General features: G+C 37.0%; 10 protein-coding genes across 17 annotated transcripts; 6 read left to right on the top strand and 4 right to left on the bottom strand.

Annotated features, from left to right (window-relative positions):
- Nucleotides 1–436: 436 nt before the first annotated feature.
- On the bottom strand, nt 437–1971 carry LOC113761691 (ycf20-like protein). The gene is made up of 2 exons (XM_027304787.1): nt 1822–1971; nt 437–1067 (listed from the first exon to the last, which is right to left on the bottom strand). Exon 2 carries the CDS (start codon nt 1023–1025, stop codon nt 555–557), a length of 471 nt encoding a protein of 156 aa, XP_027160588.1. The 5' UTR covers nt 1026–1067; nt 1822–1971; the 3' UTR covers nt 437–554.
- Nucleotides 1972–4693: 2722 nt separating this feature from the next.
- Nucleotides 4694–8511, top strand: LOC113763232 (calcium-dependent protein kinase 26-like). Its single transcript, XM_027306983.1, has 5 exons — nt 4694–4849; nt 5444–6363; nt 6456–6752; nt 7487–7897; nt 7971–8511. The coding sequence occupies exons 2-5, from the start codon at nt 5775–5777 to the stop codon at nt 8225–8227; spliced, it is 1554 nt and encodes a 517-aa protein (XP_027162784.1). The 5' UTR covers nt 4694–4849; nt 5444–5774; the 3' UTR covers nt 8228–8511.
- Nucleotides 8512–9914: 1403 nt separating this feature from the next.
- On the top strand, nt 9915–11214 carry LOC113763468. The gene is made up of 2 exons (XM_027307295.1): nt 9915–10545; nt 10639–11214. Exons 1-2 carry the CDS (start codon nt 10048–10050, stop codon nt 10909–10911), a joined length of 771 nt encoding a protein of 256 aa, XP_027163096.1. The 5' UTR covers nt 9915–10047; the 3' UTR covers nt 10912–11214.
- LOC113763467 (ABC transporter B family member 28) lies at nt 10977–18018 on the bottom strand. 2 transcript variants are annotated; one of them, XM_027307293.1, is made up of 16 exons: nt 17497–18018; nt 16833–17020; nt 16451–16474; nt 16071–16172; nt 15708–15798; nt 15167–15267; nt 14809–14859; nt 14567–14695; nt 14274–14336; nt 13920–14199; nt 13328–13476; nt 13141–13230; nt 12672–12806; nt 12536–12592; nt 12404–12460; nt 10977–11964 (listed from the first exon to the last, which is right to left on the bottom strand). In XM_027307293.1, exons 1-16 carry the CDS (start codon nt 17936–17938, stop codon nt 11728–11730), a joined length of 2196 nt encoding a protein of 731 aa, XP_027163094.1. In that variant the 5' UTR covers nt 17939–18018; the 3' UTR covers nt 10977–11727. The 2 variants fall into 2 exon arrangements, with proteins under 2 accessions (XP_027163094.1, XP_027163095.1); XM_027307294.1 differs by having other exon boundaries at nt 17565–17640.
- A 1541-nt stretch (nt 18019–19559) lies between these two features.
- Nucleotides 19560–25390, top strand: LOC113760688 (post-GPI attachment to proteins factor 3-like). Its single transcript, XM_027303365.1, has 5 exons — nt 19560–20138; nt 21528–21786; nt 21909–22105; nt 22783–22970; nt 24748–25390. Exons 1-5 carry the CDS (start codon nt 20029–20031, stop codon nt 25032–25034), a joined length of 1041 nt encoding a protein of 346 aa, XP_027159166.1. The 5' UTR covers nt 19560–20028; the 3' UTR covers nt 25035–25390.
- Nucleotides 25391–27151: 1761 nt separating this feature from the next.
- Nucleotides 27152–28324, bottom strand: LOC113763730 (dehydration-responsive element-binding protein 1D). The gene has a single exon (XM_027307640.1). It carries the CDS (start codon nt 28160–28162, stop codon nt 27461–27463), a length of 702 nt encoding a protein of 233 aa, XP_027163441.1. The 5' UTR covers nt 28163–28324; the 3' UTR covers nt 27152–27460.
- A 5822-nt stretch (nt 28325–34146) lies between these two features.
- LOC113763263 (ethylene-responsive transcription factor ERF027-like) lies at nt 34147–35368 on the bottom strand. Its single transcript, XM_027307023.1, has one exon. It carries the CDS (start codon nt 35278–35280, stop codon nt 34537–34539), a length of 744 nt encoding a protein of 247 aa, XP_027162824.1. The 5' UTR covers nt 35281–35368; the 3' UTR covers nt 34147–34536.
- Nucleotides 35369–37942: 2574 nt separating this feature from the next.
- Nucleotides 37943–41055, top strand: LOC113762262 (traB domain-containing protein). Of its 3 annotated transcripts, none has more exons than XM_027305637.1 (7): nt 37944–38531; nt 39247–39362; nt 39450–39538; nt 39684–39758; nt 40168–40275; nt 40346–40444; nt 40555–41055. In XM_027305637.1, exons 1-7 carry the CDS (start codon nt 38125–38127, stop codon nt 40813–40815), a joined length of 1155 nt encoding a protein of 384 aa, XP_027161438.1. In that variant the 5' UTR covers nt 37944–38124; the 3' UTR covers nt 40816–41055. The 3 variants fall into 3 exon arrangements, with proteins under 3 accessions (XP_027161439.1, XP_027161438.1, XP_027161440.1); XM_027305639.1 differs by having other exon boundaries at nt 38403–38531; nt 39234–39362; XM_027305638.1 differs by lacking the exon at nt 40168–40275 and having other exon boundaries at nt 37943–38531.
- Nucleotides 41056–45151: 4096 nt separating this feature from the next.
- On the top strand, nt 45152–49982 carry LOC113760978 (serine/arginine-rich splicing factor RS40-like). Of its 5 annotated transcripts, none has more exons than XM_027303753.1 (6): nt 45152–45288; nt 46257–46398; nt 48250–48362; nt 48451–48680; nt 48800–49366; nt 49467–49982. In XM_027303753.1, the coding sequence occupies exons 2-6, from the start codon at nt 46293–46295 to the stop codon at nt 49501–49503; spliced, it is 1053 nt and encodes a 350-aa protein (XP_027159554.1). In that variant the 5' UTR covers nt 45152–45288; nt 46257–46292; the 3' UTR covers nt 49504–49982. The 5 variants fall into 5 exon arrangements, with proteins under 5 accessions (XP_027159554.1, XP_027159553.1, XP_027159555.1 ...); XM_027303752.1 differs by having other exon boundaries at nt 45153–45280; XM_027303754.1 differs by lacking the exon at nt 45152–45288 and adding an exon at nt 45319–45552.
- A 5120-nt stretch (nt 49983–55102) lies between these two features.
- On the top strand, nt 55103–56839 carry LOC113763071 (protein DETOXIFICATION 49-like). Its single transcript, XM_027306765.1, has one exon. The coding sequence runs from the start codon at nt 55103–55105 to the stop codon at nt 56771–56773; it is 1671 nt and encodes a 556-aa protein (XP_027162566.1). The 3' UTR covers nt 56774–56839.
- Nucleotides 56840–60948: the final 4109 nt, after the last annotated feature.

Below are 60948 nucleotides of genomic sequence, written 5' to 3'. Positions count from 1 at the left end.
AAAAGGTGCAAAGGGTTCAGAGAATATCATTCAGAAGACCACAATTTGATTTTACTACCGATATGGAAAAGAGTTTTCAGATGTAGGAGTTTTGGTGTGTGAAGAGAAAAATAGAAGATATTTACGATGCATCACTTCTTTCTCAGCCTAACCCTCCCCCCCTCCCCAACCCCCAACACCCTCCACAAAAAAAATAAAAATCCAAAAAAGAAAAGGTAAAAAACCCCATGTAGAGTGCCTGTCTGCTGAACACCATTTTTATATAATCTGCATAGCAACGAGACCCAAAAGTAGATGAGACCCAACAGCATGGAAAGCAAAGGACAAAAGAAGAGCAATTGCATTGATCAAAAGAGATTGCTAATATAATCTGTGAATGAAGGAGAATCTTTTCATCCATCAAGGGAGACAGAACAAAAGAGGGAAATAAGGGAAAAAAAATAAAAATAAAAACTCTGTTAATGGAAGACATTCAAGAAGGCAACTGCAATAAATGATATGCTTCATACAAGTGGTAATGTTTGTGACATAATGAGTTTCAATTGAACAGAGATCTAACTGGCAAGTTTAAAAGCATCAATGAAGAGCCCATATGTGAATCCCATCTTGAAATTGTTCAGAAGTGCAATAGGGAATGTCACCTTAGGTCGGCTGTAATAAAATTTAGTGACATACTCTGTGAGCAGAACACATACCACAGCAGCAATTACATCATTAACTCCTAAAGCTCCAAAAGAGAGGGAAATTGTCTGTGCAACATAAAAACCACCCAATAAAGATATACCTCCAAAAAGTGCTCTCCTAGAAGGGCTTCTGAAGTAATTCCTAGATACTTCTGGTAGAACTCTAATGATGTCAACCAGCCTTCTTGGCCCTTCATTGTCTTGCACTGCTCGAATCCTGAATAATCCTGGAGATACTCTTGAAATGAATCTTCTCCTCCCACCAAAATTACTAGTGCAGGAAACTAGACCACATCCGGTTAGGCCTCCAGAAGTGAAAATCAGACAGTCTACCACTAACATGCTTAATCGGTATAAACAAATCAGTGGTTCATCATCACATTCCTGGTTATAAAAATTAAAGGATATCGTTAGCTCTCTAATGCTGTAAGTACTTCCTTTTGACTGAGACATATAAACTCACAAAGAAAACCAACGAAATTACATCACAAGGAGTGCATCCAAACTCAAGTAAACATGGTTAGAAAAATTATGACAAAATTTATCACTTTTAACCTCCACAAATACGATGTATATCAAGCATGCTATTAGAATGGTAAAATCCTTGAATATATTCTCACAGAGTCACGACTGGATATGTCATTCTTCAGATACTAAACACTGCACCCTAACGGTCAATGAACAAAGGAAGCCAGAAGCAACAGTTTATGGAGATATTCTTAAACGCCCATAGGCAACCTTCCAGCAGAATACAAGTAGCCCACCATAATGGGATCAATACAAACTAATTACAACCTATCAAGAGATTACCACTAAAACTAAACTAGCCCACAAATTGAGGGATGAAAAACTAACATAAAGTTAGACAAAGCTCACGTTTAGTGAGGCTTGAAACCAGGCCACCAGGTCCTGGTCATCGGCATTATAGCACTATACTGGAAACCACATATTTGCTTCACGACTAGAACCTAATTCCACTACAAAAGACGAAATAGAAATGCCCTGTCGAACAAGATTAACCAGTTTACAGAATCACACATTAACATCCAACTGTACAGTGATGCAAATCATGTGTCTGTGATTCAGATTGTGCTTGTGAGAACTATAATAGCCGCCGGGAAAGGAGTAGTGAAATTACCTCTGATGGGGCATGATATGGTGAAGTTGCCGAGTTGTTTGAGTTTTGATTGACGGAAAGCAATGGGTTCAGTTTCCAGTGGTTCGATTAGATAGAAAAATGGTATTGCCACAAAATTTTTCTGTACTGCCGGATCCGGTACATTTGCATTGTGTTGCAATTTGGTCCCTCTAATTTTCACTCGGTCCATGTTTTATCCCCCAGAAAAGCATTGGCTCAAATTTATCCTAAAATTCAACTCTACCGGCTTTTAATGCACAACCCTTTCCTTTTATTTTTCCCTATTTTAATCTCCCTCCCACTTCTTTCGAAAAAGAAAAAATAGAAAAATGGGGGGAAAAAAAAAAAGTATCTCTCCTCTACTCCTTCACCCTGATGCCTCTAGAAGGCCAACGTAAGGGGAGGGAGGAGTTTTAAGATTTTGAAAATTGCCTAAGCTCCTTTCCAAGGACACAAATTTTACTAATGTTGTTCTTAAAACGCTTAGAATTTGTCACCCAAAAGTTTTACGTTGGAACTATAATTTAGAATCGTGGATATCAAAGGATATTCGTAAGTTTTCTTAAATGTTGTTATTTGAAAGAAATAAATAAAAAGTTGAAATCTTGACTCTAAACCTTATGTAGGTCCTCTTTAGTAGTCCAATTTAGCACTTAAATCTAATAAATTTGAATTTTAATATATGTTCATATGTGTTTGATAATAAAAAATATAACGTCTTAATTAATTAAATGACTCAGAATTGTTTAGACAAAATTTGTATAAGTGATAAATTGTTCACTTACTTAATATAGAATATGCTCAAATATTAATATTTCAATACTTAACAATCAATAATTTATCATATTTACATTTCACATTTCAATTTTATCCAACACACCTTTAGTTCACTAATAAATTTAGTTCTAATTAAAACGGCTTACCCTATACTACAATATAATTTTGAAAAGTGGTTAAGGAAGAGCGCTTAAGAGTCTTTTTTACTGTCAGATCTAAAATTCAAATCCTACATTTGACAATTAAAAGTGAAAAGACTATGGGGAGGAGTAGGAGGGAATGTATATATATATATATATATATATATATATAATATTCATTTTTTTAAATGAACAATATATGTCCCTCAAATGTAACTAAATAGATCTGAAATATATAAAATGTGGTTAATCTTGCGGTAGCCCAATCTACTATCACAAAAATAGTTGAATACAACCAACCGTAACTATGTACCGTACAAATCTTGAGATATTAATATAAAATACAGTTAATCCTAATTCACAGATTTATGAAATATATACATTTTCAAACATACATTTCAAGTTTGAGAAGAAATAGAATCCAGTTTTCATATTAATTTCAACACATCCAAACATTTTTCTTATAAGGATCATCAACCAAAACGATAAAAGTTATCTTACTCCTCGTTTGATGCCCAAAACGGAAAGTTCTTCCACCGACAAGGCCTTTTCCAATTAGAATGATGCGGGAAAAAATTTTCATTCAAATGTTTCGTACAAACGTCAGAATGGAATATCCACCCAATTTCCAATGTTTGGTGCAATCAATTTTTAGATGTCAGGATGAAATAAAATATGTATAAAATTGACTTAGTTAACCTAAAATCCATTATTCAGCATTACATATTTTTACATATTCTGTTCATGTTACGCTATTTATTACCTTATACGAGAAATTTGGATTCCTTTTTTTTTTTTCTATACATTATGAATAACTTATATACTTATTGAAATAATTTGATTATAATATTTTATTATTTTTAAAATGTAAATATTCATTTTGAATTTTTGTTTAAAATAACCGTATAATTAATAGTTTACAAAAAAAAAAAAAGTAAATCACATGAAGTTAAACATTCGTATTCTCTCTTTATTATTTTTTTCATTATTTATGTCAAGTGCCAAAAAAAAATCTTTATTTATTTGCATAGAAGTTTAAAAGAATAATATCTTAAAATTAGTAATAAAAATTTTAAAAATAACTAAAATAGTTTGTTAAAAGAATTATGATCGATGATTGATTAAATTAATGAAATGCCTACTAATTGGTAATAGCACAAAGAGATGCTTGCATAAGGATAAAATTGACTCCAATCATTTTGGATATTTTAGGATAAATGTAGAGAGAACTTTACTTAGAATTTTGTGAGGAATGAGTTTCTAATTAAAAAGTTGGAATGAGTTTTGTAGGAGTAAAAGCCTCTCCAATTCAAAAGGTTTATATCAAACGTAAGAATGGAATGAAGAAATCGAAAACATCTTTTCATTTTAAGGAATTCCTGCATACCTAAGGGGGAGTTAATGAATGCACGGAACATGCTAGCAAAATGGACGGGAATAATAAATATTATTGAGTCAAAATAATAGAGTTCAGATTTTGAAGCAAAACGTCAAACACGAATCAAATTTGAGCAAGGGACTAAACAAAACCAAGTTTAGAGCCACACCACATTAGGATACAACTTAGCTTTCAGCTGGCTGCGAACCCGTTATAATTGTCTTATCCAAAATAGTTACATCCAGATAATTGAGGAAAATAAAAAATTACCCAATTAGAACTCTTCATAGACGCTCATTGTTGTACTAATTATTATTATTAACTTCCACTAGCAAATTCTTAAAAATCAATCATAATTATTATAGGAAATTATTTTATAAATCCAACCACTTTTTATTTTATATATCACATCAAAAAATTATTATAGGAAATTTTTCAAAAAATATATATAACTTTGTTGTCAAATGTGGGAAAACAAAATTTTATTTTGCATGGAAGGTGGAAAAGCGAGTGAAAACAGAACAGTCGATAAAAAGTTAAGAGCACAGGCACAGCACAAAGACAAATAGAGGCCCGGCTCACTCCGTTGGGCACTTGGGGAGGGACGAATCCGAGCTCCAGCACTACGCAACACCTTTTGTACTGCTGTGCTGTCAGCTGTGGTTCATCTCTCTCATTGTCACCTCTCTTCCTCTCCTTTCTATCTCTCTCTCTCTCTCTCCCCTCTCTTCAGGTTTGCCCCGTCCCCCCGTTCCATTCATTTTAGTAGTAGTCAATATTTTCAGTAAAGATTAGTTATTTTGTGTGTTTGCTAATAAATTGTTGATCCGGGCTTGTGCCTTTATTGTTCAAATTCAATTGGGTTCACGTTAAATTTCCTACAATGGTCGTAAATGAGTGGGTTTTAAATACATAGTAAAGGTGATAGGGTTTTGAATTCTGTTATTTAGAGGTCTATTTCAGAAAAAGGTTTAAGCAAATTTGTGAAAAGTTGTCTTGATTGGGATTGGTTTTTCGTTTGTTATTCAAGTATGCCAGAGCCTGGAGTGGGAGCTAAGATTGATCTTTACTGTAAATAGCGATCATTTGTCAAGGGAGGATACCTTTCTGGGTTTTATTTATTCTTGCTACAGTCCCGCTTCTTTAATTTTTTTTTTTCCCTCTTTGGGTCAATGAAATGACTATTGAGTTTGAACTTGGAATTTTGAATTTTCTAGTCATAGTGACTTCAAATTTAGATTTTCGTGCTTTTTTGAACTTGGAAATTTGAATTTTCTAGTCATAGTGACTTCTAATTTAGATTTTCGTGCTTTTCGTGGCTTATCAGATTCAGTTGATTGGAGAGGGATTGATGAAAGTAAAAGCTTCAGTCTGTTGTTCTACGATTGTTCTTCGGATATTTCTTGTGCCTAGCGGAAATACTTTTCAAACTCCACCTACTAGATATGAGAAACTTCCTTCAGCAGTTTGATTTGAGTATGGTTTTGGTATACTGTTATCTCAGGAAGATTCAAGTACTTTGACTTGTAAAGTTTGCATTCCCACTTGTTGTAAGGTAGAACATTACAGAATTTCAGAAATTTGAGCTTCGAGGATTACAAAACGGAGACTTGATTGGTGGTATATTTTGATCTTCTTGGTGGCGGCCAAGGATTCGTATGGCTGTTGCCAAGTGCAATGGCATTACTGAAAATTCTCCTTTCCTATTTAAATGTTACAGAGTTGGAAGCTTGACAGAAACCATTTTGGACACGCAGCAAACTTCAAACTTGAAAGATCGATATGTTCTTGGAGGGCAGTTAGGCTGGGGACAGTTTGGCATAATCAGGGAGTGTTCTGATAAGTTGACTGGGGAGTTACTGGCTTGCAAATCAATTGCCAAAGATAGATTGGTCACCCACGAAGATGTGCGAAGCATCAAGCTTGAAATTGAAATTATGACTAGGCTGTCCGGACACCCTAATGTTGTGGATCTGAAGGCTGCTTACGAGGATGAAAATTATGTTCATTTGGTCATGGAGCTTTGTGCTGGAGGTGAGCTTTTCAATCAGTTAGAGAAGCACGGGAAATTCTCCGAGGCAGAGGCCAAAGTTATTTTCAGGCATCTGATGGAAGTGGTGATGTACTGTCATGACAAGGGAGTGGTTCATAGAGATTTGAAGCCAGAAAATATCCTCCTAGCCACAAAAGCCCTTTCATCTCCTATAAAATTGGCTGATTTTGGTCTTGCAACCTACATAAAACAAGGTCAGTCTTAAGTTCTTCCTGAGGATCTTGCTCGTTGCCCATAAGAATAATCATTATTTAATCTTCACAGCATGTTAATTATGTCAAAACAGGGCAGAGTTTGCACGGAACTGTTGGTAGTCCATTCTATATAGCTCCTGAGGTCCTAATAGGTGGCTATGATCAGGCAGCCGATGTCTGGAGTGCTGGGGTTATTCTTTACATCCTTCTAAGTGGGATACCACCATTCTGGGGAAACACTAAATCGCGAATATTTGATGCCGTTAGGCTGGCTGACTTACAATTTCCATCAAATCCTTGGGACTACATATCTTACACTGCCCAGGAATTGGTCAGGGGAATGCTATGTAAAGACCCTTCTCAGAGGCTTTCAGCTCAGCAAGTCCTAGGTGCGTTGCCTGCTTGAGAATGTATGACTGCCTTAAGACATTCTCCATGTGATAAGAATTTACCATTCTGATAACATTTGCTATAACTTACAAGTTATCTTAGAATCAAAGTGTCAAAATAATGGTAAATTTTCTTATGATTCTCTGCCAACAATTGAAAACAGTATAGAATTCTGCTTAAAATGAAATAACATCATAAATGTGTTTAAGGTGGAGTGCTTGAAAGTGACATGTTGGGATTTAGGGAGCTTGACTCTGAAAGTTAAAAAGTAAACACAAAACTGACTGTGGCATGAAGGTCGGTTGGAGTCAATGTGTTAGACAGGTTTATTGATCTTCTAGGATCCTCTCGTTCTATAGCTGTTGCTTGAACATGTAGCTCTTTCGTACAATGTAACAATTTATCGTTTTTCACCATCAGAAAGCAAAGATGCGCGCCTGATTTAACTTAGATATTCTTGTTGTAAAAGAAGGGAGCACGGTGTTTTCTTCTTTCCATATCCAGCTCCACTGCAGTTAAGATTGTCAATGGCTTTCAGAAATTTGTATCAGATACAGTACGACAACATTTTTCCCGAGCAATGACTTTCGAATTCTTGGCCTTAAATAGGCTCCATTTAGTTAATATCTTTAACCCACCATGTATAGATGATCCTGAGTTTCTTCATATTTTTTTTGTTATGCCTTCGCTTAAACAAGGTACTTCTTTTCTAAATCATAGTCACCATTTCTAGATCATACCTGGTTGATGGACTCCTCACCACTTTCTGAACAACCGTATGAATGTCTCAAGCAGAGCTACGGTGATGGTGATTTACAGAGAGATCCTTTCTCTTCTTCGCTTATGGCCCGGAATCAGGATATTAGTTTCAGAACAGGGTTGTCTATAAGTAGTGACGTGCAATCGCCTACATTCACTTGCAGGTCATCACTTTCTTCCTTCCTGGTCACACCATCAACACCTTACTACAAGGCTATTGGATTCTCTTTCCAAAGTAGCGGTGGATCAAACTCGGTGGATTTTCCTATTGCTGTAGTTTCTATGCCGAGTTTTGCATTCAACAGCCCTGATCGTGTGGCTGGGCAAGGAAATCCTGAATTGGATCTTTCAGTGGACCTCCCTAGAGTGGATTCACTTCATCAAGGTAATATAGTAGTTTATAAAACCTGTCATATCTATAGTAGAACCCTTAATTGAAAAATTCCCTCTTCATACAGATGCGAGTTTGGGAGCACTGCTTAAGTTGCCAGATCCTTCACTGTGCTATGGGCATGCGGATTGTAAAGTGGTAGACCCTACTAGGGGTGGGTCAATTGGATCTAAGATGTCAGGCATCCACAACAGGAGGAACAATACAATTAGTCTTGGTGAACTAGAGCAGCTTGACCTTATTGTGACCGAGTCAGTTATTCGATGGGCTTCTTGTGCGCATCTTCCTACTGCCATGTCACTCAGGTCTTCTCTTGTATGTTAACAGCTTGGAGCAGCCCGAGCTGAGGATCAGCCTGCAATTAATGATGGGGAAGAGGATGGGTTTTTTTGTGTTGTTTTGTGGGGGTGGGAGAAAAAAGAGAGAGAGACAAAGAAGCATTCGTGTTGTAAATACTAATACACCACGTGATTCTGATTCTGGTTTGAGATGGTCTACAAGTTTGCACGAGCTTTCCTAACTCATAAAATAGTCAGTACACAAGTTTGTATGAAACTGAGCGTTGCGCTTGCTGTTAATTGTACGAGTATTTATTTCCACTGCTTGTATTTCTTCCTGCCTCCCTCATGTGTAGTATTTGTTAATTTGGGTGTGTCATAATGTGTTGTGTTGCCCTGTCTTCTTCAGTTCAGTTTAGGGTGTTTGGGAAAGAAGCTAGTAGTGAAATCCCGCTCCAAGAAGGATCCTCATTCCTCATTGGTAGATGGGTCAACCCTAGCGAGAGCCAGTCAAGATGGTCCATGAATAAGACAGCAAACTGTCTGTCTCGATGCTGAAAATGGCAGTCGTTTTAATCAAATTCAGTCACCGACATAACATCATTTGATCCTCAATCATCGTGGGGTGACTCGTGAATGCACCAACAGTCCTCCAGTCTTACCATCATCGACAAGGGCAAGGGGACTGTATGTATGCACTTGGGTGAAGATTTTGTGTGCGCATAATTAAATTGGTTGAATTGGTGAATAGTTGGTGCGCTCTGAAAATTCTCGATGTATTGGTTTGGTATAGTTTCAGTAGTGATCCAATCCAAGGGGAATCTTGAATGATTGGGGGAGACACCTTGATCTGGTCCCATCATATCATATGAGTTGGTGTTGTTGGAATCTAGGATTGATTGCACCAGCGCATGTCGGATGCTTTCATAAGTGCAACCCACATACGTAATAAGCACTAAAGCTGAGATCCATAATTGACATCACACCCGTGTAAGTTGGTAATAACTAAGGAGGGCTGCCTACTGGTGCCGGACCAGTGAGTCAAGTGGGATTTCTTCAGAATACTGAAGTGCTCGTAGGGTCAGAGAATAGAGATTTGAGACATGAAAGCTCCTGTGCCGCCTTCTTCCTCTGATCCTCTCCCATACCCTGGGTCTAATATCAGTCTCGCACTCTTTCGCCCTAGAAAAAGACAATATACAAGCCATCCGCCATCCACTACAAAACCAGTACTGGGTCCATTCTGGGAGACAGAGCAAGAAAACTATGATGGAAAAAACCCGCAATGTCGTTAAATAAATGATTTCGACCAGAAAGCGTAGGCAGCAACGAGAAATTCCTGATTTGCTTACGCTGGACAGGACAGGTACAAGAAGCAATGAGACATTCCTCATTTGCTTGCTCTCTGTTATGTACTATCTGTTGAAGGAGCAAGGACTAATTGAAGTTTCAAGCATTCACGGGGTCGGGCCGGTGTCGCGACGTAGAATTAAAGGGTTCAGAATTTCTTGTTCTTTTCCTGAAAACTGGAATCTGAGCGGTTGATTTTCACCTCAAATAAACAAGAAGGTCCCACTCCTGCCTTTGCCGTTTCTTTGGGGCGGAAGCGGAAAGATAAGATCTCCTCCCAAGTCAGTGGACTAGAATCAGCCTCGTGCATTGCTGGTGTCCTTGCGCTTCCATCAAGTCCTCGGCCCCAGAATTGTTTCTTAATTTTCTGGAATCATATCATTTATAAAAAAAAAAAAAGGAAGAAGAAGAAAATAAGCTTTACACATGAACTCCCTTTCCGCTCTGTAGAGTAATTTCTTCATCTCCATCACCATCCGCTCTATAGAGCTCAACAATCTACCAGGGTTCAAACAAATGGAGTGTCAAATTCACTCCTCAGGTCCTCAACTTACATGCAGAACTTCCCCACGACATAAGCCTAATTATTCAAGTTCATCCTTAGTTCTACCAAAATCTAGAATACACAAGACAACTGTGGTCGCCTCCCAAAAGAACCTAGATAGACAACAACCAATTCCTGCCCCCCAGCTCACTGAATCAAAAGTACCAAGAAGGGACGTGTATAACATCAAATTTGAGACGCTGGCATCTTGCAAACTCGGTATCTCCGTATATCCCGACTTCGAGTACAACGCGGAGCGGGGCAGCGGTAGTGGGATGGGCACAAATAGAAATACCGACCCCAATAAATCCGATGGAGACATTTTTGTTGATTTCGACTTGAATACCCTCTATATTCCACCACTCACAACTGCAACAGCTAGATTCATGGGACTGCCATTGCCACCTTTTCTCAGGATTGATGTTGCTCCAGAGATATTACGGGGAAGCATCAATCAAGAAACGGGCAAGGTAGTCTTCTATGACCCTCTGCTTCTATTGCTTTCCTTTTTGTATTATAATTCGGTAGTTTCCTGAGAATTACTTGGTGCTGTTCTTCTGAAGGTGGAGCTTGAGTTCAAAGCTAGCTTCTGGTTTTCAGTTGGGAAGCTTTATAAAGCTCCACCTTTGCTGGTAGGGACTGTGTTAACATCTGAAGAGTCAGAAGGAACAATCAGAAGTGGAAGAGGTGAGCGCTTAAACGGAGGAGGAAGATGCCGGCTAGTTGGAGTGGCCATGGTTCAACCGATTGACGACTTCTTTATGAATTCATTCCTTGGCCTCCCGACTGAATGCTTTGCCGAGTTGAACGCTATCATCTCAGTTTCCACTAAATAAACAATAATCAACACAAATAAGGCTCTCCACCTATTCGCCTAAGATCAAAACATTATTGTAGCTTTGCCGGAGAAACAATGCAGGATGACTTGCAGAAAGGTTTTGTTTTTGTTTTGGCCCAATTTTAGAATGGTCGCAGCTGTGTCGAGCAAAGTATTCAGACTTGATCTGAAGTGATAAAATATTCATATTTCAATTGCCCACCAACGAAATTCATGGGCATTAGCTATACTCGTTTATGTAGGCATCAAAATCCTCTTGTCATCCAAAATCTCCAAACAGCTATTATAAATAAAGCAAGATTGTGAATATTAGCTGTCCAATATCGAAAGTAGTAATTAGACGTAATTGTGCACAGAACTGACAAGTTGCCGCCGGGAAAAAAAAATCCATATATCATTACTGCATCGAGCATGGAATGAATTCTATATTGACCGTGCTTGTGAATTTTATTTCACATAGCTATTCTAATCTTTAACTCATCCTCTGCTTGATAAGATGCAACCAATGGTTAAAGATAGCAGAACAAATTCCCATTAACCAAAGCAATTAAGTGCTTTTAGAAGAGAGTGCTTTTTTTTTTTTTATATTTAAAGTAATGCAAGTGGAAAGGCTTGAACCCTAGAACTTCTCACTTACATTCTCATCCTTTAAATCACACAACCCCCCCAACCAAAAAACCAAAACCCCCAGAAGAGTGTGCTTGTTAAAGCCTAAAGGAAAAAGAATATATTTTTGAAGGTTCTTCCAAAGACTCACATAATCACGGGCTCTGCAGTTTGAGATGGCAAGGGTTTGATTCTTGCTATTTCACTATCATTCAAATGCAAGTCTCTGGGTGCCAACAAGAGAAGCATATTGGCCTCTCCTACTTAACAGCTCCGAATGCGTCCCTAACTCCGCAATCTTCCCATTAGAACAGAGGGCAATTTGGTTTGCATTCTGAACTGTGCTCAACCTGTGAGCAATAACCAGCGTTGTTCTTCCCTTCATCAGACGGTTCAGAGCACTCTGGACGAGGCGCTCACTAACTGTGTCTAAAGCACTAGTAGCCTGCAGTGCATAAGCATAAACTGATTTATTCAGCACAAGGTAGAGTTAATAGTTCAGAGTAAAACTGTCTATCTTTAAAGCTGAAAGCAGCTGATAATGCAATGTATCTAACAATCCAGGCCAAGTTACTTCCCAATCAAAATGAAAGAGCCCTTTACCATTCTGAGCAATAGCAAACCAATGGATAAGGTTCTTTTGACTGTGAGGCCCTGGGAATCCTAGCATATGGTTTCTCAAATATACAAAAATTGAGTCTGCTCCTGCATATTAAGCCCCTGAGATCCCAAGTTATGGTGGATCAACTTTCTCTTTTGGGCATACAGACCCTTAGACGTCCCAATATTAGTTTGTTAACTGGCCTTGGGGGATGAGTATCTGTTTTCTATACCTTAAGTAAAACACAACACACAATGCATTAGGGATTGGCCTAGAAGCATACCTCATCAAGGATAAGGACTGGGGCATTCTTAAGGAGAGCCCTTGCAATGGCAATTCTCTGCAAATTTGGTGAGGGGTATTCAGTAAAACAACTCTCAAACCATAAGCATACACCAAACCATCTTTTAATTACCTGCCTCTGCCCTCCACTTAGCAGACCCCCACGCTCACCAACTAGAGTGTCGTAACCCTGTCCATTGCATGAATATTTAATACCTAAACAAACTGTGCAAAATTATATAGATAACAAGCATATTCGAAATGACAACCTGTGGCAATGAAATTATAAAATCATGAGCATTTGCAGCTTTGGCTGCCTTTATCACATCATCCTTTGATACATAATCATCTGGGAGGCCATAAGCAATATTTTCACCAACAGACACGGAAAAAAGGACAGGCTCCTGTAGAAAATTGGGTACAAAAATATAACAAGAGATAACTGCATAAGTACGAAATGCTTATGAGTCCGAGTTAGATGTAACATTCAATCTGATTCAACTTATCGCAAGAACCAATCAAAAGTTATCGCTAAAATGTCACCAACCTGTTTTTGGACCCAAACCTTTATGACATTAATTAAGGGTTAAACAAGAGCATGACAATTCAATGACCCACTTGGACCTCTCAAGAGTCATAAGTTGCTGCTATCAAGGGTCACTGTACCAATAATGCTCTATGCTGATTAAACAGAAAATTAGACATAAAAAAGTTGATTCCCAAAAATTAGAAACATACTTGATTTACAATGGAGATAACTCGAGCCCATTCTCTTTTATCAAATGTCCTCAAATCCTCTCCAGCAACAGTTATGCGGCCTCTGCTTGGCTGCAAAATCCAGATATTTGTTTTATCAAATTCTTAATTCAATGATCTGTCACAGGGAACTTACTACCATAAGTACATGAAACATTGAACAGCAGACCTCATAGAAACGTGCCAATAATTGTACTATTGTACTTTTCCCTGCGCCACTCGAGCCCACTAGTGCAGTAACAGTTCCATGTCTTAAACAAAGATTAAGACCATTTAGGACTTCAACATCAGGCCTTAATGGATATGAGAAATGCACATCTGTTGCAAAGCACAATATAAGAATGACCAGTTGTATGAACATTGGTATAAATTCTCAGTTATATGAACATTGGCATGATTTCTGAGTGATACAACTCCTAAATTATGCATCTTTAACCGCAGGAAGAGGTTTGTGATAACTAACATTTCAAAAAGCAGATGAAAAATGGGCAGAAGAAAACTAAAATTCAGGTATGCACAATATACTCAGTATGTTAAACTCAGTTTAACAAGAAAGAAAATTTTTTTAAAAAAATTCGGTTTCATCTTACCAGTAAATCACAACACTAAGCGCAGTCATGAAATTCGCTTATTTATTGAGAATGAGAATTGACCCTAACACCTGATTCCGGAAGTGATAATGATCAATAAAGACTTCACTCCTTTAGCATGAAACATATCTACCCTTGCATGCAGAAGGCTAGATACCATACAGCACATACCTTCAAGACAAATATCACCAGACCCTGCAAGGCTGCGGACGCTGCTAGCTGATTTCAAAGAGGTTGTGTATGGCATATCTAAAGATTGTGTTTGACTTTCAAAACCATTTACTAAGAAAATACCAAATTCTTTATCAGGCATCTTCTTTAGCTTGATGTCTTTATTTAAACCATAGGCAAGGGCCTCGTCAATTTCAGCACCAGATAAAACTGAGTTGATCCTATCTGTAGCAGCGAAGGCTCCACGCAGATCTCCAAACGTGTTCACTAGCCCTTGAACCTTAAAGAACAAAACATTAAATATCTTATCAAGTGTCTTTAACATCAGAAAAGACGTGGATAAAGAGTACTTACAGCGAAAGTCAAGATGAAAGTGTATCCAATGAAAGAAGCCACAGTCCCCACAGTCATTTCGCCCTAATAGAAAGCAGACATTTTTGAATGCTCAGCTCCTAAGAAAAATGAAATCACTAAATAGCCTACAGAATGTCAGACATGGCCACAATCCACATTGCAAACTTTTACTTTTAGAGACCATTGCACAGAGCATATGTACATCTACACTTTCAGGTTATGGACATAAATTCAAGCATAAAGATACTTCCACTGACATACATATTGAGAGTACAAAAGCTCAAAATGCTTACAGCTTTTACTTTGCTTCCTCCGAGACAATATAAGGTTACCAAAGAGACATAAACTGCAATTCTAGTCAGTGATTCGTTAATGGATTTAAAAGTCCCAAGCTTTATGCCACTACTCTCATACTCAAGAACCTGCACAACTAGAAACATATGTTATGTCCATAGAGGGCCAGGTAACATCAGCAGAACAGAATTTCTTGGATATAAGATGGAAAACATGACCCAATACAATGAAAAAAAATAACCTGGCGCCCAAAAAAGGACATTTGACGTTTTTCCCCACCAAATGACCTTACCTGTAAAACCCAAATGCAAACATGCGTTCAATGAAAGAATCATTTGAAAACTGTGACCTACCCAGTCTAAATTTCATAAAACAGATGAAGAAAGTTAAAAGCAAAATCAATGTGAGGCACGAGAAAATATCGTGCGAATATCATGTGCTCTTAAAAAGGATAGGACAGATAATGATGTAGTGATCCAAATATGGTTTGTAAGCTACTAAAACCAGTGACTGACTCATGAATGCTTCAGAAGGGGATACAGAAGTACAAAATCTGCAACAGTCTGAATATAATTTCAGAAAGCTATATGCCAACTTACAGTACGAATAGCTGAAAATGTTTCAGTCACACAATCAGCTATAGATGCTTGAGCCAAAGCATGAGCTTTGAAAACATTGACAGTTGTCCTCTTGTACACAGCTAAAAGACAACAACAGCATCTTACAGGCCAGAAAACATGAAAAGAATATTACTGTCAAGAACTTCTAACAAGTTTCCTCTTTCTTTGGAGATGAAATATAGCATGTCAGGGACCATTTCTAGACTGGATTAACATGCAAACTTATTATCATGTATGGATAAAAGTAAATTGTCATCCATTCACCATACACTCATGTTAATGGCAAACCATCATGAACTGCTTCAGTTATAAGATTTGTCGAGTGCTGCCACCCAGAATATGTTTGCAATAAACCATAAATGTTGTTTATGTTAATTTCTGCTCCAAACAAAAACTAATGTAAAGAGAATCTAGAAGCCTAAGGATCAAGGAATTTTAAGGAAGACAAAAATCAACAACTGCACAAGATTTTCAGAAAAACAACTATGCAGAAGCAACCACTACTTTATATAAGTTTTACCAATGAAAGTAGAAACAAAAATGATTAGAAAGCCAAGGATTGGTGCAAGTTGAGGGGACAGAGCAAACAGTAGGCAGATGGTTCCAGCAACCTGCAAAGAAAAGAGAAAGGTCCAGATACATAAACGATTGCTAAGAAAACTCCGGAAGCAGAAGGAAACTCAGCCTTTTCCAGCTAACAAAAGTACCCTTACCCAAAAAAAACATGTTATAATAAACATCAAGAACTAAAAGACTTTTTTCTCTATTACACAAGAAAGTAAATAAAACATAACTAAAGCAGATCTCTTCAGGAACAAAGCAGCGGAACTATGCAAACAGAAATAATGTAAAGCTCACATTTACATAATGTAGAGTAGCTTGCCTCAGATAGGGCTCTTAAACCACGATCTCTTGATACATTTTCACTTACGATATTCTTTAGTGAACCCAAATCGGATGTCAGCAAAGAAGTTAGTTCACCCACCTACAGGTCTCAAAAAGAGAATTATGAATTAGAAAACTGGCAGACCAGGATGTATAAAGACCGATGAAATAGCAGTTACCACAGAATGAAAAGAAGGCTATTGAGCTGGATTACATGCAATTGCCACAGGTGGAAAAATTAACTTGATATAAAAACATGATGAAATTGAGAAAACAAAACACACTTCTCGACGGGATGAATGCCTAAAATTTTGGTTAAGGCAAAAGGTAATATTTGCCAGCCAAAAATGACAGTTTCAGAGGATTTCATTTGCTTACCTTGTAATGGTCAAAAAACTCCACCTGGAAATGAAGAGAAATTGAAATTGTCAATAAAAGATTAACTAATCTATAATAATGGTCTTGCTCAAGATTTCGCATTTTACCTTCAGTAATAAATGTTGCTTTGTTTTTTGTTTAAAAAGAATATAAAGACTATTAAACATAATCAAAGTTTCTGGAACAGAAGAAGGCCATCAGACTATCATGCGAATTGTAATCTAAGTCTTGAATGCTGCGTAACTGACAAACCAACATTCAGGAACTATTATTTTCCGTTTAACATCACGCATAATTCGTTGAGTGCATGACAATATACAATTAAGCTTAAGATGATGTTGACAGTACTCCAAAACATAGATAAGTAAGACCATGAATTTACCTTCTGAATCAGTACTCGCTGAAATATCTGAGCTCTTAAGCTAGACATAACCTTCTCCCACATGGAATTCATGTTTACAATGAAAATAACCGAGAAAATTGGCTCTAGTGTGTACAGAATTCCAACTTTGCTAAGCAGCTGCCACAGAGGCTCTTGTCTCCTTCCGACAAGCACTTCGAAAAATCTTCCTGGAACAAGACTCTCATTTCTTATATAATAATCGTTGATCAACATTATTATGCTCAGGATTCTTGTATGATTCAAACTGAAACTCTTTACCGAGATTGATAATGGATTAATGGTATGCCAGTATATGGGAATCAAGAAATACTACCTCTCGAGATTGAAGAATAGAATTTCTTGTGAGCAAGTCCACTTATCAGAGTTGGTCCCATTCATTTCTTAAAAGTTACAAGCTACTAATCATAAATGAAAGGAAGTTAATTAGATAAAGCCCCGACTACAACTAGCTGTGTTATCCTGGGCATGGCTGAATTCCAAGAGCATGATCAGGGAAGAAACTAAACTGGGTTTACCTAAGTAGTACAGCCTAAATTAAAACGACAATTGCCACACCATCATCATGTAAAAGTGACAGTAGTATGTTGGGAAATTAAAGATTGAGTGAGGTGAGGAATGAAGAGAATAATCATAGGTAGCATACCGGAATATATGGGCATAGCGAGAGTGCAAGTGGTGCAACCAACAAGAGTAAGAAGGGAAGCCGCCAACCTCAGCTTATGCCGGGAAACCAATCTCCAAAGCAGGCCCCAGCTGACGAGATAGGCCGGCTGAGCTGGCTCCGAAGCCTCCTCCTCTTCCACCTTATATTCGCTGTTCTCGGAAGACACGGAAGCCGGGCCGGAAACGTATGCCGAAGTGATTACCGACTTTAAAAATTGTCGGCCCGATAAGCTTCTTCCTGATTGTTGACGCCAACAAGAAAGTGATGACGAGGATAACGGTGATACAGATAGCTTTTCCCCGAGAACATGACAATCACTACCACTAGTTAATGCTCGTAGCCTTCGTCTGGGGATGTTTTTGTTGTAATTTGCGGCAGTCATGAGGTGGATTAAGGGAGAAGCAGCTGCCGGAATTGCCATGGTCGATCTTTTACTTTCCGCTTCCCTTTCTCTCGGTATAGTTGTATGTGTGGACTGCGGAGTCGCAAGAAGACCCAAGGGTCAGTGGTTACGGTTACCGTTACCGTTACAGCCTTAGTCCAGAGTATTTTAATCAGGCAGTAAATTGTTATCGCGGGTTTTTTTTTTTTTTTTTGCGTGGTGTCAAAATTTTATTTTGTTCAAAAAGGAAATTACTATTTAGATTAGGGTCGACAAAAAGTCGTTCCACGTTAGAACCCAGTTTAATATTTTGTTTTAAGTTTTTTTTGGTGGTTTAGTGAAATATTTGCAAGCAAGTTCAAGCCCACTTTTAACCCCACACCGCTTTTATATACTAAATCTGCATATTTTTACTTTATATTTTAGAAAAGAGAAGATGGCTACTTTTATGTATCACATTGTGAAGTTTCATTTCTTATTTTTTCTATTTGTGTTTGAATACCCTGTTAATCCTTAGTTACATGATAAATATGTTTCATAACTATTTTTTATTTTACATATATTAGATTATAAAATTATTATAATATATTATTTTAAATTTTTAAAAAAAATACTCTATTTGAACACACTCGAACGTAAACCTTAAATTGTTTTTTTTTAACATGTTTATTTTTTTTGACGTCTATAACATTTTAATTGTACTTTACTGCATTCAAAGAATTTCCTACACACTAGCAATACTTGAATGTAACACATTGGTACTTATTTGTGGGAAATTTTGCATAAACAATGTACATGCCAGTGCATTACTAGAACAATTATGAAATTAGATGAGCATCCACTTTAATTTGAAGTCAAAGGTGCTTAAATTTTGGGTTACAAATATTTAAAAAGAATCCTTTGAAGAATCACATAAAATATGTTTTTTATATCTCATTAAAAGTACCCAAAAAAAAAACCCCATAATAATAGAATTAATAGTAACATATTACAATTAAAGGACCAAACACCAAAACTGATGGTATAAATAATAATAAAAAAAATGACTAAAATTAAGATTTGCAAGTGAAAACTGAATTCTGGAGTCTGGCATTTGAATTCATTAAATCAACGAAATGTTAAGTATTTAATTTGATGCATTTGAGTATATATTACACTAAATGACACTAAATCAATAGCTTATCGCTTAGTTTTTTTTAAATAAATTTTATCTAAAAAATTCAATGTCACTTAATCAATTCAAATATTTTATTTTGATTATTTAAACGCATCTGAATATAACAAGATCTTAATTCGTTAAATTTATGGACCGTATTGAATTATCAAACAAGGGCCCAGCCTCAACCTTGGTGGAATAAATTACTTGATACAACTAATATGGGTGGTTTGTTATATTGTATTGAGTACACATGATTTTTTCCAAAAAAAAAAAAAAAAAAAGTACACATGAGTGGTTTCTCTAAGTTGGTGGATTAGTGGTGGTTATTTACTAGTCAAGCTAAAAAGAACAGAAAACCGAAATCCACAATCATTGGATGGGGAGGTTATTAAATGAGTAGAGCCGTAGAGGAGGGTGACATGTGGTTTGATTCTTACCGAGCTTGGCTTCAAGGTCAATGGGAGGCGCCATATTACTACCACTACTTACTGGCGAAGGGGAGTCCACGTGTCGACTGGTGACCCGGCCCGTGTAGTGCTCCTCACGAGATTCTGGTCTACCCTCCCTGTTTTTAGTTAAGAAGCTATTGCTCCATCCCATCTCTCGTAGTAGTCCGCCCCAACTTTGATTGCACTTTTAACTGATTTGATTTGATTGAATCATTCATCAGAACCTCAAGAAACTCGAACCCTTTTGTGGTGTTCCCTGTTGCTTTGATTCGATGGGCTAGTACAATCATCAGCGTCTAATAATATAAGTTGTCATATCATCTTTGGCTGGAGCTGCTGCTGCTGCTGCTGCTTATTCATTCGTTCGTCCAATCAATCAATCAATCCAATACAATCCCACATGCAAATCTTCCACTCCCGAGTCCCATCCATTCATCTGTGGAATTCTCTTTTCCTGCTTCGCTTTTGACTTTCTAGTGAGTCACTATATATCTTCCCGGACCAGTCGCCAGTCAGAGGCGATGATGGCATCGATACGATGTCGTCGCTTGCCTGTCTTATTATTTTTGTCTTTTTCCTCCATTCTTGGAGTTACCGACGCTAGCGCCGGGGATGCTGATCCGATTTACGGGTATAATTCTCAGCTAACCTTTTTTTTCGTCTCTATACTGCTCCCCCAATCTTTTCCTTCAACTAAATCACATATTCCCTCCCCCACCACCACCCCCCCCCCCAACTCTGTGTTTCTCAAGGTTCAAATTTTGGTTTAGATATCAGTTATTTGGCATGAGCTTGGAAGTTTGCTTAGAAATGATTCGTGCTTTTGTTTTTGCATTCTTCTTGGTTAAATTTTTGTTGGAAAGAGTTTGTCTGCCTCGAGAGGCATAGAAATTTCTGGGCAAACTGAGCTCAAGAAGTAGCTCTTGTTGCCATAAGTTCTACGATTTATATACTCTGGACTTCTATCTGGTTTCTCTGGAAGATGTGATTTCTGCCTCCAGTGAGTGACCCAGAAAAGTTGGGCTCTCAGTCTTTGTTCTGACCCATGAAATCTCTCAGGTCTGTAATTAGCTGTTAGGGTTGGACTCAGAAATTTGGCATTGTACAACTCCAAACTACATAAATACCAGCTCCAATTCTGATGGAGAAGCAAACATAGCCTAAGATGAATGTTCAGTTGCTTTCAACAGTTGAAATCTTTTGGCTGATTTGTTATACTTTGTTGTGGATGATCGATTTACATGGCTAGACTTTCCCGGTTTGCACATTTTATGAAATAATTTGAGGGTACAGTGGAGCTGGAATATGTTTTACTATGACGAGCTATATTAAGATTGGATTAGGTGGTAGTGTATATTTTGGGAAGGAGTCTTGCAGAGTTGATAATCATAGTAAAATTTTGGTTTCAGAGTTTCATTTGAAGCTGTAGACCCTGAAATTGTTGTTGGTTGATGTATTCTTGTATGCCACTTCATTCTCTTTCAGCTCATATTTTCTGACGATATGCTGGCCTGAAATTTTCTTGGTCATAGAAAAGTAGATGAATGCCTGATAATGCAGGGACATCCTTTCATACAGCTCCAACTTCGTGAGTTAAGCACGGATATGTTGTCCCAATCACTATAAAATTGTGTAACTGCATCTGGACCCTTGATTGATATAAAATCTTTCTGTTTCTATTTTACTCATTTTTAGCTCAATATTATTCAGTAAATGAGCTAGGGAGAATACTGAAACGGGTCAATAAAATGTGTTTGGCAAAACTCTGGGTATAAAACTTAGCTTTGAAATGGAAGTCATGTAAAAAGGAGTATTTATCTTCAATTAAATTGGTTAAATGATGTTGATACGCTTTGTTGTACGCAAAGATTGAAGTGTTGGGTCTACTGATAGTTGGATATAACGTTTTGGGCTGGCCTCTATAAAATTGAGAATTCATTTGTACATTTATTTTCTCACACTAATTATTGTCTTCTTGGAACTTATGCAATTTGGCACACTCAATTTGCTGCCCTGCCAGAGCTTGTGTTGAACAATGTGAGAAGACTGGATGCGTGGGTGGAAAATGCTTTCAGCACTGTAATTTTTCCAATGGTAACTCCATTGATGGTCCATGGTATCTCCAGGAGCCACTTTATTTAAGGTGGAAAAGATGGGACTGCCAAAGTGACTGCAGATACCAATGCATGCTTGCCAGAGAAGAAGAAAGGAAAGAGCTTGGTTACAAGCCCGTGAAATATCATGGGAAATGGCCTTTCCGTCGTGTGTACGGAATCCAGGTTTGTAACTGATATTCCAAGGAAACTAATTTTCATTGTTGATCAAAAGCTAGTAATCATTCCTTGTATTGGTTTTTGCTCAATGCTTTGTGCATCTCAAATCATGATCTTCTATTTCTCAGGAACCTGTTTCTGTGGCATTATCTGTCCTTAATCTTGCAATACAGTTCCATGGCTGGGTTTCATTTTTCATCCTTGTAAATTACAAGCTACCTTTTAGCCCAAGCAAAAAGACATACTATGAGTACACTGGCTTGTGGCATATCTACGCAATGTTGGCAATGAACTCCTGGTTCTGGAATGCTGTTTTTCACAGTCGGTGAGCATTGTCTCTCTTTTGCTTCATTCTGTGATGTGAGATGTGCTAATTTCAGATGATTTGGTATTGTATATGGTGGATGATCTGGGTTTAGGCCCAATTTCAAGGAAAGACTGCTTTTGCTTTTGTTGTAACAGTGTGGATAGAATGTCTTGTGGCCTTCTTAATACTAGAGGGACCAAAATCAACTTCAGTGATACTTGGGACAAATATTTCTCCTGTCCATGTTCTGTTGCTAATACCATATCTTCGTTATCCAGCTCAACTCTAAAGAGGGACAAACAGAGACCTTGTGATGGATCATGTGTTTTAGCAGATTGTAGCCCCCTAGCCCCTCCCTCCCCTCTTGGGCCCACGTGGTACATTTGAACAGCCTTGCTTTACAAGCAAATGATAAAAGAAGAAAGAACATCATGAAAAGAACAGAAACTTTTCTAGTAATACCTCGCAATTTTTGATGCTCTTTCTCATCCTTCTATATACCTGTACTGTTATACTCCACATGTTCAAAATCTCCTTTTTCTTCGAGCAATGGCTCAAGAAAACATCTATCTTTAGACCAGGGTGACGTTGTTTGTGGGTATTTGGTCTATCAGCATGTAATATCCATTTAACTTCTTGTCTTCTATTGCTAACCTTTGGATTTTGGGGTGTCAATCATCTGTAATTGTTTGCAGTGATGTGGAGTTAACAGAGAAGCTGGACTACTCATCTGCTGTGGCATTACTTGGATATTCTCTTCTTTTGGCTATATTGCGAGTTTTCAATATCAGAGATGAGGCTGCCAGGGTGATGGTTGCTGCACCTGTTATTGCTTTTCTGACAACCCATATCTTGTATTTGAACATTTATCAGCTTGACTATGGTAAGTGCACTTTCAGCAAGCTTCACCTGAACTACAAATTACAAAAATGCCATCTTGCCTTTCATTCTATGTAATATGGTGGTAACAACCAAAACATGTTAAACTGCATTTTGGATATCCTTCATGGACTTATCATTATCTACTTGCTTTTCCATTGTTGGTCCTGTTTAAGCATAGTCCTAAAGGTGAGGACAAAATAAAACATGATGGGGGGTGTTATTTTTAAGCTGTTAACTACAGATAATCACAGATCAGAGAGTAATATTCTTCAAGTCCTTGGAATGTCCATGCAAAGTATTGTAATCAAACCATCAAAAACATACTGGAAAATTACCAGATTCGTTGGGCATTCTGGAGCATGTGCAAACCACTTATAGAGCCACAGAATATATTCAAGTACCATGATAAACATCTCATTTTCATATTAATAAACGGAGCTCGACTTGAAGTTGTCGGTTTTCATTTTCAAACTATGTAATCATTTGTGAACATTTTCAGGGATAATGGCTTTGTCCGCATAATTATGTTTTTTTCCTTTTGTAGATATCTTTTGGTATATCAATGTCAAATAGGATGGGTGCATAAATAAATTTATCTTCAAGTAAAGGCAGAAATAAAAGTTTTGCTCCCTGTTTTTGACTCCTTGTCACCTTTAACACATTGGGTACCTGTTGTATCTGTAATGTGTCATTTTATGTGTTGAGTTACTTTAAAATTTAACAAAATAAAAATCGTAGGCACCTCAATTGCGAGTAATGAAAAGGACAAAGGTACTTGAAAACACAATGGACAAGATGTCTTCCAATTGAAACATGAGGGGACCAAGTTCAGAGTTCTGCTATACGTATGGAACTGATGAAAGAGTTTTCATACAAGTATGTTTTGAACCAAACAAACATTACTTGTGTCATATAATCCTTGTGCTCTTTCATCTCACATGACTTTGTCCAGTTCAAGCATATTGTCTTGGGAAACATTTGTCCAGTTCCAGTTCAAGCATACTTGATCCAATTCAAGCATATAATGATACATTTGGAAATTTGGTTTAAATATATATCCCGTGGTTGTCCTATTGATTTTATTTTCTAAATTTGGAGTTAGTAAGGAATGACAACAATCAAAATGAATTGAATTGGATCAAGTACTAAAATTTTTCTGTCTTTTTTATGTGTGCATGAGTAGAACACAATGCGTAATAACAGATGTCTAAATATCGGGAGGAGGAGGTAATTAAATGCGTGCTCATGTTTGATTGAGCTTTGTTGAGGTTTAACACCTGCACGTCTGCATGCTTTCATTTTTGTCTTCCTCTTGTGCCTTTCCACCAAGAATTTGGCTTTACTGTTATCTTTGACTTCAAATCGGAGATCTGGGATATTGCTTTTGCTCCGTGCCAATAGAATCATTCGAATGAAAGGCCAATTTTTTCCTTAAAGATAGTATTAACAAGTTCCTACAGGGCTCTAGAGTAGCTGAATATGAGATAAGTGCATCAGGTTTCTGGCCTATTTTTGCTGTCATCTAATGTCAATTTCATATGGAGCTGAATCTCATAGTGTGCAACTTTATATGCCTTCTTGCTTACATTTTTAACAATGTCCGTCAACGATATGCTGGTAATTTACTTGGCCTTACCAACTGCTGCAGCTGGATATGTATGTCCTAGTCACTTAACAAGAGATAGAAAAGAATAAGCTGCAGAAATCAAATTGTTGAATCAAAGTTTTTTGTTGTTATATGAGCTGGAGACCTAATTAACCTGTTCGTTCTGTTGCAGGCTTGAACATGAAAGTTTGTGTGGCCTTGGGAGTTACGCAGCTACTGTTGTGGGCTGTATGGGCAAGTGTTAGTCAACATCCTTCCCGCTGGAAGTTGTGGCTGGTGGTGGCTGGTGGAGCTATTGGCATGCTTTTGGAGATATTTGACTTCCCTCCTTACTGGGGATTTGTTGATGCCCATGCTCTTTGGCATGCCACCACCATTCCGCTCACCTACCTTTGGTGGAGTTTTGCTAAAGATGACAGCGAGTTCAGGACATCGATTCTCGTGAAGAAGATAAAGTAGAGCATTGGAAGGCATATCCTCAGTGGCTAATATATTGTATCGATATACGACCTGCTCAGTTTTTCTGTTTAATCCTTCAAAGATGTCTTCCTTTTTTGCTTGCATTCTAGCAATTCTCTGAAATGCTTATCGATGCAAGTTTCTTTGCTTTGAATTTCAGTAGATTAATGTAAAAGATGCATTGTTTTTTTCCACGTGGATATGTAATGGGGTTGTAATTGCTTTATTTAAAAGTGCAGTTTTGTTATGTTCCTCTTGTAACTGTTGCTGCCTCAGAGAAACCTTTAATTTAGTCATGCATCACACTCGCTTTTAAAACCGAGTGCTGGCTAGTGAATGCTGAAAATCTTTTTGTCCTTTATTCGGGGTAAGAACCGAATGTTGATCCGAACGACTTGTTGCATTCACAATATTTTTGCACATACTGTAACTCTTTAAATCCAACCATCGGCTGCAGGATTCGAATCTTGAACCTGACAGCGAAAAAAGATTCTAAAATTGTAACTTATATTAGTTTTCCTTTTTTTTGTTTGTTTTGTTTTCAGGGGATTTGGGTAAAACGACCATTTGCAATAGTCATCTGGCATCTGCTATGTACGAGAAGAAATCTAAAAGAGGGCTACACAAGCTTTTGTTGTCATTGGTATATGTAAGAAAAACAGAAGTTGCATTTCCAGATTGCAATTATTTCTATACGGGATAGATCAGAAAATAGTCGGGCTGCCACTGGAAACACTAAATCCAAACTCCTCCCAGCGATAGAAAGGATTGATCATCGTTCCATGAAGCTTGAATATGTCTTTATTTGGCACGAACGGTATATAGCTGCCCATACAAGACAGCCCTTCTTCTAGTTCTGACCTGGGATCGACATTTATGAATCTTATTGGGATATCATCTCATTCCACATACTGATTTCGTTTGCTCTGTCTTGGCTGAAGAGTTTGGGCTTTGGAAGTATTGCCAGGACTGTGTAAATCTCCCTTTTGTTTTCTCATTTTTTAAAATCAATTTTGGTAAGTATCTATGCATGTATGAAATATGAGGGGCTCCTCTATGGCTATGACTGTAAGGGGGTGCTTGGATCAAGTTTCGGAATTGAGATTGTAATCGTATATCCTGCATTTTTTTTTTTCACTGAAGTGAGTAAACCTAAAAACCCTGGATTTCAGTATTTAGGGGGTGTTTAGGCCGCATTCTGGATTCTGAATCGGAGTTGGAATGAAAAATTCCACCATTCAGGGTCTGTTTGGTTGGGAGTAAAATGTTTTCCTTGGGAAAATATTTTCCATGGATGTAATTTTTCAGGAAAATCATTTTTCTTTCATCATTTTCAGGTGTTTGGTTAGCCTATTGAAAATATTTTCTTACTTCATTTTCTGGTGTTTGTTTAACTTTTGAAATATTTTCACTTTTACCTCTATTTTTACTTTCTACACATTATAACCACATACTTCTTCCCATGCAAAATAAAAAAATTTATCTCATTGTTTAACTTTAAAAAAATCTTAGAGAAATGTATATATGAATAAAAAATGTCTCCTTAAGCAATAAACAAATTGCTAGCCATTCATTGTCAAATATCAATCACACGCAATATTTATTGTGACATATATCTTGCATTCTCATTGCAGAAAACTTCTCTGGATAGAATGTCCTTATTATACATAATTAATTACTAGAATAGGATGAACAGGGTAAGCCCTTTTTTTGATTTTGAACATACTACAAGTTTTGAAAGTTTGACAGATACCTTTATCAGGCGGGATGCGTGCATTTCGGAAAACAACTTCAATAAGTTTGGAAGGGAAGTTGTTTTCCATAAGATGAGTAAAAATCTTTTACACAGTAAAATATTTTCAGTAACTTTTGTGCAACCAAACATAAGAAATTAGAAAAATATTTTCCTGAAAAAGATTTTCATCCGAAACAAACAGACCCTCAGGATCGACTTTCCTCGTTCTCTCTCGTCTGTTTGCTTTGGAACTGGAATGAGTATTGTACTACTAACGTTTCTCATCAATTTGAAACCCCCCTTATAACTAGGGAATAACAAAGAACGAAATTCAACACTTTCTGACTGACTGTAGCAATTGAAATAATACCACACTTTCACATCACGAACATTCATTCACACACCAGTACCTGTCATCAGGCAAATGGTGGTAATCTTTCATTACTTTCACACTTACATAGAACAACAAGAAGTGCTCTCTTGGCAGTAGTTATTTAACTAACTGTACAACCTACTCTTACTTTTGTTTTGTACATTGCGTTCCACACTATCCGTACAGGTCCCCAAAAACTGCAGTACGGAATAGATAATTTACTACGCAGTTCGTAGCAAGCTAGTAGTCTAGTACTAGCAAAAAGTACTACTACTACGATCCACCAACTACAGAGTACTTCTACATATCACCAGTAAATCAAATCGAATAGCTCCATAGAAACATATCAGCATTAGCTTCAAGTTCGAGGTCATCCCCAACTCCACATTGGGGTGGAGGCAGCATCAATCCTTCTGCCATATTGGCAATCAAGCCAGGCATGCCAAAAACCGCATCCTCATCCATGAAGAAAACATTTTCCGGGAATGCCACTGATCCACATTCCTCTTTATTAGCATCATCACCAAAGGCAACTGATGATACCCCATCACACGACTCCGACGGCCTAAAGGCCTCAGCGGCCTCGGCGGCAGCCTTCTGAATGTGCTTAGGCTCGGGGGATTCCGGAACGGGCAGCCTCCAAGCAGAGTCAGCAAAGTTCAGACAAGCAGAGCGGCCTCTGAGGGCAATAGCCGCCACGTCATGAGCTCTAGCAGCCATTTCCGCAGTGGGGAATGTGCCCAGCCATATCCTTGATTTCTTGTTGGGTTCTCTGACTTCACAGACCCACTTGCCAGAGTTCCTTCTCCTGATGCCCCTGTACACGGGATGCCTGGTTTCGCGAAACTTTTTCCTGCCTGCACGTTTCTTGGGATTATTGGAAGCTAAGAGCACTTCTTCGTCCGAGTAATTGGCTTTGCAGGCATTGACTACGTTGTCCGAAGTTGATGAAGAATCTGGAAAATCAGGGGATGATGGATTAGGAATTGGGTCGGAGTAGCATATTGAGAAATGGTTCATTCTTGAAAAAATAGTAGTAGTAGTGGACAGTGCGGAGTTAATTCAACTGAAAGTTAAAGGCTGAAGTAAGGAATCGTACGACTTGGTGTTGTGAAACTCAAAAGAGGGTATATATATAATGCAGATTAATTGAAATGATGGTTGAATTGACTGGAATGTATGATATGATATGAAATATTTGATGACTGTTTTGATGACGATGATGATGATGAGCTAGTTTGTATAGAAACTTGGCGGGTTTCGAGAGGGGGTGGGGTGAATGATTGAACGCTCAAGAGACGCGAACGCGGAACGGTGATAAGTAGCCAGCCAGGCTGGGGGCCGGGGAGCGGGATTTTGATAGTTTCTAGTTAGCCCAAGTGGGAGCAGTCAACTTTTAAGGCAGGAAAGAAAGTGGATTTCTTCCGACTCGAAGCTGTCTTCGGGCCCCAAGTTGTACTTTGTTTCACAGTAGTATTAAGGTTCGAGGCATGGTGTATTTGACACGTGCTCTGATGTAACGCAGCAACTTGGCTGCTGGAGCCAGGTGGAGGAGGGGATTTGACTCTTCTGAGCTGGAAGGATTAGGGCCCCCTCATTTCGCTAGTTTTATAATCTTTGATCCTTTCGTGGATATCTCTTGACCTTTTCTTTCTGTGAGGACGTCAAATTCCTTATTGCCTCTTTTTTTTTTTTCCTCGTCTGTTTGACATGTAAGAAAATTGAGCCAACTGATCACTTTTAACTTCAGACAAAGCCTGGAATTAATAGAAAGTGACAATCTTGAGGAGTACTCTATCTTAGCTAAATAATTAATAAATAAATTTTATATACACCGTCACTATTGAATGCATGATCCATGTACAAAATTTGAATTTCAAATACAAATTATGTGTCATGCATCAAATGATGAAAATATATACACTGTCAGTGTATAGATATTAATTCATAATTAATATGAAATATTCTTGGATCGGAAGCTCATTTGAACTAAAAAAACTTAATTGTATTGTGACATTATTTGGGGGACAAACAACTTGGTAAAATACTCGGATAATTTATTTATCTTTTAAAGTATGAAAAAAAAAAAAACAGAACCAAGTTGTTCTCTTTATAGTACTACTAATGATTCTTATGGCTTTTTACCAGCGGTTGCTTCTTTTTTTTTTTTTTTGTTGGTGGAAAGGCAATAATTGATTACGAACTATTCAACAAAGCTACAGGGCAACTAGCCAGAGCATAGAGGTGTCCTTCTATTTCCTAATTTCCGTTCTGGCCTTTGGGAGACACAACGCAAGAAACAAAATTGCCTTTTTGAAATGACGTCATGATAGATGACCCGGTTCTCAGTACACGGTTGACAGTTAATACCGGTGGTTTTCCCGCGGAAACGCGTGAACCACGTGCTGAATGGGTAAAATGGGTAGCACTCAACAACGTGCCGCTTACTAGGAGTGGTATGGTTGTCCGTCCCCACTTCCATATTCAGTGATCTCATTCCTCCGCTAGTCAGTAGTCACTACTGTAACAAAAGTCAGAAACCGGAGAAAGCCAGAGAGGAAGGTAACCAGGAAACTCGAACCGGATTGTCCTCTTCATAGCCTTCTTTTTCTTCTTCTTCTTCTACTTCTTCAGCTGTTGGTATTACTTTTTGTCAACATTGAGTACAACGTTGCATTAATGGCCCCAATTCCGTGTTTTGTCTTTCTCATACGAGATCCCTTTCTACTAATTAATAGTGGAAGCAGCTGGATCCAGTGAACTTGTAACCTATCCATTCCTACTGAAAGCGCCACAGCCGCCTGTTTCTTGCCAGGATTGCATCCGATTGCGGTGGCCCCTGAGTTCCAGTCAAGGTTTGGATTAAGTCTTTAAGAAGTAGTACACAATATCTGATTTCCAGCATGTGAAGGAATTAAAAGATCCGACCAAAAGGAGAAAAACAAAAAATGGCGAGACGGAATTAGAAGATGGAGTATAAAAAATGCCCCACCAAAAGTCTAGTGGATGGAGCTAAGGGGAAAAAGGAAAAACTTTTTTTCTTATAACATGACCAGAATTAATTCTCAAGAGAGCTGCAGATGATGCTGCTGAGTGCGTTATGACTCCAAACTAAAGCTTGTTTGGATTGTGATTTTTTACAGAAAATTTTTTATATTTTTCATGAACATATTTTATAATTACGTTTTTACCTTATGTTTTTTTTTCTTTTTATAAAAAATCCTAAAAATAGCAATTTAAATACGTTCTAAAGCTTTGCTTTGACAAGTGTACAATATGTTCACGTATATATATATATATATATTTATCTCTCAAGCTTTGATTCAACGTTTTTTAATTTTTTTTTAATAATGGTGGGGCGAAATTTAAATAACGGGGAGAAGAAAAGAAGATTGAACCTAAAATCTTTAGGTCCTAAAGCCTCAATTATGCTTGGCAATTGGGCGGGATTGATATTGGATTTTCACTTAAATGTATTATACCCAACCCGTCCAATGTTATATTGGGTTGGGTCATATTGGGTGATCTTAAACCCATGACCCAACATATTAATTAATACATTTTGATATATAAACTTTTTTGCATATATTTTAACATACAAAAAGATTTTTTTCACAAACATATACACATTTTCGCATACATAAATGTATTTTCACACACTAACACACTTTCACACACAAACACACACTCACTTCTTAAATTTCTTAGAAACACATCATAAATAGAATAATATTTTATTATGAATTTTAGATAATAAATTGTACATTTAAATAGATTAGTTTAAAAAAATTGTTTACGTTATACTTTTTAATACTACTAATTGATTGAAACTTATTTTTGTGACAACTTATTAACATTTTTACTATTCATATATGCTTTTATTGTAAGTTGTAATACTCTCTGTATTCAAATTATTGAATGCTAGATTATATTATGCTTGAAAATTTAAGTAAGAGACATATAATTTGTTGTATTATAATATTGATGAGGAATTATTAACGATGAAATACAACAAGTTAGAAAGAAGTAAAAGAATGCAATTAGAACAAATTTAAAACTTTATTCTATGTAAACGAAATATTAACAAACAGAAGCAAGTCGTAACTTGAGAACAACCACCAAAAAACTAAAAAAAAAAGGAGGAAAATAACATACTCTTAAAAGGCATAATAAATTATTATAGAAGCTAAGCAAATATAACTATTGTTGTAAAAGTAAAATAAGCATGAGTTTTTATTTCAATTTTCTTTTTTCTTTTAAATTAAAATTAAAAAAATGATTGAAAACACACACATATATATATATATATATATATATGAGAATTTTGAATACAAATTGGCCAATGAATTATTAACACATATCCAAATGCAAGTAGTTGGACATATGCATATTGAATCTTGTATTTATTGTTTTGAATTACTTTTAAATAAGTTGGATATTAAGTGTCCAAATAAAAAATTCAACCAGCCCAATAAATAAATTGGATTTTTCTTACCCAACCCAATAAAATCCATAACTCAATTGAACCAACCTATCATTTAAAATTAATGGACAGGTTGTTGGGTTTTGAGCATTTTTTTACCTGCTCTAGTCTCAATCTTATTTACTAAGGCAGGGCTTTGATTCAATATATTTATTTTTTACCCGCGAACGAAATCAATTCATTAACTGCTCTCCTTCTTCACGATAGGGCAAAATGACAGTGGGCTTTATTTTATTAATACTATAGCATATTCACATGGCCCCTGCACAGGGAGGAAATACATAAAATTTAGTTATTTTTATTCTTCATAATCCTTTTGCATCGATCGAAAGATCATCTTTGAACTTATAAATATCTGTTCCCGTTTGTCGCTTTTACAACTCATTCCATGCCCTCGACCATAGTGGAAATAGATATGATTTTTGTCCTACTTTTCGCCGGATTCGGACCAGTTACCACGCATTACAATACCTAAGTTGTAGTATTTTTTTTAAGTTTTTCAACTTTTTTTTTAATAAAAGAAGAGTGAGATTTAAAAATTTAAAAAGTAAAAAAAAAAAAAATTGAATACAGTATCTCTATGTTTTGACACCACTTTTGCTAGTAAATGGATGCCTTATCGGTTTACTTTTAAGTTTCTTAAAAGTTCAGATGACATGAAACCACATTATTGTTCTTTAATCTAAACTCATTTTTTTTAAATATCTTTAAAGAAAAAAAAAAGATTTAGGTGAGCTATATGTTTATCCGTCTATATGTCACGATAAGGTATATAGGGCAATTTTTCGTACCAAAATATTAGGTCAGTTCCACACACACCCCCCCCCCCCCTCCTCCCCAACGCGCGGCCCCCAAAAAAAAATCTAAAAAACCACGGGGGATTTGTTTTGGGCAAGTAATACCTGTGTTGGTGTGATATCATTATCACCCACCAGAACCATAATTTGAATGGTGAAATATTTCTGATTCGATGGTCCACCTTGATTTCTTGACCCAGAGGGGGAAACGTAATCGGCCCCAGCACATCTCTTCACATAATTACTTCTTCTTTTTTACACATTATAAACATGTACGAAATCTTTGTCAGTCATTTTTTGGGATCATTCTTTTTAAGTAGAAACATCAAACCAAAAAGAAAATTAAAAGTTAAAACATCAAATTACAAATATTTCCTTTTCATTTCATTCCTTTGAACACAAAAATGAGGTAAAAAGAGAACCCGTAGTCCCTGCCTCCTAAAGATTTTGAAGCACAGGGGAATTTTGCAAATGAACAAGCGCGGCATAAAGTGATTGAACAAGCGCGGCATAAAGTGATCAATTCTCTCGTGTTTTAGCTGCCTCTTCAAAACTTTTTTTTACTGTAGGCTATTTTCTCAATAGCGATATTGAAGAGTCATCCTCCCTTTTTTCTTTTTTTTTTAAGAAAACTTTTACTCCCTTGATGACTCCTATATATCTACTATAACAGTAATGCATTAGAATTTTTCAAAACTTGTCCAGTGGTAACTCCAGTATCAGATTCCCCCCTTCCCCCCTTTTTTAAGTAACTATCTCCGTCTTTTTCTTTTTCTTTTTTTCTTTTTTTGGCCTTCTTTCTTGGTTGTGAAAGAATCAGGGTCCACTGAGGTTGGTTTAATTTAGCCCAACCCGGGATAACTCATGTGGTGTGTTGCTCCTTTTTAGAATATGAACATCAAGGATCGAGTTCCGGGTTAACGTGTTCGAGAGGAATTAACCTCTCCTCTTAGGCCGCAAGGGATTAATCGGGCTGAAAGCCTGGATATCCCTATGACGAAAAAGAAAGGAGGTTGGTTTAATTTAGTGATTGGCCATTTTTGCTGCACCGAATTTAGAAGATCCACTTAGTAGTATATTCCCATCGTTGTCAGACCAAAAGCATCTTCCACTTTTTTCCGTCATATAATTCCTGGGATACTCTATTTGACAGAAATTTTGATTGAATGACCCAATACTTCCTTGTCCTCGCGTCTTTTTCTTCATTTGCGGGTCTTTGGGATGCCTGAAGCCTAAGATTGAATTAATCAGAGAAAGCAGGGGATGTTTCTTGATGGCGAAATATAGTTAGAGCCTTTTTTTTTTTTTTGGGCTCCATCTGAAGTTTGGTATATATAAGTGAAAGTTAAAAAACCTGATACCATATGCATGCTGAAGTCACGCCACAGATGACAGATGCACCCAATTTTAGGTAAATGTCGATGAACATATTTCATCTACGAGGGTAAGCAACAACTAATAAGGCATTTAATCTACGACTTTAAGTATTTAACGGTCATCTGCAGGACTTCAAATCTGTCTGTCTCGAGTCAAACATGGAAAAAGGTCAAGCCTGCTTTGACATTAGCTCTGAAGGCGGTTTTTGTGTTTCCTTTTCCAGAAACAGAGCAATCGTTTTCCGAAATTAATTAGACTTTCCAGTGATTCACTGAATACCGGGGAGAGGTAAAATATTTTTAATTGAGGTCACTAGTTCTTATTATACAGGCCCTAAGAAGACAAAATGCACATAACAAACTTGGCACTGGAAAATCACTTGTTACTGCTTATCGCGTACAATGAGAGGGGTCTATATATTTACGCTCTATATATTGCTGACTAGCATTTAGGTTGCAGGCAGCAGAACTGCAGAACACAATATTCTCAAGCCTCACACGACTATGCTTCCCAACTCCTAGCTAAATAGGAGAAAATAAAGAGGGGAAATCAAACTTCACAACATTCTAACAGAGTAATGGAGCTCTGAAAAAGTTGGACTAGGAAAGAGCCAGAGAAATCTAATATGGTGGAATTGGTCTAAAGACAGCATATGACCGGGAAACTATTGCGCTACTAGTATTTTACATACATTGTTTTGCGGGCTAGATTGAGAAGGTGAAGAAGAAGCACCGGCGTCAAGGATAGCTCCAAAGATTATCTGCGTCGGAATTCTCCGGCGACTCACCAGACACCGCGGGCTTCATCCTTGGCGGGCTCACCAGCATTCCCTCCGCCATGTCAACTAGCAAATTTGGCATGTCAAATAGTTCCTCCTCGTCAACAAATTGATCTTGTCCCATTTGATTATCACCGGAAGTCGACGCGTTGACGTCCTCGTTAATTTCTACAGGGTCTCTTGGAGATGTAGCAGGAGCTTGATCAAGCACTGGAGGTTCTTGCAGCGGTTCTCTAGCAGCAGCAGCACTTGCGGCCGCGGCGCGTACGTCTGCCGCGGATAGAGAAGCCGGTATAGGATAGGTAGGAGCTAATTCCGGGAAGTTTAGAATGGCGTCGGGTCCTTTCAATGCAAGCGTGGCGGCGTCATAGGCTGCAGCCGCCATTTCTGGGGTGGGGTACGTGCCCAGCCATATGCGCGTAGTTTTACGTGGTTCACGTATCTCTGACACCCATTTGCCACTCCTCGATCGAACTCCCCTGAAATGAGGATGCCGTCGTGATGGTCCGCTGCTTCCGGTGGGTGAGGGAATGGTTGCTGAGGGGGATGGCTGTGACGGTGGCGGTGGGCATTCACAAGTGTTTGACCAAGAAGCAGTGGCAATAATACCTGTGGGTTTTGGTTGTTCCTTCGGTTGAGGAGGATCGTCAGGGTCTGGGTCGTCTGGTCTTAAAGAATTGTTTGGCTGGTCACTTTCTAGCATTTTGCTCGAATTGGTGTTGGGTACAACGTGGGATTAGGATCGAGAGGGATTCGGTTACGTGTGTCATGCGGAATTTTGGTTTGGAGCTTGGGACGATTATTTGGGCCATTTAAGGAGGGAGAAAGACCGACTCAAAACTCAAAAGCGTGGGTAAATCGCGGGCCCATCGTCCGCTCTGCTCTCCAGTCTCCACTCAGTGTTAACGTCTCCGTCATTAACTCGTAAAATTAGTACTAGTATTGCTTTTGTACTGCTGACTCACCAACTGTTTAACAGTTAACAGTTAACACGAGGCAAAGAACACATGATGATGCGGGTTTTCGACACGTTATCAGTTGGAGCTGGAAATTAGCTGTTAAATCTTCGCACTTGCCACACTTAAGCCGCGGGGTCTACATCCAGCACGTGAATCGTAATGTTTCCTCTGGGGACAAAAATATTAATAATTATGAGTTTATGATTTCAACTAATCCTATTGGTTGTGCGCTTAACCCATGTGTCCAATTTCCATTCTCTAGTCCTCCTGCGGGGCATACAGCATAGTATCTTTTGAGGCCCATTATTCATCAAGCATCAATATAGCTACTTTGGTGGGAGATATTCAATAATTAAGTTCGTTATTTTAAATGTGCTCATTTTGTTTTATCAATCGAGACAAGAATTATATAAATACTAAGATTAGTTCTTATGCATTAGGCATTATATAAGACGAGGAAATTCTAATTTCTCAGTGTCATGCATACTAACTGTATAGTCAATTTGAGTTTTTGCTCGTAATTGTACAGTTTTTTATATCAATAAAATCAAATTATGATTTAAAAAAAATCATGAACCATCATTTTTGAATTTAGGTTAAAAAAATATAAATTTTATGTGAGACAGGTAAAAGTTTGTTTTGATATGGGAAAGTGTGACTTAGGGCTAGTCATCCAAATTTATGACTAATTAGATATTAGTGAGTTTCACTAGTATATGTAAAGATGTAGTAAACGAATCTAATTAAATTAAATATTTTAGTTTTTAAGTTTGTTCGATTATTTTAATAAGTTTGAGATGGTGTTCAAACTTTGCTAGTTTATTTATCAAACTAAACTCGAGTCAAGTTCAAGTAGTTTGGACTTTTTACCTATCAATTCTAATTTTATGCTAATCAAGTCAAATTCGAATTAAGTTCAAAATTTTATCAAATACACAATCCTACTCAAATTTCGGTTGATTAGTTTGCAAACCATGCTCGAACGATCTCTTACTGAACTAAACTCGATTCCAATACCGACTAACTTGATTCATTTTTCAACCATAAGTATATGATCTTCTTTTGAGTAAATATTTGTCTCGTTTTATACTTTGAATTTTGACCGTTGGCACAAAAAAGGAATTACTAAATGTTACCTATTACTCAACTCTACGATCTAATTAAGTTCTAACAGCTTTTCTTCACAACAATAACACTGCAAGCAACAGTAACTAGTAAGGCCCTGATCAGGTGACTATTAGCTCTCTTGTTCGACTCTCAATCTTTTCTTTTCTTCTTCTTTTTTTTTCCCCTCATGTAAGTTTAGGATTCTCCTTAAAAAAAGAAAAAAAAAATCTGCAAGCAACAATAAAGCTTCTCGGGGAGGCCTTTATTTCCAGATTCAAGTACGAGTGGAGCTAATTTACTTGCAAAATGCAGTTCAAGACTTCAAGCATGTAATGCATACTAAGTTAACCATATCGCATAATAAGTCAGATAATTAAATTGCGCGCGGATTAACACAGTAATTGGGGGAAAAATGCGCGTAAAACAGTAGTTGACGCAAACTAGTTGGTACATGGCGGACCTAAAGTGGGGGCTAAGAGCAGGACGTCCGAACCCATTACCGTACCCCAATTAATTGGTATAGACACTCTGGACGGTCCTACTAAATGCGAGGATGTGGATCACTTCCAGTTGATTTCGTCCAAGCTTTGCTTTTTAATGCAATCCAAAGGCTGCAGAAATCAAAACCGTAGCTGAGTCCCACAGCAGGGCAGCCGTCTCGCTCTCAATCTAATAATAATCATTTTGTTTTTTTGGGGGGGGGGGGGGTGGGGGTGTATTGGCAGAGATATTTGTCGTACGACTTTGTACCATAATACGTTGCCAGAACCGCACATCTCTAACGCTGCAATTGTGTCACGTTCTAGTTCACAACTCAAAACCAACGCTACCAGCGTACCATTGTACCCCACGGCCGGGTTCTGAAAATGAGCCGCAACAACTACCATACCTACCTAATTATGCGAATCATGATTGGCCCAAAAAAAAAAAAAGTACGAGTTTTGAATACCCATTACATATTATGGTATTAAGTCCATTTATGCTTTACAACAACGTTTGTTTTGATGAACTCATCTAAATATAAGACGGAGAATAATGGGTTGAAAGGTAAGTAAAGAGGAATTGTGAGCAGAGAATTTTTTACTTGTCAAAAAGATAATATATAATTTAAAGTGGGTATAACACCAAAAGGTAAAAGATACAACCGGCTGAAAGGTGAGTGGAATGAACACACGAGTAGAATAAACCGAGGGGTTGGCAATAAATCTTTGGAAATGATAAAATCCTGACAAATTACTCCCGCAAACATGTTACATCAGCTTACCAAAGCCACAAACTCTAGGAAAAGCTTCTTGTTCCAATACGTACCACAGGTTGTTGGATGGATCGATCCTGCGCCCTTGACTTACCTGGCATTTTCGAAAGAGCACCTTTCGTTCTTGGGAGTTAGGACTAGGGCCGTACACGGAGTTCTCTGGCCGGTGTAGTCTTTGAACTGAAGCTAGAGCTCTTGTATTGTATCATCCAACGTCTCGTTGAGCATGAAAATCCTGGCAAATCCATTTCCAACCTTCACGACGGCGGCTAAACACCACTACTCTGATGGCCTTAGACTCAAAAACAAATGCATCAATACGTATATTACAAAAGCGTCCGTCAAACCTCCACCCCCCGAATTCGATTTCAGAACCGAAATCTTGAGTGGATCCCAAACCGCAATTGCTGAAACGCATCCGGAGTTACTTGACTTGGCCAACAATGGAAGCTTGGTTCTCGTCACCAAGAACCAGTACGGTCCAGTGCCAAGCTGGAGAACAGAGTTCGCTGAACCAGAGGCCATTTGGCTATTTGGAACCACCCATATTTCAAAGGAGTCTGCCGATGATGTTGGAAGGGTCATTCGTGCTGTAAAGCCTGATAATGTCGTTGTCGAACTTTGCAGAAGCAGGCAAGTCTTTGCACGATGGTCGTACAAATCCAACACTGCTATTTGTACATTAATATTATTTCCAATCTGTTTTTTGACTTTACTTATTTGTGAATTTGGTTACATAGAAGTAGACAGGGAGGACTTTAGTCTTTGATTAACTTGCACAAGTTGATTTAACGAATTCGGAGTGGAATAGATTAAGTTGTCAATTTAGTGTGTTGCGTAATAGGGTGGATAATTTCTAAGATTGCATCAGGTATTAATGCCTCTATTTCCAACATTGCCTGATGGCAATTTTGAGTATTCATCGAGCATAAAGGAATTCTAAGAGGCTTTTTGCAAATCCCTTTTAGATCAGATTGACTGATGAAGAAAGAATTCGTTTCCTTTCTGGTCTTTCCTGAGATTGCACGGAGTTCACTTAGTTTGAAGTAAACTTGTTAAATTGGTTTAATATACCAACGTCCACAATCTTGGTGGAAAAACGGCAATGTCAAAATGATGTATAAGACGAGGAATTAAAACTACAGTAAGTGCTTTGTCATGAGGCGCAGCAATATTTCAATGCTTGAAGTACAAAGAAGAAATGACACCGGAAATTGGTAGTGAAGAGATGCTTTTTGTTTTCTTTTTCCCCTGCTGGTGCTGCATTAGTGGAATTGATGTAAATCATGCTTCTATCTATGTCGTCAATCCACTACTTAACTTCACATCCTGCAGGGTCCACTTTCAGAGCTGGGATTATGTACACTTGTAGCGATGGGAAGCTAAAGAAGCAGTTAAGGTCGAGCATGTTTTCTTTGAGTGGGACTGGATTCTTTGGTGCAGTTGGTCGCAGCCTAGGCTTGGGTATGTTCATGGACTTGGCTCCGTATTCGCAACTCTTTATTTAAGTCTGTGTCCATAGCCGATTTGATTCTGCTCTCCACTGCACAGGTGGTCAAACTGCTTTAGCATTGCGCCTACTGTTGGCAGCATTCTCTTCCAAGTTATCTTCAGAAATTAATCGACCTTTTGGAGATGAAGTACTCTCTCTACTTATCAAGAATATAAACAAATGCGTATTTAAAAATATATCAAGTCATCAATTTTTGCTTCTCTTCTTCATCCTTTTTTATTCTATTCGTTTCCCCATATGATGAGAACTTGGATGGATGGCTTGATTTGCAGTTTCGTGCTGCCCGAAAGGCTGCTGAAGAAATTGGTGCTCAGATGGTACTAGGAGATCGCCCAATTGAAATTACTGTATGTACCTTGGCTCACTTCTTAAGAACCACTACTATATCCCTTTGGAATTGTTATAGCCACTTCTTTATTTATTAATGGTAACTTTTTTGACTTTTCGACCGGGTCTGTTGGACAAAAATAGGTAACCTGGCTTCCGCTGCATTTACTCACTTAGAAGTTAGAACCATTCCCTTGTTATCGAGCTGTTATTAAAATGAAATACAGGATTATTTTTCGTACTTTTCTTTGAGTAAAAAGTTGAGGGGTGTGCTAATAAGAAACTTAGGAATGCCAATGAAGTACTTGATCACATCTGGTGCTGCCTTTCTTTCCTGTTTCTCCACTAGCCATTATTGTTTAGATGGTTGAAGTACTTGATCATGGAGTTCAAAAGAAGACGGTAGTGATGGTTATTGCTGAATTTCAGCTTGAACGGGCATGGAATTCTCTGATATGGAAGGAAAAACTGAGTCTGTTGACCTCCGTTATTGGTGGATTAACATCATTGTCGGACCTATCCATGAAGACATTAAAGGTTTCCTCGGTCTCCCCGGTATTCGTTTAGCCTTTATCCTTTTCTAATTCTGCACATCTTTATACATCAGGAATCAAGCGCTCGGGAAGAAAACTGTTTCCAGCTCTATGAGCAGTTGAGCTTTTCATATCCATCGCTCCTGCAGCCCCTCATACATGAACGCGACACGGTAAGTGGCTCCTACCTTAAAATGGATCCATAGAAAGCGAAGTACACTGGGGAAATCTTTCTGGTCTTTTTTCCTTGATGTGGTTTTCTTTTGCACAATTGTGGTTTCAGTATCTAGCATGGTCTCTGAAGAGGAGCAAAGCTGTGAATAATAGTAAGCAAGTGGTGGGAGTAATAGGAAAGGGGCACATGAATGGAGTCATATACTCGCTGATATCGGATCAAGGGAACTTGCGGTTCCGGGATCTTGCAGGACAAAGAGCTTCAGGAGATGGCTCCACTTGGCTTGTTCGTGCTCTTAGAAGCTTGATCAGGGACACTGCACTTGGCATACTACTCTGGTTGCTCTACGAGAAGATTAAGACTGGGTGATCAGTAGTAATGCATACGTTCAGAATTTAATTTACTACCAGGAGACGATATATCTGAGCTAAAACCTTCCCGCATTATCTGGAACACGCAACAACAGGCACAAACAATTGTGTTCCATTCCTTTTTCTTACTAATCCGAATTGTGCTGCTGTCCTGATATTCAACATAATTTTCAGTCACGCAACTATTTGATCGCGGATCAAGAATTGCCCAGAAACGGATTCCTAGTTTCTTTGGTTACCTTTTATTGTTTTTGGTTCCCCGGGCACATTTTAACGTTTGTGAATGAGATGGATGCTAGAACCCTCTGTTAAATTTGCCGTTTGTCCTTGAAAAGAAAAATAATAATAAGAAGAAAAGAATGCAAAAGGACTCAATTATATTTTCCCTTCAAATGGGTGTAGCGATAATCGGGCCGTCAAATTCCAGAATTCATTAGAGTAAGCGCGTTTTCTACTAGCTGGTTTTTTTTTTTTCTTTTTCTTTTCAAACAATGTAGTTAAAATAAGTAGGCTCCGTTTGGATTAGCTGTTTTTGGGGTTGTTTTTCAAAAACAGCACTGTAGCATTTCGTTTTTGAAATACAAGTCCGTTTGGATTAGTTGTTTTTTAGGTTGTTTTTCAAAAACTATATGAAAAACTTTTACTGTAGATGTTTTTTGGATTATTTTTAGAGGTATTTTTAAAACATATTTTTGGGTATTTTTATAATTTTATTTTTACATACATTTATGCATTTATAATACATTTATAAATATTTATAAATAAATATATTTATATATTCGCTAAAAAATATATAAATGTATTATAAATGTATTATATTATATATAATACATAATATAAATATATTTATAAATGTATAAGTGTATATTATTATAAATGTATAAATTATAAATGAATATTATATAAATGTATAAATTATAAATTATAAATTATAAATTTTATATTTTTATATAAATATACATTTATGGATTTATAATACATTAATAAATATTTATAAATAAATATATTTATATAAAAATATAAAAATATATTATAAATTTATTATATTATATATAATACATAATATAAATATATTTATAAATTTATAAGTGTATATTATTGTAAATTTATAAATATAAATTAATATTACATAAATGTATAAATTATAAATTATAAATTATAAATTATATATTTTTATATATAAATATACATTTATAAATAAATATATTTATGTATTTATATAAAAATATATAAATGTATTATATTACATATAATACATATTATAAATATATTTATAAATGTAAAAGTGTATATTATTATAAATGTATAAATTACAAATGAATATTATATAAATGTATAAATTATAATTTTATTAATATATATTAATATTATGTATAAATGTATTAATATAATTAATATAAATGTACAAATGTATTAATATTATGTATAAATGTAAAATTAATATTATGTATATTAATATAAATGTATTATATTATGTATAATACATAATATAAATGTATATTATAAATATACATTAATATATATATTATGTATAAATGTACATTTATATAAATGTAAAATATATATTATATTATATATAATTTATATAATATATAATATTCATATAAATATATTACAAATATGTAAAAATATTTTTAAGTAAAATAAAATATTTATAATATGTAAAAATAAATATATAAATATTTAATATATATAATATACATTAATATTAATTATAAATATTATAATATTATAAATATGGTGTTTATATAATATTTCAATTTGTAATATTTATTGTATATTTCATTATATAAATATTCATATAATATATAATATATTAATATATAATATATAATTTTCAATTTGTATAATATACATAACATTGTATATATATAATATAATATATTATACATAATATACATTATTACATTATTACATATTATGTATATTATATATTATACCTAACATTATTAGACATTATTATACACAATAATGTACATAATAATATTATACATTAATAATGTATATATTATAATATAATGTACATAATATATTATGTATAAATATTTACACATTTATGTATACAATATTACATATTATTTATATTATATTATGTATATTATAATATATTATGTATAATATTAATGTATATAAATATTTATATAATATATAATATATATAATTTTCAATTTGTATATTTCAATTTATATTAATATAATATATATATATATAATATACATAATTGAAATATACATATGTAGTTGTTTTTGATATAATGTTTGGATATGGTGTTTTTGGAGTTGTTTTAGAAATACACATTTACTGTAGCATTTGGGATGTGAAAAACAGTTTTTCAAAAACAGCTCCAAAAACAAGGATCCAAACACACACATTTATCATTCTGTTCTTTTATTAAAAAAAAAAGGAAAAGATTTTTAAACCTTTTTTTAAAATATAAAAACAGAGTATGTATTCTTATTTATTTCTGTATATGTTAAACGAGAACGAAATGGGCAGAAAATTGTGTATATTAATGGAAAAAATAACAATGTGGAAAACAAGACAATAATTCCATAAATTGACATTGTAAAATAATGGAATGGGATGTGCCGCAATTTGGTAGCGTATTTGTTTTGGGTACAAATTTTGGCGGTTACAACTTACAATCCTGTCATCCCTATGAAAGAAAACAAAGGGAAAAACACGAGCGTTGCCAAATGAACTTAAGGACCTGTTTGCAAAAGAGTTTTTTGCCAAGTTTTTTTTTTCAATTTTTTAAATAATTTTAACTACAATAACCTCAAAAATATTCTCAAATATTTTAAAATATACACTTCAAAATACTAAAAAAATATTTAAAAAATTACCTTCCTTTCCTTTTCTTCCACCTCCACCTCAATCCGCCACCATCTCCACCGCTGGCTAGCACCGATCAGCATTTACACTGGCGCCAACAATTCCTCTATTTTTTTTCCTTTCCTCTCCTCTCTCTCTCTCTTCCCCTTCTCATTCTTCCTCTCACACTCTCCCTCTCCTTCTCCCCTTTCCTCCCGTCCTCTCCTTCCCTTCCTCCCACTCCTCCACTGGAGAAGGGGAGAAAATGAGAGGGAGGAATGAGAGAGAAAAAAGAAAAAAAGCACCATCAGTGCCCGTCGTCGATGGAGGTGTCAATAATGATAGTCGGCTAGTGGGGAGGGAGGGAGGGAGAAGAAGAGCAATTGAGGAGGGAGAAGAAAAGGAGAGGAAAGAAAGGGAAAAAGAAAAAGAAAGGAAAAAAGGGAAAAATGAAAAAAAAAATTTCAAAAAAAAGTTTTCACATATTTCAAAAAGTTTTCTGCAAATAGTGAGTGATAATAAAGTTTTAGACAAACAATAGAAAAACTTGTTTGCCAAATGAAAGTTTGCATTATTTCTCTCCAAGTTTCAACTCCCAAACTAAGCCTTAGGAACTGTTTGTTTTGAACGTGTAGGAAATAAACTCATCAGTGTTTGCCTTTGTTTTCCTTTCAACCTCAGCGGCCCAATGGCCAAAAAGACGTTTTATTCTCTCCTCTTATTTCCTTCCGTCTCAACTGCAGTGATTTCCTTTCCTTTATGTTCCTTCTCTTCAATTGAAACGTCGTCTTTAGGCTTCGTTTGGGAGTTGAGAATTTGGACAAAAAAGAAAGGGAAAGAAGAGAAAGTTTAGGCCCCGTTTGGATTGCATTTTTCATGGAAAAATTACTGTAGCGATTTGATGTATATGAGGGAAAAAGATAATAGAAAAATGTGATCACGGAAAACGACGCAATTTTCCGACAGAAAATGACAATCCAAACTTTTGTTTGTTAATTTTTAGTAATAAAGAAAAGAAAAAAAATGGAGGATTCAGAAGGATGAATAGTAACCAAAACTTTTCCTCCCCAATTGGATGAAAATGAAAGGAAACTTTGAGAAAACTTGTCAATTTTTTTAAAATGTTTATTTTGTCCTTAAAAAGATTTTGAACAAATATTTAATAACTTCTATATCCAAAATCATTCTATTAATTTTTAAAATTCCTAAACAATATAACAATCTCTTATTTTCTTCCGTAACTTAAGGTTGTGTTTGGATTGCATTTTTTTAAATTTTTTGTAAAAAAATTATTGTAGCGATTTGATATATATGAGATAAAAAGGTAATTGAGAAATGTGTTCATAGAAAACGTAGCAATTTTTCTTTGGAAAATGGTTATCCAAACAAGGCCTAAGTTTTTCCTTCTTTTCTTTTCTATCATAAACTACGAAACTAAGCCAGAAGAGAGCGAGAAACAGGTGACTGCCTCCTTTAATTTTGTTGAGGTCAACGACGTCGTATGCTCAACTAGTAGCATAACCTACACCGCTATATAGTGAGGGGCAAAATCACAAGATCCAGTCACCGTCGGACTCACGATGAAGATATTTGTTGTTGCCGTGGTAGGAAGCTTGTAGGCGGCAGCTGGCACGATATCTGCTATTCAAGTAAACTTGTATTCGTTTCCATCCTTTTCCTTTTAATTTCTATAACCTGCTTTGTTTCATCAGATCTGTTTGCTAGCTGGATAAATCGGGTCAAATTTCATGGGAAAAGTTTGCGGCGCTGAGTAGTACTATTTTTATGTCTGATATCTGATTTTTTCCCCTGTTCTTCAACGTTGCTCAACGGAGGAACCAAGCATGATCTTTCGATTCTTCAAAACTTGAGAGTTTCCTTTTTGACTGTAATTCACAGATACAATCGCTCTTTAATAGGGGTAATCGCATGTTTCTCTTATCGATTAGTAATATTTGAGGACGGTTTCTTTGTGCTAGTAATGGATTCCGGATGAGATGAGCATGGATTTAACACGATATTGTTTTACTTATTCCCTTTCTTAATTTTACGGTACCATGTCGGGATATTTTGTATTTGGAGTCATAAAATTCGTCTAAATTTTCTGTTTTCCACTTAATCACTTAGCAGGAGGATGTTGTGCTGTTCGAGTCGTGTATAATGTAGAAAAATATGCATTTTTCTTTTCTTTTTTTCTTGCATGCCGTCGTGGAGTTCAGTTCAATTTGATATGTGTTTGTGTGGTTTATAATTCTGTAGACTAGCATCTGTTTCTGTGACTTGGCTGCATTTTACTCGATCACTGAGTAACACAGATATATGATGGCGGATATAATGTATCAGCATTTAGATGATTGATTAGTTTTCTTTGATATTGGTCGATGAGGGTTATAAAAGGTGTTTACGATCGGAAATACTTTGGAGATTAGAGGTGGAAAAGATTTTTGGTATTTGTTTGCGACGTGTGATTTCTGGAAAGTGGAGGCGTCTTTGTCTACGATAAAAGTTCATTTACTTTGGTAGTGCATCTAATGTTAAAATATTGGATGGCCAATTGCTTGCTGACGTTCTGGGTTTTTTCTTTTGCAATCAGTTTTATTAATTGTTTTCCTGTTACTGGTGCAGGGACTTGGAAGTCTTCTTGATTGTGTTTTAAGTGCAATGAGGTCGATTTTCTGTGGGAACTTTGAGTATGATGCTCGCCAATCTGACCTGGAGAGGCTGTTTCAAAGATATGGGAAGGTTGATCGGGTGGACATGAAGTCTGGTAAGTTTTGCTGGGATGTTTTTGCTTACTATTGTTATGTTCTCAAAATCATAATATTGTGGCAGCAAATGGGAATATGAGGACTTCTATGTTATTTGGTTCATCTGTCTGACCTGTTCCTCATTGTATTTGAGTTCGAGTGGCTTTGCTTTTTTTTTTTTTTTTTTTTTAAATATGATATGATGAGAAAGCTAGTGCTCTGGGCTTCGAGCATGTGTTGTCATAAAAATTTAAAGGATGATAGGGAGAGAGATATATATGCAAAAGTTGTCAAATTTTATCAAACCTATTTAATGACTTTCTAAGGTAACTGTTTCTTGAGAGCATGTATATACCTGACTCCTAAGGAATTTTTCCCTTCATTTTAACAAGATAATCCTGAACTTTTCGAGTCTTCCTTTGATTTTGATCTTTTAGTATGTGCAACAAGAATTCCTTTTAGAGGTGTTTTTTGTGTATCAGTAACTATGGTATGTCTTTTAAGTTATTCGATGCGTGTTCTTTATAAAATAAATTAATATTTAAGCTGGTATAATTAGTCAGTTTGAAGGTTTCTTATGTGTAGAGGTTACAATACTGACTCGAGAGAAGTAGAATGGGAGTAAATATTTTGCTGGTTTATAAGTATAGTCTCGCTTGATGCAATGGGGGTCTGCAAAAGTACTTGCATCAATCCTGTACTACATTCCTGTGTCGAAGTTAAGTGTTCGTAGCCCCAGAAAAGAGATCAGGCAGCAATCCTTGAGCCAGAGTATGCTCAATTGGTGAAGAGGACACTTCTATGTTTGTGGAAAACAGAAAGTGACTGATGCAGGGTGTGGTTTATGGAAATGTGCTACTTAATCTATTTTAAGCCTTTAATGGCTGATTCTGAAATGACTTCGAAGGTGAAAAACTGGCAGTATCAATCTATTATGTATCACTGTTGTCCATTCTGGTCATGGCTCCTAAGGTTTTTTAGCCGGTAATTTTATGATTGCTAGGGCTGGATGAAATTTAAATGACAATTTTTGTTGGTCATTTTTGGTTAAGGTTATTGAGGCCAGCTAAACTGATGCATTCGACTTGGGTTAGGTATTTCATGTTTGCTTTTCTTATTGATTCTTGAATTATTGGAAAGTTTTGGGAAAATAATCTGCTGGTCAACTATTCATTAGTCATTGCATCTTTACTCAATCCACACAAACTGTGAGAAGTATTTCAATGAGGCTGCTGCAACTACAAGTGCTAGGTTTCGGTCAAAGCTTTATGGAGCCAGAGCATTCATTGTGCAATTCAAGATGCTCAGCCTTTCCCTGTTGAGTATTTGTGGGGTATCGATGCATTTACGAAAAGCAAGAGTATGTCTTTTAAAGCCCCCATACTCAACTGATTCTTTGACGACGCAGGATTTCGGTGCAATGCCCATACAATCCTGGTTGATGGATGGATTCTTCTGCATTCCCTTTTCTTCTTGTTTTCAAGAAGAGCCCTCTGATCCACCATGGCATCGCCATCACTTCTTTTCCTGAGTCATTATTGCCTTCCATCCCTCATGACTTTTGCCCAGCCTTCATCTTCAGACATTACAATTAGTCAACCTCGAAGCTGAGGCAGCAGAATAAAATGGAGAAGATACTCTTTACATTTTCCATGACACATCCATCGTTAAAGTGGTTGTTCCTTGACATCACTTAGTTCATCATTCAAGGTCTGTTACTGATTTTGCTGGTCATTAGTTTCTAGAATTCACAGTTTGGTATAATAGGGTAACATCTTTGAAGGCGTGCACATTTCCTGGGTGAAGATATCTTCTTTGTATAGCTAATAGTAGCACATGTGGCACTTGCTTATTTTGTTTATCGTTCGCAGGATTTGCTTTTGTTTACATGGTTGATGAGAGAGATGCAGAGGATGCAATCCGTGGACTTGATCGTATTGAATTTGGAAGGAAGGGTCGGAGGCTTCGTGTTGAGTGGACAAAGGTAATGCACCATCTTTGATATTCATCTATTTTTTCTTGAAATACTCTCTACTGATGTTTTGATACACACTGACCATTTGGTGCTCCAGCAAGAACGTAGCAGGAAGCCTGAGAGTTCCAAGGCCTCTTCTGGTTTAAGACCTTCAAAGACTCTATTTGTCATTAATTTTGATCCATACCATACAAGAACAAGGGATTTGGAGAGGCACTTTGATCCCTATGGTAAAATACTGAATGTTAGGATCAGGCGGAATTTTGCATTTGTTCAGTATGAATCACAAGAGGATGCGACTAAAGCATTGGATGCTACAAATTTGAGGTCTGTTTCATTATGCGAGCTTCAATGCTTAGTTACAACTTTCTTTTACTTGTCAGGTCCTATTATCTCCAGAAGACGCATATTTTCTCGGTAAAATGAATGCATATGTATTCTTGCAGCAAACTTTTGGATCGAGTTATAACAGTGGAGTATGCAGTAAAGGACGATGATGATCGGAGAAGCGGCTATAGTCCTGATAGAAGTCATGGTAAGTCTCCCAAAAGAAGCTACGATGGGGGCCGATCTCCTAGCCCATATGGAAGAGAGAGAGCGAGCCCTGATTATGGGCGTGGTCATGGCCGAAGCCCATATCGAAGAGAACGTGTGAGTCCTAATTATGGTCAAGGACCTAGCCCAGTTCGTAGTGGAAGGGAAAGGAACTCTGAGTATGGAAGTGGCCGTCAGCCAAGTCCTAGAAAGGAGAGGAACTCCGATCACAGCCATGGACATAGCCCAAGCCCCCGAAGAGAGAGGCTAAGTTCTGAGAATGGCCATAATAATAGCCCAAGGGAGCGAAGACGTCCTAAGAAAGAGCATGATATAAGCCCAAATCCTCAAAGAGAGAAAAGGGGGAGGATGAGCCCTGATGGTTATCGGAATGGCAGAAGCCCTAGTTCAAATCCTGAACTTACAGATAGCCCTGGCAATGGCGGAGCTGAGAGCCCTTTGCCTCAACGTCAGAGGAGGTTTGATCTGCCTATACAGTATATTTGTTTACACCTTTATCTTCGTTGCCCTTCATTTTAATATTAGCAAGTTCTTGAGATCTTCTTTATTGTCATGCAGCCGTTCCCCGCCAGCACGAGAGAGATCTCAATCTTAAATCTGGTTTGTCATGGCAAGAGGTTGGTCTTGCATCTAATGGTATCCCTTTAATGGGGTTGATACGCAAACAAAACTGCTTGTAACGCATATGGTCTTGATTCTGTTTGTTTTCTGGAGTTATTCTCTTATTGTTGGTCTTGAAGCACTTATTCTGCTCGTGGAATCTGTTAGCTCTCACAATGCAATAGTTACACCGTGGTAGATACTCTCAGTTGTGTAGATGCCATTTCGGTGGATATCTCCTGTAGTTCGTAGGCCATATTGTGCGAGGATGTTGCTTGAAAGGTGTTTGGTAAAATTCCAAATTGTTTATGGAATTGCGTGCGCATGTCCACAAAGCCAGAAAACTAAAAGGAGAAAGGGAACAGAGAGAAATTATAATGGTTACTTTTTCAAACTTTGATTTTGGTACCTTATCATACCTGGGTCAAGTGTGTTGGATGGAATCCCAAGTGCCGATCAACGCATGGCAATCAATCTGGTTATATTTTCGCCTCCAGTCGTCAATCTTACGTTATTCTGGGGTGGCATTTGTGCGTGCATCCTTTTTGTTACTTAGCAAGCAAGATTTTCTCTCTCTGGCAACTCAAAACATTTCTTATATTGTCACGGCCGTAAAGAAAAATGTGGTGGATTACGCAGTATGTTTGTATTAGAAAATTAAAGAGGCCCGTGGATGAATGAATCATGGCGTCGGTTCTGCTTAGGTTGTCCGATAATGGAAGAGTCAGTCCTTACACTGCTAGCTAGCATATTATTCGGTAGCCCCTTGAAGTAGCTTCTTCACCGTTCCAAAATGAACCTTTGTAATGCAACACTTGAAATTATTCCTTCCAGAAATTCTGCCTGCGTCTATCAATCGCCCGAATCATGCGGCAGACTGAGTGACAACTTTAGTAATCGAGCATTGCAAAACTGAGACAATGACGCCGCGGCAGTCATTCACAGCTAGGCACGTGTCAAATTGCCATGGAGACGGTTTTTAAACAACGCTGGAGCCGGAGACCAGGTACAGCTGCAGCGAGAACGAAGTCACGGCATTCAGACCCTGTGTTCGCAAATTATCAAACAATCCACCCACTGGAATGGCTCCATTTGCAGATGCGACGCCAAACAGTTTATTCTTTCCAGATTACACAAGTCAAAAAAGGAGGTACGAGATTAGTGTGCCCACGGCCATTTTTATTACTAATACAAGTAGATTCTTTGATGAAAATGCAAGTCATTAGACTTCTGTTCAGATACTTTTTTTGGCTCGTGACAAATCGCTATACAACATTTGCCGATGGCATGACATCACATCCTCCTTGTAAACGCGATTATATCCTCCTTGACTGATTCTCCATTGCAAGAAGACTGTCACCTCAGGCATGCCAAGTGGAAGTGGTCTTTTCTTTCTTTCTTTTTTTTTTTTTGTCTCCCCTCTCTGGATGGAAGCTTCATATTGATAAAAAAAAAAAATCATGCTAGCTTTTTCCATCAAATCTCATTTGAGTTTTCCATCGAACTTAAATTGAGGCACTGCTAATCCACTATGCTAGCATTTTGTACCAATCGAAGACGACTTGGTTTGCTCGTCGAGATGGTCTATACTAGTAATATGTAGCTAGTAGGTAGGAGACAAAATAGGTAGACTTTGACCGATGGTGTAGACGAGAAGAAGTGATCATTTTGTTAAATGTGTGTAATATATCAGTTAATGAAAAAAGTATGGAGAGGATCGGGTTCATAATAATAATGTTACTTTTTAATCAGGTAGTAAGTAAGAGAAGGTAACGGGACAGATCTTATCCTGTTTCATCATTATCTTTCCAGTAATGCGATAACCTTTTTTTTTTTTTTTTGAAGGAAGGAATGCGATAACTTATAAAGAGAGATGAGATGATACATTCGTGGCATTCATTCCCCTTCTAAGTGGCTTGTTTTGTTATTTAGTTGTGTGAACGTTGTGCGAAAACTTTTATTGCAAAAGAGTAAAAGGTGTTTCTTTCCTACTTGTTTTTCTCTCTTTTACTTTTACTTTTTAATAACCCGCCCTACCCTACGAGAGAAAGAAGCAAAGTAGTTGTAACGGTGGTTTATCTATTCTCATAGTAGCCATAGTGTCATATGGCCATGATACCAGAAGGAGATGGAATCCTGCAGTCCACTCTCGATATGAATCGAGGAAATTGACCCATTTGGTATACTGAATAGGTTCCAGAATTGTGCTTAAAGAATCCCTCTACCTCTCATGTCCATTTTATAAAAATACAAGACTTTTTTTAAGTGTGTACATGGTTTTCCGACTGCTGGTCAAAAATCAAATTCATAGCTGGTCGAATATCTCTGCTGGTGAGAATGATTATGCTTTGGCCGCTTTTCATTTGACGGTAATCTTGTTTGGAAGCACCTCTCTCATGTCTATTTTTTTTGTAAAAAAAAATTACGTTTTTTTTAAATGTACTTTTCAATCATGCCTTTATCTCACTCACGTACATCAAATTGTTACAGTACATTGTTATTTTTTTTTAAAAAAAAAAAAACCTTAAAAAAATAACAAACCAAAAATTGGAAGTACCGCAGCCTAGTGCAACATGTCAAAATTTTTTCTAGATTCTTTAGGGATGGAATCATTAGTGGAAATAACTTCATATAGGTATCAGGTAAAAATTTGCAAAGGAAATCATACCGTATAGAAGTTGTGCAGAGCTGCTGAGAACTGTATGCCGAGCTAATTGTCACTTGTTTTCATTTTCACATATTATGGAGGACTTGGAATTTGGAAGACTAAGTCGCAGTTGAATCCCATTCACATTAGTTCCTTGATTGTTTCACTCGCCAAATTCTAGGGTTAGTAGATGAGAAACCAAGAAGATTCTCAATTAATGATGGGGTTACTGATTAATCATGATTCACACAGTAAGTAACGAAAGACTGGTGGGAAGTGGGAACTGAAAATCCCAGTGCTTCGTGGTCAATGACTGCAAGCGGAGGTCTTGGCATGCAAACTTGCAACTTTCCTTACTACCAAAAAAAGGACTAAATCCCTCTTTGAATTGTAGGTTGTGTGTTCGAACCTCACTTGCAGTGGAAAGAAATTCAAAAGAAACGCTAGAACATCTTTTTAGTTTTGTCAGGCTCTTATACTTACTAATCCTTTATACCCAGTCTTTTTATATTCTTATGGACTCCCCTGCTTCTACATTAAAATAAATTAAGTTATAAAAATATTATCTTTGTCCATTACTGTCAAGGATGATTTTTTTCTACACGTTTTGCATTGTGCTGTGTTTGGGCGACCAAGATTCAAGAATGCGATATCTATGTTTAAATTTTGAACTCAGTGAATCAGGGTCCAGTTCCAGTGGGCTCCAATGTCAATTTGGCCTGGTGCGGAAAGAATCGGGGGCTCTTGACAGAAAAGCTTAAACGAAAGACCAATCCACTTACTGGGTCTGTGCCATGACTGCCGTCCACCTGGCTCTGTTACGCTGTATCAGGGCTGACTCCTTTTCTGCACCACCATCGTCCGTTTTTCAGACGGCATGGTAGTGTGTCTATTTGTGAGGAAAAGTGTGAGAAAATGAAGAAAATTGTAGTCATCTTTTCTTTTCAATGTGTATTTGGTTAGTGAAAAAGGTTAAAAAATTTTCTTTTGCTTTCTTGTATTTAGTGTCTCGCAAAATGGATTAGTCAGACAGAAAATTTTCAATGAGTGCCACTAACTATCGCTAGTAACTTCTTTCAATTCTCTCGAAATCTTTTTTACCTCACTCTTTTGGTTCTTTAATTTTCCCACGCACAACTTTCCTTCTAATTCTATTCAAAGAGGTCTTAAAGTTGTGTCTGTCGTGTGTGTTTGAGGTCGGACTTTCTCTCCATGTATGAAGCTCCCTTGTTGCCTCAACTGAATATGTTCTGGAAATTCTTTGCTAAACTCGGGCTTTTCAGGAGGGGAAGAAAAAGTTGAATCAATAGCACGTGCTATCAATTAAACACATGTTTAATGCGCACCCGTATCGCAAATCGAGCAATGTACCTCCCTCCCAGTCATGGTGCCTACTCACTGTCTGGTGAGAGATAGATAAAAGACTCATAATTGAGCTGCTTCCGCATGACTAACGGGTTCAAGCTCAACATTTCTAGTCTCACATTCACAAACTAGTTCAGGACATTTAAAGAGAGAAGAAAAAAAAAGAGAGAGCATAAGATGGCTTTGCTTTGTTACGGAAAAGAAAAGAAAAGAATTTGATAAAGTTGTTGTTGTTGCATAACAACAGAGACCCTTGATTTTAAATCAGTGAAGTTTAGATATGTAACATCACATTGGGAAGAATTTTACAATGCTGCGGTTGCACAAGAATTAACACCGGGGGATTATTGAAGGGCAATTGCCTCCAACTGAGGGTGTGTGTGGGGACTGGAGGGATTCGGCAAGTAAACCCAGCAGAAAGAAAAAAATGTCAAAAAAACAGCGAAGGGTAGCGAGAGATTTTGATGATGAACAAAGGAGGAATGGGTACGCGGACCAGAGAAGGTCGGCAGGCAGAATGAACCAAGATTCTTCTACGACTGACCTGAATTTTAACTGTAGAGGGGAAGACTGTACGTACAGTCCTGCGATCAATCTGGGTGAGCCGTGCCCAAACAAATTTGATTTTGCCAGTTAAAACTCTCTCTGTTTGCTTCACGGATCGTTAAGCACTCCGCACAGCCTAGATTGGGCCCTAATGGGAAATGGAGCATTACGAATTTGGAAAACCGGGTCCACCCCTTTTAATGTCGAAAAAGTTGTTTTTGTCTTTTGATCAGGGACGGGATTGGGATGGCCAATTGGCCGGCCATAGATGATGATGAATCTTCTTCTACCATTTTTTTTGGCTTCCAATGCCACCCCCCACATCCGAAAGACGCTGCTGAAGTGCGAATTTGACTCTTCATTTTAGGACTTGGTACTTTTTGTGTCTGTATATGCTTTTGTGATGTTTCCAAATGCTTCAATACTGCTGCTACCATTCTTCCTTCCGACTTTCCAGTTTCTCTTTCTTTCTTTTTTCTTTTTTCTTTTTTCTTTTTTCTTTTTTTGGAGGAAAAGAGTTTGAATATGAATAAACTACCCATCTGTGTCTTGAGGATTGTGAACAATTTGGGCGAGACAAAAACCCTTTCAATTCTCAAATCTGAGTTCCAATGAGGAGAGAAGAAGAGAACAGAAAAATAGGCCTTCTAGTCTTGCTACCACCAAAAACGTACGCACCCTCCAACAGTAATCCAGCCGGCTCCACCAAAGACACCATACGTTTGTACTGTGTTAAAAATTTTACGCATACGTAATTAAAAGACAGGACGAGATAAATGCGTTTTGGAACAGGAGGAGCTTTTCAGGCCGTACCTTTCCCTCAAATTTTCACTATAAAAATCCCTTCCCACTTCCCACTCCAGAAACACCTCTAGTATCTCTCCGTCTCCTTTCCCCCTCCCCCTCCCCCTCCCTCTTCTGGCTGGGTTCTCTCTCTCAATTTCGAGCCTTGGAACATACTCCGTAGACACACGTACCTAAACTCCCGAGGCTTTTACACTTCGTATACATATATATAAGATCACAAACTCCAATAATGTGCAAGCAGCTCACGACCTCCTCACCACCACCACCACCACCTCCAAGACCCAGTAAATGCGATTCAGACCAACGTTATCTCCTTCCCATCCAGCAGGTCCCAGCAGAAGGGGACATCTTCTCTCCTCTCATCCCCAAAAACCCAACATCATCGAAACATCACCAGCACCAAGAACAACAACCACCACAACCAAACCAAATCGTGAAGCCCCACAAACACAATCATGACACCCTCATCTCCTCCTCAGTCCTTAAAGAAGCCACGTCCGTAGCCAATATAGCTCTGCCCATGATTCTCACCGGTCTTTTACTCTACTCCCGTTCCATGATCTCCATGCTTTTCCTCGGCCGGTTAGGGGACTTAGCCTTGGCCGGTGGTTCCCTCGCCTTAGGATTCGCTAACATCTCCGGTTACTCGATTCTTTCCGGCTTAGCCATGGGAATGGAGCCTATATGCGGCCAGGCTTTTGGTGCCAAACGTTACACGCTTCTTGGACTCTCTTTGCAAAGGACGGTGCTCTTGCTCATGCTGACTTCATTACCTATTGCTCTTCTGTGGGTGAACATGAAAACCATTTTACTGTTTTTCGGACAAGACGAGGCAATTGCCCATGAAGCCCAATCATACCTCATGTACACCCTTCCCGATCTTTTCGCTCAATCTCTACTCCATCCCTTGCGTATTTACCTCAGGGCTCAGTCCATAACCTTACCTCTAACATTTTGTGCAGCTCTATCAATTCTTCTCCACATCCCAATAAATTATTTTCTCGTCACGAAGCTCAGCTTAGGCATCAAAGGCGTCGCGCTCAGTGGGGTCTGGACTAACTTCAATCTCGTGGCTTCTCTGATAATCTACATCTTGATTTCTGGCGTGTACAAGAAAACATGGGGAGGGTTGACGACCGAATGCTTGAAAGGCTGGCAATCTTTATTATATCTTTCCATTCCAAGCTGTATCTCGGTTTGTCTAGAATGGTGGTGGTACGAAATCATGATTCTGCTTTGCGGGTTGTTGTTGAACCCAAAAGCCACGGTTGCTTCAATGGGCATTTTGATTCAAACCACTTCTTTGATATACATCTTTCCATCTTCTCTCAGCTTTAGTGTGTCGACCAGAGTAGGGAACGAGCTGGGTGCAAGGCAGCCGGCCAAAGCGAAGCTGGCAGCCGTGGTGGGCCTCTGTTGCAGCTTTGTTTTGGGATTTTCTGCGCTCATGTTTGCGGTAAGCATGAGACATGTTTGGGCTAGAATGTTCACTGCTGACAAAGAAATCATAGCTTTAACATCACTTGTTTTGCCCATAATTGGGCTCTGCGAGCTTGGTAACTGTCCGCAGACTACCGGTTGCGGGGTTTTGAGAGGGACGGCTAGGCCAAGAGTCGGAGCAAACATCAACTTGGGTTGCTTCTATCTAGTCGGAATGCCGGTTGCAGTTGGACTAGGGTTCTATGCAGGTTTTGACTTTGAAGGACTTTGGATGGGACTATTGGCAGCTCAAGCCTCTTGTATGGTAAGCATGCTAGTGGTCCTGTATCTGACGGATTGGGAATTTGAAGCCCAGAGAGCCAAAGAGCTGACCTCAGCAGGAGCAGATGCAGCTGTCGAGAAGATTGAGGAAGAAGACAAGCCGCTTATTGCAGAAAACAAGGATACTTCTTTGTGCTAAATTAGGCGACTTAGTTTAAGGACGTCATGAATTCCTATGAGATGGATTAGTCCTTTATTTCTTTTCTTATGGGACTAATTCCTAATCCTATGGGATAGATCATTAGGTGACTCCATTCATGATTTTTTTTTTTTCCCGTTATTTGCTGTAAATTAAGCAGGGGAGAATTATGTTTAACAATTTTTCTTTTCTCTTGTTACATATTATTATTATTATTATTATTATTATTATTTACTTCGGGTTCTTTTTTTTTTTTTTTTTTTTGCTAACTTCTAGCCCAAAAAAAAAAATTCAAACTTCTTACTCATTTTGTTCGATATTGAAGGTAAGTAATGAAGATTGTTGTCCTGGCGAATAAACCATACTTAACCACCTACTTTTCAAGTGTAATTTTATTACTGTTAATGAAGGGTGGTACCTTAACTAATAACATCGATCATGCTCTAGATTAATGGAATATGACTGCTGTTTTGAGTCTTTGATCAAATTATTGTAGACTTGTTTTGCAAGTCAAAGTCTAGTATTAATTTGCCAAGATGTATAAAAGCTGGCTTGTGCTGGTGCGTGCGTGCATGAGTCAAATAAATAAAATAATCATTCAACCTGAATTTGTGTACTCTTAGGCCTTGGTACGGGTGATTCTGGTATAATACGTAGGAGTACGTACTTTATTTTCGGGTTTTGAGTACTCCGTTACGTCTTGTATTGTATCATACTCATTTACTCATCCAATTTGAGCGGGTTTACGAGGATAAGCCACACTTTGATACAGTGTAACATACAAATACAGTGGCGAAGCCACACAAATATTTCAATGGAGAGGCATTAATAGATTAGAGTTAATTTTGTTCTATAGTACGTAACAAGAATTTGATAATGCAGTAAAGAGATGTACGAGGATAAACTTGACCACAATAACTTTGAGCAATCCAAGATAAAGTTAAAAAGAACTTTACTTAAGATTTTGTGAAGAATGTGGTTTTTAGTAAAAAGTTGAAATGAGCTTTCCAAGAAAAAAAAGACCTTTCCAACCCAAAAGATTCATGCCAAAAATGAAAATGGAATTGAGAGGTTTGAAAACCCTTTTTGTTCTAGGCCATTCTTAAAATGGGACACTTAAGTCCCTAAAACTTATAAATTGGGACATTTAAGTCCCTAAACCTATAAAATGGGACACTTCAATCCCTAAATCCTTATAAAATGGGACACTTCGACCACCACGGCATTCAAGATTCTGTTAACAATTTTTCTTAATTGGGAGGTATTTATAAGTTTAGGGACTTAAGTGTCCCATTTTGAAGTTTAGGGACTAAAGTGGATAATCGTCCAAAATTTGGGGGATAAAGTGGAATTAATCCTAAGATAAATGTATAATGTACTTTAACCAGAAGGGACACATTAATAAATTGGTAGGGTATATATTAATTTTCGAAAAATTGTATGCCACCATTGACCAGATCCGCAACTGGTAATAGAGTCTAATACTAGAAGCTTAACAAGCCATGTTTTGTACTGAAACTAAATTTAAAGTACTTGTGCCATGAACACAAGCACTCTATAACTTCCTCGTTCCCTTGTGCCGTTGGCAATTACGTCTTCGTTTTAGAATCCTTCTCACGTATATTAATTTGTTCCTATACTAGTATCAAAACTGTCGTAGATCAATTGTTTGTGGCTTCACCTCATTTTACCATCCCAAAGGCGGGCAATAGGGATTGTCTCATTTCCCTTTCATGGGAGTCGCCGAATGCAGTGAAATCGAGTCGCGCAACAGATCTTCTGTCCCACACTCTGTGCCATTATCTGTCCCACTTTTTATTATATTGCTATTTCTCCTTCATAAATATCATGTTTTAGTTCTTTTTTGTTTCCTTATGATTCAATAACTATTAATTCAGTAAAAAATAAATACAACAGCTTCAAAAAAGTAATATATAATAGAAAATTAAAAAATACAGCAGAAAATGCATAAAAGATCTCTTTTTTTTTATGCATTTTGATTATTTGAGTTTGTTAAATTTTGTGTATTACTGAATTAATAGTTATTGGATCTTAAGGAAACAAAAAAGAACTAAAACATGATATTTATGAAGGAGAAATAGTAATATAATAAAAAGTGGGACAGAGAATGACACAGAGTGTGGGACAGAAGATCCGTTGCGAGTCGTAAACTGTATTTACAGTTGATGATCCTTCTGTTTGACGGCTTTAGATTTCCGCATATAATTCACTTGGAAGGTTTATTTATTTACTTTGCTTTTCGAAGGTTGGGGGGAATCGGGGATCAATTCTGGAAGTCCGGTTAGTAGTTACCCTTCATATCATTTTCCTCCACCATATACAATTATCACAGCCACTAAGATCTTTAAATGTCTTTAAATGTCTGTGTGATAATAATGAAAAGTCAAGAGTTCGATTCTTATCTTCAATCACTTGCACTAATATATGGATTTTTCAAACAGGTGTGTAGTACACCCATCTGATTCAATGATAGTTTAATCTCTGTCGGCTCCTTTTAACTCAGTTGGGCTGTCCCTTATATGGGTTAGTATAAGAATAGTATAGAAAATGACAATTGACAAAAAATATACTATGTATACAGAGTTATCACATTTTCCCAATATATTTAAGCCCTTTGACTAGACTGCCTCTCTCACCCTATCAGAGAGACAGAGAGAGAGAGAGAGAATTTGATTCAAGGCCGCACCTATAAATTATTAACCAGCCAGATGACATAATTTCTTGAGTAAGCATCAAAAAATCCTAAGGATTATGGAGTATTATAATCAGGATCTGCATTAAATTACCTAACTATTGGGCAAGCCAAGCATTTTCGGCGACTTGTTATTTGTTAATGGCACTCATCCTTTTGCTCTTCATTTTAATCACAATTTTCATAAAATGGTTGGTTGTAACGTCAATGAAGAATAAAAGTATTTTTATCCATTTAATTTAGTCAAAACTCAAAAGGGCAAAGAGAGTGTCGTTAAAGAATGTAAGGAGTTCTTTTAAAAAAAAAAATAGTCGAGAGCAAGTGACTTTCGTCAGTATCGCATTTCCGCCTTTACTTGGATACTAAATTCATGTACTCCAAACATAAAACAGGAAAAAAAAATAGAGATAGAGAGAGAGAGAGAGAAAAAGAGAAAAAAGGAAAAAGAAAATTGAAACCCAGAATTTGTGGCACAAGTTGATTGTTGCCTGTATTAGTACTAGAAACTTTTCACTTCATCTGAGTTTTTAAAGTCACCTAGAACTGGTTGGGCTCTCTACTACTTTTAGTAAATCACTTGCTTGTGTAATTTGGGGGTTTTGCTTTTTTGAGCTCCAAATTGTTTTATTAATGATTAAAGATGCTTTAATAATTGGTTGTCTTTTGATTCTTCGGAACTTCAAAAGCTTTGCATGCGATATCACCTCTTCGGATACTTTTGAGGTTAAACATGAGATTGTATGACTAACGTGGTTTTTCGATAAAAAAAAAAAAAAAAAAAAGAAGAAGTTGGTTTTCGTTTTTATATTTAAGTACTCCTGGCTACGATTTTGTTGTTGTCACCGGAAAACGGAAAGGTGATTGCGCTTTAAAGGGTCAAATTCTCGCTTCAAATATGAAAAACGTTGAGCTCAAAAAATGGATTAAAATAGTGGAGAATCTATTCTATTCTAGGTTGGCAGACTGAGGGCTTATTCTCAGTTGATCACTTTAGTTGGTTGTAGATTCTGATTCTTAAAAATCAGTAGTATTTTTATTATTCACGTTTGTTTGTTTTTGTAATTGTTGTTATCATTTGCTAATTTCTCCATAATCACTTTTCATAATTAACTTATGTAACGTTTAGAGCAAATGAGAATAAGGCCTGTGTATAATCCACAATCAGTTCTTTTCTTAATGATTACTATCAATATTTAAAGGATTTTTCTAACGAATTTGCCCATTGGGCACTCATTAATATACTTAACTTATCTAACTTACCATATATATATATATATATATACATATACTAACAATTATTACTCTCACTTTGATTTATATATTTTCTCTATTTAATCTCACATACCCTTCCTTATATTTATTTAGTTTTTGTAATTAATTTTGCATTTTAAAAAATATGATATCTGAAATATATCTTAACGAGTTAGACAGACCCATATTTAAAAGGGTTAAATACAAATTG

This window comes from Coffea eugenioides, chromosome 2 (assembly GCF_003713205.1).
Source record: "Coffea eugenioides isolate CCC68of chromosome 2, Ceug_1.0, whole genome shotgun sequence".
Taxonomy (NCBI): domain Eukaryota; kingdom Viridiplantae; phylum Streptophyta; class Magnoliopsida; order Gentianales; family Rubiaceae; genus Coffea; species Coffea eugenioides.
The sequence above is the reverse complement of the archived record's forward strand: the minus strand, read 5'-3'. Positions and strand labels throughout refer to the sequence as shown.

Coding starts and splice junctions, on each gene's coding strand:
- LOC113761691 (XM_027304787.1), bottom strand. CDS start 1,025: ATGTTAGTGGTAGACTGTCTGATTTTCACTTCTGGAGGCCTAACCGGA.
- LOC113763232 (XM_027306983.1), top strand. CDS start 5,775: ATGGCTGTTGCCAAGTGCAATGGCATTACTGAAAATTCTCCTTTCCTA. Junction 6,753..7,486: donor TTCAGCTCAGCAAGTCCTAG/GTGCGTTGCCTG, acceptor CACCATTTCTAG/ATCATACCTGGTTGATGGAC. Junction 7,898..7,970: donor AGTGGATTCACTTCATCAAG/GTAATATAGTAG, acceptor CTCTTCATACAG/ATGCGAGTTTGGGAGCACTG.
- LOC113763468 (XM_027307295.1), top strand. CDS start 10,048: ATGGAGTGTCAAATTCACTCCTCAGGTCCTCAACTTACATGCAGAACT. Junction 10,546..10,638: donor TCAATCAAGAAACGGGCAAG/GTAGTCTTCTAT, acceptor GTTCTTCTGAAG/GTGGAGCTTGAGTTCAAAGC.
- LOC113763467 (XM_027307293.1), bottom strand. CDS start 17,938: ATGGCAATTCCGGCAGCTGCTTCTCCCTTAATCCACCTCATGACTGCC. Junction 15,268..15,707: donor TTTTGTTTCTACTTTCATTG/GTAAAACTTATA, acceptor GTTGTCTTTTAG/CTGTGTACAAGAGGACAACT. Junction 13,477..13,919: donor TGGTGATATTTGTCTTGAAG/GTATGTGCTGTA, acceptor GCTTTGCAACAG/ATGTGCATTTCTCATATCCA.
- LOC113760688 (XM_027303365.1), top strand. CDS start 20,029: ATGATGGCATCGATACGATGTCGTCGCTTGCCTGTCTTATTATTTTTG. Junction 21,787..21,908: donor GTCGTGTGTACGGAATCCAG/GTTTGTAACTGA, acceptor TCTATTTCTCAG/GAACCTGTTTCTGTGGCATT. Junction 22,971..24,747: donor CATTTATCAGCTTGACTATG/GTAAGTGCACTT, acceptor GTTCTGTTGCAG/GCTTGAACATGAAAGTTTGT.
- LOC113763730 (XM_027307640.1), bottom strand. CDS start 28,162: ATGAACCATTTCTCAATATGCTACTCCGACCCAATTCCTAATCCATCA.
- LOC113763263 (XM_027307023.1), bottom strand. CDS start 35,280: ATGCTAGAAAGTGACCAGCCAAACAATTCTTTAAGACCAGACGACCCA.
- LOC113762262 (XM_027305637.1), top strand. CDS start 38,125: ATGAAAATCCTGGCAAATCCATTTCCAACCTTCACGACGGCGGCTAAA. Junction 39,363..39,449: donor TGGTCGCAGCCTAGGCTTGG/GTATGTTCATGG, acceptor TCCACTGCACAG/GTGGTCAAACTGCTTTAGCA. Junction 40,276..40,345: donor TATCCATGAAGACATTAAAG/GTTTCCTCGGTC, acceptor TTTATACATCAG/GAATCAAGCGCTCGGGAAGA.
- LOC113760978 (XM_027303753.1), top strand. CDS start 46,293: ATGAGGTCGATTTTCTGTGGGAACTTTGAGTATGATGCTCGCCAATCT. Junction 46,399..48,249: donor TCGGGTGGACATGAAGTCTG/GTAAGTTTTGCT, acceptor TATCGTTCGCAG/GATTTGCTTTTGTTTACATG. Junction 49,367..49,466: donor TTGCCTCAACGTCAGAGGAG/GTTTGATCTGCC, acceptor ATTGTCATGCAG/CCGTTCCCCGCCAGCACGAG.
- LOC113763071 (XM_027306765.1), top strand. CDS start 55,103: ATGTGCAAGCAGCTCACGACCTCCTCACCACCACCACCACCACCTCCA.